Source organism: Aedes albopictus, chromosome 2, assembly GCF_035046485.1.
Source record: "Aedes albopictus strain Foshan chromosome 2, AalbF5, whole genome shotgun sequence".
Classification (NCBI taxonomy): domain Eukaryota; kingdom Metazoa; phylum Arthropoda; class Insecta; order Diptera; family Culicidae; genus Aedes; species Aedes albopictus.
The window spans coordinates 194,034,069-194,106,157 of record NC_085137.1 but is presented as its reverse complement, the minus strand read 5'-3'; the positions used below and the strand labels follow the sequence as shown (position 1 = coordinate 194,106,157).

At 40.5% G+C, this 72,089-nt stretch overlaps 2 protein-coding genes across 2 annotated transcripts; one reads left to right on the top strand and one right to left on the bottom strand.

Annotated features, from left to right (window-relative positions):
* Positions 1-13,651: 13,651 nt before the first annotated feature.
* Positions 13,652-42,728, bottom strand: LOC134286310 (uncharacterized). Its single transcript, XM_062847913.1, has 4 exons — positions 41,838-42,728; positions 34,046-34,234; positions 19,483-20,440; positions 13,652-18,855 (listed from the first exon to the last, which is right to left on the bottom strand). Exons 1-4 carry the CDS (start codon positions 42,726-42,728, stop codon positions 13,652-13,654), a joined length of 7,242 nt encoding a protein of 2,413 aa, XP_062703897.1.
* Positions 42,729-43,063: 335 nt separating this feature from the next.
* Positions 43,064-71,185, top strand: LOC134286309 (uncharacterized). The gene is made up of 2 exons (XM_062847912.1): positions 43,064-43,954; positions 71,039-71,185. Exons 1-2 carry the CDS (start codon positions 43,064-43,066, stop codon positions 71,183-71,185), a joined length of 1,038 nt encoding a protein of 345 aa, XP_062703896.1.
* The last annotated feature ends 904 nt before the right edge of the window (positions 71,186-72,089 follow it).

Below are 72,089 nucleotides of genomic sequence, written 5' to 3'. Positions count from 1 at the left end.
CGAAAATCGTTTTCGTCTGGCTTTTTCCCCAGCTTTCGGTTGTCCCTTCACCTTCGCCTACCCTCTTACTTGAGGTGGTGGTGTCCCTTTTCCGACTGAACCAGACTCTCTTTCTCTCGTGTACGACGATTGTCGGTCTGGCGCGGCAGCGCGACGACGCTGCAAGTTGTGCAATTTCGTCGGACTCGGTGCATGCTTGGTGCTCTTATGGCTGCTGCTTTCTTAGTACTTGCCGCCATTGTTCGTGTGGTTCTCACTCTCAGGCGGTAGTGAATGACCCCCGGATTGCATACCGCCACCCATCCAACAACCGGCCGGTGATCATCATCGCATCGTCGTCGGTCGAAAAACGATGACGACGATGACATGGAGCTGGATCGATTTCAATTAGGGCCGGTCTACTACTATGTACCTACAACAAGCCTTTCACAGTGGCCGCGTCCTGCCCTGGAACCAGTGCAGTGGATGTCCTCGTGTAGTGGTGGACAGGTCCGATGCAGTCCGAGCAGGGTATCTACGGTGGCAACTTTCGAAATGGATGTGATGCCCTTTTTGGGCGGCACGTGGTTGGTTTTTTGAACAACTGCAACATTGTATGCTCTTGTGCAGTTACTTTACTGCGATTTGGTTGGTTCGTTGGACGTGACACTTGAACTGTACGGAGTGTTACCTAATGCAATTACCTTCATGAAAAGGGACGCAGAGGAGAAACCTGGCCGAATTCTTCTGAAATTGAACCACCAAGAAACAGCTGCGCAACACCTACTCGTACGACGATTCCCGAGACAAGGAGTCTGTCGCCCACCCTTTTATCCCACACCAAACCACAATCTTCGTCGACGACGTCGTCGTCGTGGACGATCGAAAGGAAATTGGTTTTACCTTGAATGTAGCGAACCGAAGCATAAAAGGACACAGCAGCCAGCCAGCATATAGGGCCAGGGAGGTAGGAGGAAGCGTGTGTGCTGTGCAGAAATGCTACAATGATGGATCGTTTTCAATTTTCTGAGCTGCCCACACACGCCAACCAGCCATGGCCGTCGTCGTCGCCATCGTCACGTGAATTGATTTCCAGTGAACCAACCGACCGACCGACAGGGTCAGACCACAGAATCAAGAATAAAGGGATGGAGGTACTTACCGGCAGTATTCACGTAATAATGCGAGTCGAGTAGGTGGGTAAACAGGATCAAAGGAGTGAGCGTCGCCCAAGAAAAAAAAAAAAAAGTGGAACGTTGGAGCACCCGTCGTAAGCTACTACTACTGGTATGGTAGTAAACGCATTTTTATTAATGTGGGTCGTTAGTGCGGATAAATCGAATCCCATTAACAAAAGCGAAGGGGTCTAAGGATCGGTGCTGTACATTATGATACAGTAAAGAAATGGGTTCAGTATGGTACGATACGGATTGTCACATTGATGCATGTTGAATTTAGTTGATAATGTTCTGCAAGGACACAGATAATGCTCTGTCCAGGAATCCCCGAAGGAATTCCAGGAGGAATCTTCGAATAAATTCCAGGAGGAATCCCTGAAGGAATGCCAGAAAGAATCCTCGAAGGAAGCAGGAATCCAGGGGAAATTCCAAAAGGAATTCCGGGAGGAATCCACACAGAATTTCCAAGTGAAATCCTCATAGGATTGTCAAGATGAAATCCCGAAAGAATTCCAGGAATGAATCCCCGAAGGAATTTCAGAAGAAACCCCGGAAGGTATTCCAGGAGGAATCAGCGGAGAAATTCCTGGAGGAATCTCTGAAGGTATTCCAGGAGAAATCCCTGCAAGAATTCTTGGAGGAATCATTGGAGAAATTCCAGGAAAAAATCCCAAAGGAATTCCAGTAGGATTCCACGAAGGAATTCCAGGAGGAATCACAAGAGAAATTATAGAAGGAATCTCAGAAGGAATTCCAGAAAGGATTTGCGAAGAAATTCTAGGAGAAAGGCCTGCAGGAATTCCAGGGGGGATTGCCGAAAAAAAATCAGGAGGAATCTCCGAAGGATTTCCAAACGGAATCCTCGAAGGATCTACAAGAGGAAACCCTGAAGAAATTTCAGGAGGAATCCTCAAAGGAATTCTAGGAAGATTCCCCGAAGGAGTTTCAGGAGGAATCACCTAAAAAATTTCAGGAGGAATTCCCGGAGAAGTGCCAGAAGCAATCTCCGAAGAAATTCCAGTAGGAATTCCCGAAGGAATTCCAGAAAGAATCGTCGAAAGAAGCAGGAATCCAGGGGAACTCCCGAAGTAATTCCGGGAGGAATCTCTGAAGAATTTCAAAAGATTTTCAAGAGGAAGCCCCAAATGAATTCCAAAAGGAATCCCCGAAGGAATGCCAGAAAAAATCCTCGAAGGAAGCAGGAATCCAGGGGGATTTCCAAAAGGAATTCCGGGAGGAATCCGCAAAGAATTTAGAAGTGAAATCCTCGTAGGATTTTAAAGATGAAACCCCGAAAGAATTCCAGGAATGAATCTCCGAAGGAATTCCAGAAGAAACCCCCGAATGAATTCTAGGAGGAATCTTTGAATTCCAAGAAAAATCCTCGAAGGAATTCCATGAGAAAACCCCGAAAGGAATCCAGTAGGAATTCCCACAGGGATTCCCGAAAAAATTCCAGGAGGAATCCCCGAAGGAATTCCAGAAGAAACACCCGAGGGGATTCCAGAAGAAATCCCTGCAAGAATTCGTGGAAGAATCACTGGAGAAATTCCAGGAAAAATTCCCAAAGGAATTCTAGGAGGAATCATAAAATAAATTATAGGAGGAATCTTCGAAGGAATTCCAGGAGGAATCCCTGAAGGAATTCCATAAGGAATCCTCGAATGAATTCCAGAAAGGATTTGCGAAGAAATTCTAGGAGAAATGCATGCAAGAATTCCAGGGGGAATTGCCGAAGAAATTTCATCTCCGAAAGATTTCCAAACGCATTCCTCGAAGGATCTACAAGAGGAAACCCCGAAGGAATTTCAGGAGGAATCCTCGAAGGAATTCCGTAAGGAATTCTCGAAGGAACTCTAGGAAGATTCCCCGAAGGAGTTTCAGGAGGAATCACCTAAGAAATTTCAGGATGATTTTCCAGAGAAATACCAGAAGAAATCCCCGAAGGAATTCCTGGAGGAATTCTTGAAGGAATTCCAGAAAGAATTATCGAAGGAAGCAGGAATCCAGGGGAATCCCCGAATTAATTCCGGGAGGAATCTCTGAAGAATTTCAAAAGATTTTCAAGAGGAAACTCCAAAAGAATTCCAGGAGGAATCATTGAATGATTTCCAGGGAGAAGGATTTCCAGATGGAATACCCAAAATATATACAGGAGGAATCCCCGAAAAAAAACCCTGAAGGAATTCCTGAAAGAATTCCTGGAGGAATTCGAGTAGATACTCTATGTAAGTGAATTCATGCAGAAACTCTTACAAGAAATCCTGAAGGAACTCCTGTAGGAATTCCTTCTGGAGAAATCTCTGATGTAACTCCTGCAGGCTGGCAAAATCTCCGAAAGAACCCCAGGAGCGATCCCTGAAGACCCCTGGAAGAATGCCTAACGGAACTTCTCGAGGATTACCCATAAGAACTTCAAAAGAACTCTTAGAAAGAACTCTTGGACTAATCCTTGAATTCGCCTGGAAGTATCCTTGGATGCTTCTGTAACAATCTCTGGAGGAAATCCTGGGAGTAATCTATGAAGTAACACTTGGAGATATTCATGGAGAGATTTCTGAAAGAACTTCTGGAGAGATCCCTGAAAGAAATCGGGAGGAATCTCTGAAGCAACATCTGCATGGATCCCTGAAATTCCTGGAGGAATATCTGAAGGAACTGCTGGACTAATTTCCGTAGGAACACTTGCAGGAACATCACAAGGAAGCCCTGGGAAGGTACTCCTAGACTAATTTTTGAAGACCTCGTGTAGGAATTCCTCAAGGAACTTCTGAAGGAGTTCCTGATGGACCTCCAGGAGGCATCTCTGAATCCTCCTGAAAGAATCTCTAAAAGGACATGTGAAAGAATTCCTGACCGAACTCTTGTTGGAATAGCTGAGGGAACTTATGAAGCAATTCCTGAAGCAACACCTGTAGGTATCCCTGAATCCTTGTGAAGCTACTAGGGAGATTTTTTATGTTGGTTTATGATGGTTCTTCTATGAATCTCCTCCTCTAGTCCATTTGACTGAAAAATGTGACCTGTGATTGCATAATCTGTCATTCAGAGGCAATACAAGGATATTTAATTTCATCCAAAATACCTTGGAGTTCAGAACTTCAGATCTATGATTGAAGCATTAGTAATTTCATTTTTTTTTTAATCTAATCTTTTGTCGGAAAATCCTCATGGTATTTCTTTAGAAAATCCTTCAGGAACTCTTAAAAAATGTAAGATACATTCGAAAATTTTCTGCAGGGATTCCTATAGAACAGGGCTGCCCAACGTACGACCCGCGGGCCGCATCCGGCCTGCGAAGACATTTCATGCGGCCCGCGGCACGAATGAAGAAAAGTTATGACTTTTGGCAATAATTTTGAATGTTTCCCCTTTTCCAATGAATTATAATTTCAAAACAAGTTTGGCATTTAAAAAGAGTATATTCAAAGATTTTCAATCAGTTATTTTGAATTCTGTGAGAATTCCGGCCGGGAGAGGCATCAAATTTTCACAATAAACTTTGAAATGTTTACAAAATTTTAAGAATTCTGGTTGACATTGCAATTTAAAAAACAAACATTTCAGCGTAACCTCAGAGTAATTCTACTCATTTTCAAAATTCCCGTTCAGAAATTCAGCTTATTAGACACAGTGGTTCAATTTTCTCCAACAGCGGAAGGAAAAAAATCTTAAAATGAATAGGAGATTCAAGAACAATTCTTGTGTATTTTTGAGATCTTATTTATGTGGCAATACTCCCAAAATTCTGGCAAGTTCTGGGACAACACAAAAAATAAGAATCTTCGTTTATGAATACAAATTTTAATAATATTGACACAAACTTCAAATTTCTTCGAAATTTCACACGAATTTGAAAAAAAATATTCTTCTTGAGATTCGAAAAGCAAATAGGAATTAACCACCAACCTTTGCAAGAAATGCTGAAAAATGTTTCAGAAAAACGTGTGGGTTTTTAAAATTTCTATTCTGGCTCGTCAACTGGTGTAGAGTGTAAACTATGGCCGATCGTTAAAGGTTGGGCAGGCATACTATAGAAACTGCCCTTAAGATACCTTCATAAATTTTTCGACGGATTCTTTCAGAAAATCTCCCATGGCTTTTATTATAAATCGGGCTAATAAATTCTCCAGAAATATCTCAAGATTCCTCCAAAGATTTTTTTTTACTAATTTCTCCAAGGATTACTATGAAAAAACTTCCACAGATGTTAAGATTATGCTTTCGCGGACCCTTTCTGAATTCCATCCTAGGATTAATTTATTTTTTTTTAAGATTTCCTAAAAAAATCTGACAGAGATTCTTAAAGAAATTCTTTCAGGGACTCTTTTAGAAACTCCTCGTAAATACACTTTAAATTTCATTCTTGAAGAAAATCTTGCATAGATTGTTTCAAAAATTCATTTTTTTTATAGAGATTCCTATAGAAAATCTTCAACGCATTCATCTGGAAAACCTTCCAAGAACTTTCTCAAAAATACTCCATGGATTTTTTTTTTAGAAAATGATTCATGCATACATTGAGAATCGGAAATTCAGAACTCCTTCAAAAATTTCTCAGAAGCTTTCTGAAGAATTTTCTCCAACGATTGCTTTACGAAATTATTAAGGAAATTCACAAGATTTCTTCATATTCCTTTAGATATTTCTTCGAGACATTTCTCTTCCAGAAATTGCTGCAAGGATTTCTTAAAACATCCTACAGATTCTTTCAGAGATTATTATAAGGATGCTTTTGAAAAAGGTTGGAACACATTTTTGCAGAGATTCCTGCCAAAATTCACGCAGAGATTTGTCAGAAATTTCGCCGGGTATTCCTCTAAGCGTGCTTCTAGTAATTTCTCTATGGATTCCTCCAAAAAATTGATTAAACATTTGTTTAGGATTTATATTAAGGGATTTCTCCGGGATTCTGTTCCAAAAATATCTCAAGAGGTTTTGTTAAGTATTCCACTTAGGATTTCCAGATGTTTCGTCAGGTATTCCATCTGGAAAATCATAACTTTTGAACCAGTTGGCCGATCTTCAGTTTCTTTGAACCCATTAAGGTACGATTAAAGTTATCGGGGAGAATATTTTACTAGTAACAGATAGAGAGGAATCAGATCGGGGTAAATTACATTAATAAATTGAAATACGCCTAGGAGAGATATGTTAGTCTAGAATTGACGTTAGCAATGATTGTTCCGCCCTTTTTACATGTTGGCGCAGATTTATTGAAAACAGCTATTGCTCATTGACTTGAACATTACTTGTAACTACTTATTGAATTTCTATCTCGGTATAAATAGCTTCCTGATATGGAACAATAACCGATTCCCCTGAGTTCACCATCATCGGTCAGTCATCCGACGATGGTGACCTGATTACTGACTAACTCGATGTAAAAATACCATCCCGCCACCGTATGATCCTGCTGCACTTATGACATCCGGACACGGTTACACGGGTGCTTCCGGTGTCCATCAGCTGCTCTCGCGTCGTCGTCGTCTTCGTCAACGGTGTGGTGCTGGCAGTTGGCCAGGCGCCACCAATCTTGTTTACCAGCAGTTAGTAGTCGTTCTCTTTCGCGGTTCGGTGAAGTTCTAACGACGACGACGACAACGACCACGGCATCGATGCCAGTCAGCAGTGCGGTGTATGACGACGACGACGCCGACGATATGGACCACACTTTCCGTCGACTGTAATTGTGTCAAAATTGTCAAGTGGGTACGACACGGCGCACTCACTCGGTTCTGTTCATGCATCCCCCCAGTGTGCCCCAATTCGATCGGTTCGTCCGTCAGCTGACTTGCGGCGTAGTAGAGATGGTTGGGCATTTTTCACGGTTTAAATTTAGAATGGCATGGGATGGCCGGCCGAACGGGCCGCAGTCTGTTTGCATCTTTGGCGCGGGAAGTCGAAGAAATGTGTCACTTTCGCCGAGGGAGTGGGCTGCGTTAAGTAACTTTTCTCGCCGAGTGCCATAACAATAATAATGCACGACCGTGTCGCTGCCCGTTGATGGGCGGGAAATGATGTCTGCGTCGTCTTCGTCGTCGTCGTCGTCGACGGCTAAGAATTATTGTCTGGGAATGCGAGCGCATTCAGCCGGGTAGCGATGGTTATCTATAGCGATGAGTAACTCATCAACTGTTTGGGTGCGAATTTGATAAATTCATTCGTACGGCGACAACATTTTCTAGATTCAAAAGATTACAACTAAGCGGTTTCATTCGATTACCAGTTCGTAAGAGTAACTTTTTCCTGATTATCACACCGGCTAATGGTGGTCATCTAAGCAATTGTACCCGTGAACCAGGTGATCTAGAGATCATGTGTTTCCAGTTAGCACATTTGCGACGAAGCGGTTTTCAATGTGTACGATTGAGCCGCAGGTTTAGTGAAGACGATAATGTTTGCACGACCGTTTAGCGTCCACCTGAGTTTCGTGAGGTGGTATGGTATGTAGCGTTTACGTTAGAAATGGTGCTTAACATATTAGTCTGGAAATAGCGGTTCATTTGAACTGATAATGCATGAAGATGTTACAAAATTTTCAGGTCTTAAATTTTGCTTTCTCTCTGTAAAATCATGTTTGTTGATGTGGGTCGAGTAATGATCTTCTACCCATCTAATTTCAAATGGCACAGTAAGTATATCTGGGTATTTCGTGTTGTCTCACCTAATAGCAGCAACTCAATTCCAAACTAATATACTCCACTTTTCTCATTTCCCTGCGAACAGCGTCAGCTGCAAGGACTTGGCCAAAACAGTTCTCGACATGACACTTGTCTAGTAACACACAAACCATATTACTGCTCACCAATTTGTGAAATCTGTCTAGTGCTGAATGTTATCATTGATAAGAACGAAGCAGTGACATAGTAGACAATGGCCATCGTAACTGAACAAGACATGGCGACCATGACTAGCATACCTGGTATTCTAATAACAGCACGTCAACATTCCATTAGCAAATGTGTTCGTTGATTATCCTTATTTCAATTTGGTTGGGTGTGTCGCTCTTAGCCGGTTTATTTCGAATGCTAATATTATAGAATCAAGCGCATTAAACGCCTACCATAGGACAAAAAATCTACTCCTAGCGTGCCTCGTAACCTTCTACAAACGCACAGAAATTAGACGCAAACAAGAAAATGTGCCTTTTAAAAATTCTAAGCCAGTTATATTTTTTAAACTCCCTGGCCTGACGAAATTTACAATAATACATGAATCTAACTACTTGTAAGATAAAATCATTTCAATTTCTACTATTGGGACCTTGCAAAAAGGAAGGATATGCTAGTTCTAACCCTCTTAACCCAAACGTCTACCGGAATAAAACTGTCCTCTTGGTACCAAATTGTTGGGCTCTCAGAACAATTAAAACTACAACTATTAATAAAGTGAACCTCAACATTTCATTAAAAACTATCAATTTTTGTGCCGTTGCCAGCTGTTTGCCCCTTAACCTACGGGTTTAATGAAACTCCGGGAGAAACCCCTAAGAGAATTTCGAATGAGAAATATCTGAAAGCGTTTCTAGCGTGTAAGTACTTTAAAGTAATTCACAGTGACTGTGAAAGAATCACAAAATATATTCCTGAATGAATTGCAAGAGAAATTTTTAAAGAAACTCCTTTGCAGAAGATGTACGGGGTATTTTTGAAGAAATTGAATAAATCTGTGGATGAACTCTTTGAAGATTTCTCGGAGATAATTGAGAAAGAATTCCTGAATGACTTCTTGGAAAAATATCTTAAAGAATTCCAATACAAATCTTTGAAAGAATTCCTCTAGAAATCCTTCAAATAATTCAAAAAACCTGCATATAATTCTGGAAAAAATCTTGGGTGAATCCCTGGAAAAGATGATGGATGGATTTCAGAAATTTATGACCGAATCCCTGAATAAATTTTTGAAAAGATCCGAGGGCAGAAAGTCTCTTAAATAAAGACAAATCAATCAATCAATTGAAAAGATCCTGAGAGGAATTTCTGAAGGAATCATTACAGGAATTCCTGCAGCAATCCCTGAAGGAATTCTTAGAGACATCTCCAGAGGAATTTCTGCAGGTATGTCTGAAGTAATCCCTGGAGGAATTTCTTAAAGTAAAGCTGGAGAAATCCCTGGATGAATTCCTGAAGAAATCCTCAGAGCAATTATGGGAGGAATATCTGGAGAATTTTTTGAAGAAATTTCCTGAGTAATTCCTGGAGAAATTGCTAGACAAATTTCTGGAGGAATCCTTGGAGGAATTTCTGGAGAAATCTCTGAAGCAATTCCTAAAGGAATCTCTGGAAGAATCTCAACAAATTCCTGGCAAAATCCCTGGAAAAATTTCTGCAGGATTTTTTGAAAGTGTACCTGGAGGAATGCCTGGAAAAATCGCTAGGGAAATTCTTGGAAGAATCCCTGGAGGAATTTTGGGAAGGACCTCTGGAAGCAATTCCCGGAGCAATCCCTAAATGAATTTCTAGTGGAGTCCCTGGATGAATCTGCAGGAAATTCCTTGAGGAATACCTGAAGAAAAGGATAAATTGCTGGAAGACTTCCTGGATGAATTCCTGGAGCAAACCCTAGAAGAAATTCTGAAGAAACCACTGGAAAAATTCATGGATGATTCCCTAGATAAATTCTGGGAGGAATCTCTGGAGAAATTTCTGAATAAACCTCTTGAGGAATTCCTGAACAAAACTTTAGATAAACTTCTGGAGAAATTCTTGAAAGAATCCCTTGGGAAATTCGCGGAAAAACCCCTGGAGGAATCCAGGAATCTCTGGAGGAACTTCTCTACAAATTCCTGGCGAAATCCCTGGAAAAATTTTTGAAAGTATATCTGGAGGAATTCCTGAAAAAATCACGAGAGGAATTCTTGGAGGGACCTCTGTAAAAATGCCCAGAGCAATCCCTAGATGAATTCCTAGAGAAATCCTTGGATGAATCTGTGGGGAATTCCGGAAAGAATACCTGAAGAACAGGATGATAAATTGAATAGATAGATGAATTCCAGGATGAATTCCTGGAGCAAACCCTAGAAGAAATTCTGAAGAAATCGCTGGATGAATTCTTGGATAACTTCCTAGAAGAATTCTGGGAGGAATCTGTGGAAAAATTTCTGAATAAACCTCTTGAGGAATTTCTGGACGAATCTTTATAGAAACTTCTGGAGAAATTCTTGATAGAATCCCTTGGGAAAATCTTGCAAAAATCCCTGGAGAATTCCCTGAAACAATTTCTAGAAGAACCTCAGGAAGTTCAAAGAATCCTTTGGACAAATTCCTGGGGGAATCCCAGGAAGAATTCCTGGAGAAATCCCTACAGAACTTCTTGGGGAAAATCCGTGGAACTATCTTAGGAAGAATGAATTCTTGGTAAATTCCTGGAAAAATCTCTGGAGGAATCACTGGAAGAATTCACGGAGGAATCCCTAAAAATTCCAGGAGCAATTCCTGAAGAAATTTCTGAAACCATTTCTGCAGGAATCCCTGGAGGAATTTCTGGATCAATTTTTGGAACAATTCCTGATAGAATTCTTGATGGAATTCCTGGAGCAATTCTTGATGGAATTCCTAGAGGAATCCCTGGAGAAATTCCTGGATGAAATGCTGGAGGATTGCCTGGATGAACTCCTAGAAGCACTTCAGGAAGAACTGCTGGAGGAATGCCTGGAGGAAGACTTGGAATAACTTATGGTAGGAATTCCTGGGGGAATTTATGAAGAAATCCATGGAGAATTTATTGAAGGGTGCCTAAAGATGTCATTGAAAGAGGCATTCCTGGTGGATTTTTTGAAGAAATGCCTGGATAAATTGCCGTTGTAATTTCTGAAGGAACTCCTGGAGCAATTCCTGCAGGAATATGAAGGAATTCCTGGTGGAAATCTTGAAGGTATTCCGAGAGGAGTTCCTGAATGATATCCTGGAGGCATTAATTCCTGAAGGAATTCTTGGAGCAATTACTAAAGAAATCTCTTGAAGATTCCCTAGAGGAATTCTTGAAGGAATGCCTGGAGGAAACCCTGGAAAAATTCATGGAGACATGCTGTAGGAGTTCCTTGAGGAATCTCGAGTGAAGCTTCTTGACAAATCTTAAGAGAAATTCTTGGAGGAATCCCTGCATAAATTCCATGAGGAATCCCTAGAGGAATACTGGAGGATTTCCTTGAATAATCACTGGAGCTCTTTCAGGGAAAATCTCTGTAGAAATTCCAGAAGGTTGCAGTTCCTGAAGGAATCCCTGAAGGAGTTCATGACAAAACCCCTGGAAGAACTTCGGAAGCAATCCCAAGAGGGATTCCTAAAGGAATATCTAAAAAGTTCTTGGAGGAAGTCTTGGATTAATTCCTTCAGGAGTTTCTTAAAAAAAATTAGTAGGAATTCCTGAAGAAATCCCAAGAAGAGTTCTTGGACGCTTTTAAAAATAATTTATGAAGTTTTACTAAAAGAATCACAGAAGGAATTCTCAGATGAGTCCCTGGAGGATTTTCTGAATAAACCCCATGACGAATCCCGGAAGCAATGTCATGAGGAATTCCTTAGGGAATCTCAGGAGAGCTGTCCAATCGAATTCCTGGAAGAATTTCTGTAGGAATCCTTGGATTCAAAAATCTAAGGAAATCCATGTCTGAAGTTATTTCTGGACGATTTATTGAAGAAATACTTCTATGGACACCTAAAGAATGTTTTGTACAAAAATGTGAAGCAATTAATGGATTATTTTTTGAATAGCGTCTAGTAAAATTTTCTGAAGGAATTTCTGGAAGACATTTCTTCAGATACACTTCGAATAAATCCAGATGAAATAAATCATTGGTGCAATCTCTAGCAGAATTCTGGAAGGAATAAATGGACAAATCCTCGAAGGATCTCTGAAGCAATGCCTGCAGAAATACCTTAACCCTCGAGCGATCGCGCTGTTGTATTTTGTACAACACGTTGAAAAAATCTCACTTTTTGTACTTAGCATTAGCGTGGTGATGACGCAGGTAGTCAACCGCGCGAGTTTCGGAAGGTTAAAGGATCTCTTGAGAAATTCCTGAAGGAAACCTCGAAAAAAGCTTTGGAACAATCACTTGAGGAACCTTTCAAGAAACTAGGAACAAATCTAAACAGTAATTCTGATTTTTCAAAACTGCAATAATGCCGATTTGCATATTCACTTATCGGTCGCCTATTCCCATTAAAAGTCATTTCAAGTCAGCCCCCCCCCCCTGGCCCCATCCTGAAAAAATCCTAGCTTTGTCAATGCAAAAAGGCCTTTTTAACTCAGGTGTTAATCCTTAACAAATAAATCCTACAAATATTTAAAAAATCTTAAAAACAATATATTCTAAATTCCACTTCACAAGGTTGCTGTGTTTACCCACGAAATAAAAAAAAGTTGATTATAAAAATCAGCGAATCTTTCATTACTTTTTTTTCGGAGTATCTTCAGGAACTATTGTAAAAGTTCCCAAAAGAATATATCCTCAAGTATGTTTCCAGCATTTTGCCAATGGACTATAGCCTATAGAAGATTACCAGCACACAGTTAGTACCCTGTCAGTCTTAAACAGTCAACGGAGAGCCTCTTGTGTAAAATCAATTGATATGGTGATTAGCAACATGTAGTTATGATCCGTCAAGATGAAGCTCAGATTTTTTTACAATATAATTTCAATTTTCTTTAATAAGCTTATTTATAAAAATGTCTTTGAGAAATTTTTATCGTGAATCTCTTCTATCGCTAAGAGTACATCCTAACAGAAGAATAGTGATTAAACGTTATTTCATCTAGTTTGCCTACATGTATAATTCAAACCGTGCTCCACGATGTCGAAGGAATCCAAAAATTGCGCCATTGCAACTAACCTGTAAATAAAAAGAAACAAGAAAATTGTTAATAAATCATAAAAATACGTAGAAAATTTATATTCAATATATTGAATGAACTGAATAAAAAGTGTGACTCTTGTTGTGTAGCTTGACTAATTCTTCTTCGCCACTTCATACATGAAAAAAATGCATGAAAGCGGTGAAGACTAGAGTAGTGGCGATGCTTAGTGGTTTTACCCTATTTGAATAAAAAAATAAACAAAAAACAGAAACATCAGATCCATTCTACTATTTTTATTAGAACTCGTCAATATGCTAGTGTTACGGGACGGACGTCGAAAACCTCTTCAGACAAACTCGTTTTTACGTTGAGTCAGCTACAAGCTACAAAGATTTTTATTAACGCATGTTTTAGTTTATAATTTAGGGTTACCTTACAGTTTTAGTTTTTCTTCGTCTAGTTTCCGTCTTTGTAACAATGTTTGTTCGGTGTTTTGTGTTGTCCTGTAGATATTTATATTTAGTTCACAATAAATTCAATATATTTAATTCTACTTACAATTTTGCATGAGAAATAGAAAAATAGGAATACAAAATTTTAACAATTTAGAGATAAGTTTTAACGTGTTCAATGTCACTTTGTATCGTGTACGTTTAGATTTAGGTCGGTTATACAAAAGGAAGAACGTCAAATTAGTTGACAGCGTTGGTTTCCACTCTGTCCCGAGTATCACGTTCAGTGGATGTAAGGGTGGTACTGAACGCCTCGGATTCCGTCGCGCACATACCCCCGACCGTATTGCTGCCAGAACCTTCAGCTATACCAACATCTTCAGCGACATTGAGTACTGCTATCTTAGACACTGGACGTTGCTGGATACCCGCTGTAGTCTGCACGTCGACTCTGCGGACTCGCCCATCCCTTCCTGGGTATACTTGACGGATTCTTCCGCGTGTCCAGCTGTTCCTCTCCTTCTCGTTGGCAATCATCACCAGGTCACCGACCTGGACATTCCGCACCTCTCCGAACCATTTTGACTGCGGCGACATAACTGGGAGGTACTCTCTGAGCCACCTTCTCCAGAAGTTGTCGAGCATAACCTTGATCATGCCCCAATTGGAACGCAGGGCTTCTGCATCATGCGTCGGCTTCGTGGCTGGCTGAACTACTCCGCTGGAGCTTAGGAGCAAAAAATGGTTCGGCGTCAAGGCTTCGTGCTCCTCGCTCTCCAACGGTAGATAGGTCAGAGGGCGCGAATTGACCAAGGATTCTACCTCCGCAAGTGCTGTAGCCAACGTCTCATCGTCTGGATTGCGATCGGTCAGTAGACTGCTGAGAGCACGTTTTACGGAGCGTACAAGCCGCTCCCACACGCCCCCCATGTGAGGAGCATACGGTGGGTTAAACTTCCACTGGGTTCGGTAGTTGGTGATGGTAGCCGCCAGTGTTCCGTTGATCGACCGTATTTGTCTGGCAAGTTCGCTGCTCACACCTTGAAAATTGGTTCCTTGGTCGGAGTACACCTCCTGGGGAGCTCCTCTACGAGCGATGAACCTACGAATTGCCTGAATGCAAGACTCGGTTGACAACGACGTCGCCACTTCCAGATGTATTGCCCTAGTAGTCAGGCAAGTGAACAGGGCTACCCATCGCTTTGCACTAGCCCGTCCGACGCGAACAGTAAGGGGTCCAAAGTAATCCAGACCTACAAACGTGAAAGCTCGTACGTATGGCGTGAGCCGTGCTATCGGTAATGGACCCATTCTCGGTACTTGTGGTACACATCGGTACACCGAACACCAGGTGCAGCATTTCGCAATCTTCCGTACGATAACTCGAAGCTTCGGTATGTGGTACTTCTGCCGAATTTCGTTCACCACCGTTTCTCCGTTTGAGTGACCGTATTGCCGGTGATACCAGTTGACCAGGAGATGCGTCACGTAGTGCTGCTTGGGTACGATGATTGGAAATTTCGTGTTGTACGAAACGTAAGGCGAGGCTTTGATTCGACTGTCCTTCCGTATTACTTCTCCTTCGCCCAGGAATGGCGCTAGCTTGTAGATGCCGCTGTTCTTTTCTACCGCTTTCCGTTGATCCGATGGCTCGTGCAGGTTGCTCCGTAGAACGTCGGATTCCGCTGGGAATACTTCTTCTTGCACTAGCTTCCATACCAGATACTCTGCTGCATTCAGCTCTTCGCATGATAGAAATCCCGTGGTGATCGCCGAGCCATTCCTTTTGTGTTGACAATTCTGGTAGAAACGGCGTACATATGCGATTGCTCTCACCAGTCTCTCCCATTTGGAAAACCGCTGGAAAGGCACAACGGGTTCAGCCGTGTGCTGAACATGAATACGGACGTTCCGCAGCTCTTCTGCCGAATGGTCCTCCTGCGCCGAATCTTCTTCAGGCCATTTAGACTCGTCCTCGTATAGGAATGCAGGACCGTTGAACCACCTGCAGTTCTCGTGGTAGTTGGGACCCTTTCCCCATTTTGTGGCTTCGTCCGCCACGTTTAGCTTGGTTGGCACCCATCTCCAATCTGCAACGTTCGAATCTTCGAGGATCTCCGTAATCCGGAATGCTACAAACTGCCGATATCTCCTATGGTCTGATCGAAGCCAGGCGAGTACCGTTTTGGAATCGCTCCACATCACCCTTCGCTTGATCGGAATGGTGTGATTTTCGGTGACAGTCTTCATCAGTCGTGTTCCAATCGTTGCTGCCTGAAGTTCCAGACGAGGTATTCCAATCGATTGCAAAGGAGCCACTTTGGTCTTTGCACTAACCAAACAGCACCGGATTGTTCCGTTGTCCACAACTCTGAAATAAGCCGCGGCCGCGAACGCGCTTTCGCTTGCGTCTACGAACACGTGCAACTCCAACGATTCATAGGCTTCTTGGCTGTATCCGGGGAAATAGCACCGCGGGATCTTCACTTTGTCCAGCGACCGAAGTATCTCCAACCATTGCTGCCAACGTGGAAGTATTTCGCCGGGAATTTGCTCATCCCAGCCAACCTTCGATCTCCAAACCTCCTGGATGATGACTTTCCCTTCGATGACAAAGGATGCGACGAGACCTAACGGGTCAAACAGACTCATTACCAGTCTTAACACCTCTCGTTTGGTGGGAGTAACCGCTGCGTCGAACAGGCGCTCCAAATCTCTTCGGAAGCTGGTCGTATAAGAAAACACGTCTTCGCTGGGTAGCCAGACCATTCCCAGGATGCGTTCTTGCTGACTGTCCTTGTCCATCACAAAGCTTTTAACTTCTTGCGAATTTTGCTCTCCGATGCGCCTCAACACTTCGGGTGAGTTGGACATCCAATGTCGTATCTGGAAGCCTCCTCGAGCGTGCACTGTTCGTACATCCGATGCTAGCTTAACCGCTTCGTCGACGCTGTCGACGCTATCCAGATAGTCGTCGACATAGTGGTTCTCTATTATTGCCGCAGCTGCTTCTGGGAGTTCCATCGAATGTTCCATTGCGTTTAAATTCTTGGCAAATTGTGTAGAGCATGGTGAGCAAGTTGAACCGAATATGACCACGTCCATCACAAACACTTGTATTGGGTCCTCTGGTTTGTCACGCCACAGAAACCTCTGTGCTTGTCGATCCTCGGGCCTCACCTCCACCTGATGGAACATCTCCATAATATCGGCGCTAATAGCAATTTCCTTCTGACGGTAGCGGCAGAGCACCGCTTGAAGAGGCACCAACAAATCTGGACCTTTCAGTAGAGCCGAGTTGAACGATATTCCTTGTACAACAGCTGCCGCATCCCAGATGATTCGCAACTTCTCAGGCTTCCGGGGATTCACAACGATACCCAAGGGCAAATACCAGATGCGATTAGGGTCCGACTCTTCCAGTTCTCGCTGCGAAGCTCGATGTGCGTAGCCTTTCGTTTGGTAATCAGCTATCTGCTTCCTCATCTTGGTGTAGAGCTCCGGTGACTTGGACAGGCGACGTTCAAGACATTTCAGGCGCCGCTCAGCCATCGGACGGCTGTTGGGAAATTCGAACTCGTCGTACTTCCAAAGCAGGCCGGTCTGGTATCGACCGGAAGGAGTCCGTACCGTTGTCGCTTCAAGAATTTTTCGTGCCCGTTGATCGTCTGCCGATTCTGCCGGTTTCACAACAGACACGCCTACGCTCTCCGTCGAAAAGAACTGCTTGATCAAGCCATCAAGATCGTCGTCGTGGCTACGAGTGCAAACATGGAGTACCCGGTGTGAAGTAACTTGATCCGTTGGTCCAGTGCTGCCATACACCACCCATCCTAACCTGGTTTTGGTGGCTACGGGTTCGCCTTCCTTCCCTTCGCGTTGTTTGAGCGAGTTCTTCACACTGGTGTTATCCAGACCGATCAAAATACCTGGAACGACATTGTCGTAGCTCAGAACAGGAAGTCCTCGTAGATAAGCGAAGCGATCCTCTAGTTCTTTGAAGTGAACTGACTGCCGAGGAAGATCCAAACTCTCCACGGTCTGCACACCTCTCAGTTGGAACTGTTTGCGTTGTCCCACACCGGAAATCTGGATCTGTACTTTCATCGAATCTTCCTCCATTCTCTTGACTCCATTAGTCCACTGCATGCACAGTGGTGATACAGGTCCATGTAGAGCGAGCTGTTCAACCAGTGACTTCTCCACCAATGTTGTGTCGGACCCACCATCGAGGAAGGCAAACGTTTGGACGGATCTCCCGTTGGCGTGTAACTCCACTGGGACGATTCGGAACAGAACCTTGTTGTGGCAGTGTTGGTGTACGTTGACTACTCCTGAGACAGAGATAGAAGCTGCAGCAGGTTGTCGTTCTTCCACTGGATTGCCGGGATGAAGAAGTCTGTGATGCCGTTGTCCACAGCCGTCTGTCCCACACATTGGCGCCTTGCAGGGCCACTTTCCGTGCGGGTAGAGACATCTTCTACAGAGGTGTAACTCCTGTGCGATCTTCCAACGATTTTCCAGCGATTTGGATTTGAACGATGAACAGTCCTTCGGTTTGTGTCCACTTGTCTTGCAGACCATGCAAAGCCGTTCACCACCACCTGATTGAGGTTTATTGAAACCCGGTCTTGTTGCCGCTGGTTTGTAGTCTCCTTGATTCCTACCGCCATGATCAGTCGACGCGTGAGCATTTATGACTGCTTTTCCCTTCGGTTTGTCCATCACCGGCGTCACTCTACTCGCTGCGTCGACGATAACATTCATGTAATCCGAGAATGTTCTCAAATCAGCTCGGGCCGCTCGTTGCGTGTACAGTGCCCAGTCCAATTTTATGTTGGCTGGGAGTTTGTCAACCAGCTCGTTGACTAACATAGGGTTGGCCAAATGCATCTCTTGGCCGGTGGCAACCAAGTGAGCACAGAGATTGCGAACTACCAATCCGAAATTGATGACGCTCTCCAACTTTTCGGAACGTGGGGCCGGCGCAGCTCGCACTTCTGCCAGCAGAGTTCCAATGATGGATTCAGGTCGACCGTACAATGTACTTAGCGTGCGGATTATTTCCGGGACGTTCATCGGATGAAGCAGAAAACAATTAACAGCTTTTCTAGCTTCCCCTTTCAGGCAACGTTGAAGCCGCATTAGATTTTCAGCTTCACTATAGCCGCAGATGTTCGTCGAAGTCTCATAACTACTCCAAAATAGCGGCCACTCCGCGGGGTTTCCCGAAAATTGAGGAAGTTCCTTCGGGACGACGTGTCGGGCTGCCAGTTGCTGAGCTGTTGGAGTGTTGAAGTTGACCGCTTGTGCCCCACAACTTGGAACTGGTACTGGGTTAAATCCCATCCCCTGCTGGTGCGCTGGGTAATTGATGGCTTCATACGGATTCGCTAGTCTCGCGTTGATCGCCGCCGGGATATTCACTGATGCCGCGCTGGCCACTGCAGGACCATGCATCGAAAAACTGGTCTCTTGAAGAGGTACCGAACTCTCCACTGGAGGAATAAGTGACGGCTGGCTATGGAAACCTTCACGCGAATTCATCACTGGCACAGATGTTATCGTTCCACTGTTGAAACGGTTGGGAATCACTGCTGGTTCAGTCACTCGCGAATACACAGCTGGAGTATCATGAATGGTCACTGCACTTGTCGAGATCGCTCGGATCGCATCACTCGCGAACGATGGTATTTTTGACACGGGAGGGAAAGGGGGAGCAGGAGAACCCGATTGTAGCGAGAATATTGGACCCGAATAGCTCGAGACACTCATCAAAGGTACATTATCAGTGTGTGGTAACTGAGAGAGGATTTGATTTGTAGTTGTTCCAGCTGGAACTGTTATACTGTGTTCCCTAGCCCTGAGCTGGTTAGAGAGATGGTTGTCTGCTATCGGATAGGCCCTACCTACACTGAAGGAGCTAATATCAAAACATTGCTCTGTTTGATTTACGTGCGATATCGTGTGTGGAAATGATACATTCTGTGCCCTACTCCTAGCGTTTGCAGCGGTTTCTATCTGATGTGGTCTACTGGGTGTACTTACCGGAGCCGAATTCGTATACAAACCCTTTTCGGCCTCCAGTCCCTTGCCTGCGCTGATGAGGTGGTTCAGCGGCGCAGAATATGTGCGGTTGAGTTGATCATCACGGACGACATCGTTCACCGCTGGTTGACTGGTAGCTGCTGGCGGGGCGAGTGGGGTAGAATGACACGCTGCAAGCAAATTTGCGGCTCCCGTTGTTGGACCTAACGGCGAAATCTCACTCGGTACATCCAAACCACTGGAAGGTAGACCTGCTGCACCGCTGGATTGGTCTTTGGACGCATCGGAATTGATCGCTGCTGCAGATTGGTGGTTTTGCAATCCGGACGTGCTTGGTAGTGTTGTAATTGGTGGCTGAAGCTGGTTGGATGAAATACCCTGCTGTGACGTGGTTCCAGTGGGGGTACGATCCCCAGAATTGGAAGTCAGGGTCACTGGGTGCTTGTCTATCCATCTCTGCACCTTTTCGATGCTTTTGACGCTGCTCCGCCGACTCCGCACACTCCTTCCGTCTTCGCTTTCCTCCACTTGTGCACGTAGCAAATCGTATTTGCGAGTGATGAAGACCTTCTCCAGTTCGATCTTTTCGGCGATCGCTTTCTCGCTCCTTTCCCGTTCGAGCTGCATGGCTCGTTCCTGAAGCTGCTTCTCCGCTTCTGCCCGTTGCACCATCAGCATTTCGTGGACACGTTTCTCCTCCTCTAGCTGCAGCATTTCTAACTGCAATCGTGCCTCCCGTGCGCTTGCTGTGGTTGAAGCCGACTTGGACATGGAGACGGAGGGGGCTGGGTCCCGGGGAACGCACAATCTGCAGTAATAGGTGCTAGATGTACCCGGATTGTCATCTTGCACACCGGCACATGAATGGTGATACCGTTTTTGGCATCTAGCACAATCGATCATAGAGACCGGGCTGTCTGGCTCCGTGCAGAGAGGGCAATGACGATCCATATTAGACACCTCTCGCTCGCCAAGCGCCGGCTGTTTGCATCCAATTGGATGAAACGGATCGTTGAGAGTATAAAACTCTTGTAGGTTTGTTACGGGACGGACGTCGAAAACCTCTTCAGACAAACTCGTTTTTACGTTGAGTCAGCTACAAGCTACAAAGATTTTTATTAACGCATGTTTTAGTTTATAATTTAGGGTTACCTTACAGTTTTAGTTTTTCTTCGTCTAGTTTCCGTCTTTGTAACAATGTTTGTTCGGTGTTTTGTGTTGTCCTGTAGATATTTATATTTAGTTCACAATAAATTCAATATATTTAATTCTACTTACAATTTTGCATGAGAAATAGAAAAATAGGAATACAAAATTTTAACAATTTAGAGATAAGTTTTAACGTGTTCAATGTCACTTTGTATCGTGTACGTTTAGATTTAGGTCGGTTATACAAAAGGAAGAACGTCAAATTAGTTGACAGCGTTGGTTTCCACTCTGTCCCGAGTATCACGTTCAGTGGATGTAAGGGTGGTACTGAACGCCTCGGATTCCGTCGCGCACAGCTAGAGTTAACAAGTTCTAGTAGGAATGCAAATGAAACGAAGACTTTGTGTAAATTCAAATAAGTAGAATAGTATGAAACGAGCTCACCAATAATCTAGCTTTATTTCTGGATAGCTTTAAGCTTATTAACCAGAATCATTTAGGTACTTGTTTGGGTAAATTGTTATCCTTTCTTACTTGAAAATCTTAACATGTTTTAAGATCATACCCACACTGTACTATAGGTCTTGTCATTTCAAGCATCTTATTTCTAACGAACAGACCGAAAAAGTACTTCAAGAAAACCAGGTCTGTTTCCAATCTCTTAAACCTATCATCGCCCCACTTCCCAATCGCTTCCGAAGTGAATCATCTCCGACTCTCCGACCGTCATTTGGTCGCAACATTGTTGCACGAGCCAAGGCAATCTACTAAGAGACGATCCCACCGCAGCCGCCACCACCACACTTCCACTTCGAATCAGTGCAGCAGCAATTCAAAAATTCTAATTTTAAAATTTCGCAAAACCGCAACTTGGGTGCTCTCGGCAGCGACGACGACCACTCTCGCTTTCGCGCAAAAACGCGCGATTCTGCACACGCAACTTCTTCGCGGATGTGTTCTTACCGGCGTGGTAGCATCATTTCTCTCGCCGCCGCTGCTCAGACCATGTTTATTTAATATCCTATTGGCCGCGCGAACGCGAATGTCTTTTTTGTCTGAAACTCGAGAACCATGGGCAGTGGTGGTCGAGATGTTAGTTCACCTGAAGAGGTATATTGAATACAGTAAATCTTTGGTGAGCTCATTCCAATTATTTTTTGATGAAACGTTCTCCAAATCCAGTTTGTAATGATCTATCAAACTTAAAAGTATCCCGACTAGATGAAAAAAAAAACAAAATTATTTGAGGTTGTGTTATTTTGTTACAATGATTTTTGTAACAACGGTTGTTATAAAGCTTGTACCATTAGTAGTTAAAATAACAAAAAATCTAACAAAAACAAGTTGAGATATAATCATAACAAGATTATATCAAACTTTGTTAGACTAAACATGCGAAATCATAACAAAATTATAACAAGTTCTGTTATATATTTCAGAACAAATTTGTTACAAGTTCTGTTATAAATCTCTTGGCTCGAGTGACCAAAATAACAAAAATTATCAATCTTTTTCGCAACAATACAAAAAAATCTTACAAATTCTGAAATAATGTTGTTACAAAAATATAACAAAGATTGCAATAAAAGTGTTAGGAAATTATGTTAGAGGAAATCTATAATACATAATATAACAAATGTTGTCATACATCTGTTTAAATAAATGAAAACAAGTTTTGTTATAATTTTGTTACTAAAATTGTAACAAATGTTATTATAATTTTGCTGCTGATATTCACATTTAAAAATTCTTATAACAGAGTTATATCAACTATTGCTATTTCTAACAAAGTTGTCATAAATTTGTTATTATCTTGTTATGTGCTTCTGGTCGGATTGATCATTATAAACTGTATTGGTGAGCTCGTTCCATGAAAAAATAATACAAATTGAGATGTACATGAACCAATGTGGAGGACCTAAAGAAACAATTATATTTTTAAATATATTTTTTCCTTCTAATTTTTTGTTTTGTTTTGGCTGGTATTTAGAATACATAATTGGTGAGCTCGTTCCGTGCTAATTGTTACGATGTAAATTTGATGTATTTTGCAAGGATTTTTTTTAAATATAACCAGCAGTCAGTAGTTTTTAACGAGTTTGTATGAAAAATTGCCTTCTTTCAAATGTCCCGACCAACACTGTACCACCCGACGAAAAAACAACGAACATTTGCAACTTGGGCGCGTAAAGATTTACTTTTCCCATCCTACATCATCGATTTTTTGTTTTGGGTTGTTGGGGCGAGATGTTGGTTGCTCGTTTGCCGGTGTGTGGTGCGGTATCGGGGTATTATCGCAAAGCGGAACACGTGTCATTGGTTTTTTCTTGTCTGCTGCTGCGGCTGCTTCCTCATGGTACATAGGTACCATTTAAAACGAGGTCAAACCGGGGGTTGTTGGGACCGTAGTGTGTGCGTGCGTGTAAAATAAACAAAACCGACCGGCCGGCTGGCTGGCAGGCGAAAATTTTGGCGCAGACAAGAAACACAAAAAAAAAATCCGCACATTTTTTTCGAACAACTTCAGAATGAATGTGGGCTTACTTTTAATGTTTGGTCCCCCGGCCAGCCAGCCAGCCAGCAGTTTGCCGATCGCGTGGGGTGTAAATTAGGCGGTGCAGATAAAAATTGGGGAGGGCGCGAGTGTTTGGTGTTGATTAAAGTGACGCGGTTTTGTGGTTGGCCTGAAATTCATTGTGGTTTCTTTGAAGCGTAGTGTGATGAGAAGATTTTTTGACTTGAGATCACCATTGGAACAAATCTCAGAAAACGATGGAAACTGTGCAAGATATTTGAAAAACAATACAAATGAAAATTGTTTTCCACAAAATTTTCCATAGTTGAGAAAAATCGGTTGGAAAAGTCGGAAAAACTATTTAGGAAGTTCAGAAAAATTAAAAAAAAATTAGAAGGAAATTACATAAGCTATACTCTGTGAAATATTTTCAAGATGTGTTTTTTTTTGTTCCTGAGTAATGATCATTTTTGTGCAAATTTATAATCAAGACGGTTCAAAATCAACCGACATCTGGATAATTTCCACAAAATTGGGCATTACTCAAGAACGAAAAAATAAATACATCATGAAAATTTCACAGGATATAGCATATGTAACTTCCTTTCACAAATATTTTTTTGAGAATTTTTCCAGACTTTATACATAATTTTTCCGACTTTTCCAGCTAATTTTCCTCAACAGTGGAAAATGTTATTGAAAACAATTTTCATTTTGTATTTTTTTTGGATTGTTGAAAAAATTGCCCACGATTTCACAAAAAATATTGTGTCTACGATGCTTCGTTCTTAAGTTATGCTTTTTCAAAGAAAACGGGTTATATAGCACATCTGGACAATTTCCACAAAATTGGTCATAACCCAGAAACGGAGAAAAACCACATCTTGAAAATTTCACAGAATTTAGCTTAAATAGTTCCCTTCCTAATATTTTTTTTTGAGAATTTTGCCGGACTTTCTAATTCCTCCTCTCTTCTCTTCTTGGCGTAACGTCCTCGCTGGGACAAAGCCTGCTTCTCAGCTTAGTGTTCAATGAGCACTTCCACAGTTTTTAACTGAGAGCTTCCTCTGCCAATGACCATTTTGCATGTGTATATCGTGTGGCAGGCACGAAGATACTCTATGCCCAAGGAAGTCAAGGAAATTTCCTTTTACGAAAAGATCCTGGACCGACCGGGAATCGAACCCGTCACCCTCAGCATGGTCATGCTGAATACCCGTGCGTTTACCGCCTCGGCTATATGGGCCCTCTAATTTCTAATTAGTTTTTCCGAATTTCCAACCGATTTTCCTCATCAGTGGAAAACAGTTTTCATTTTGTATTTTTTTTTTGATTGCTGAGAAAGTTTGCTTATGATTTCACAAAATAAATGTGTCTACGATATTTCGTTCTTGAGTTATGATTTTTCAAAGTATGTGGTGTCTGTGGAAAATTTTTGTTTTACACTGAATTTTTCCGCGAAACCAAAGTTCAAACATCCTGTTTGACACGGTTGAATTTTTAGTAGTGTTAAACTGATGTTGTTTCTTGAGTTCTTTCCTTAAGTGTAGAATTAGCTTAGGTTGAACTACACAGAAAAATCTTTCTTTGTCAAATATTTGACCCTGTGTACTTCAGGCCTTAGAATTTAATTTCGGATCTACAATTTTATGTTTATGTTTGGAACATGATCACGAACTAGTAGAGTAGTTGTCTCAAATACGAAGCCAGCAGATAGACTAGTGTATTGGTGAGCTCGTTCCAAGTAAAAAGGATACAAGAGATTTATACATATATGATCTTTTAGAAGTACTACCTCACTAATAAGTTTTGAAAAACATTTTTTTTTTTTATTTTTTTGCAAGGAAGTGTCTGAAGCTAATCAGTAGTTGTAATAAATAATTGGTGAGCTTGTTCCATAGTATTTGCTTCGACGCTTATTCTTCATGTAACTATCGCTTTCTAACGACAATTTTACAAAATTAATGTTTTAAAGGCTTGAAAGGATATGAGGATGGGTGACATATGTTTTGGTGAGTTCGTTCCATTTTACTTTTTTAATATATTCTGTATTACCATTATTTAGTTAAATAATTTGATAAACACTGCAATATCGATATGCTATAGACTTGGACAAAACACCATCACAATATATTCGATTTTTTCTAACGTTTTTTAGCATAGAAGCTCACGTTCGAAAATCACAATTTTCATCAGCCACAAATGTTCACCACCTTTGATTTCACCGTTGATATTCCTTCGAATCGGCAGAGAAAACATATGGCGACCGACGACGCTGGCGCTAGCGAGCAGCTGTCAGTCAATGCCAACACAGAAGTAGTAGTGGCCGGGTTGAAGAATTTTATGGCCCCAGAAGTAAAACTCGCGAACGCGAGCTGTTCCACGTAAATCTGATTAAAGATAGGAAGATGTGATTTGGCGGATTGCGGTTGCGGATTTTCTGAGAAAGGTTAAACGCGAGCAATTTTATATAGGGTGCCTGTACCAGTTATCGCACCACCTAAGAAAAACTATTTCTACAAAAATAAGAAGAAGACCGACGAATGTAAACAATAAGTCAAATGATTGATTAGTTTTCATACTTTACAGGAAAAATATAAAAACGAGCCAAAACTACTTTTGGTATTTATTACGGCGTGTGCCAATGATAGGAACCCTGTACCAGTTATGGACACATTTGTTAATTTGGGTTCCACTTCGCACTATTTACATGCATTCCTTATGGGAGTTGCCATAACTGGTACACTATGGCGAAATAGGGTGCAAGGCGGCCGAAAAGTTAAGGAAAATGATTTATTTCTACCACAATTTGAGCAAATTGTGAAGTTTGAATGATTGCAATCATCTTTTGTGATCGTGATCTGTTGTTCACGATTTTTTTTCTTGTTGATTTGTATCTTAAAAGGTTCAAAATCAACTATGGCGAATTTGAGGTACTATAGCCATAACTGGTACACTGAGCCTACGTTTCCGAGATTCATCGGTAGCACGTTTGGGTGGATTGGGAACATGTGTGTTTTCGAAACATTCGAGTCGAGCCGGGATGTTTCCGTTGGAAAGTTTGATTTGAGATAACCTTGGAATCTAGGAGATTCTTCTTCAGTGTCTTTCTGACGTGCTGTCACAAACGGGACTGCGCCTGCTTCTCAGATTTGAGTTTTTCTATAGTAGTTAAATAAAAAATAGGTGCGAATTTAGTATTTTAGCGATATAGACCTCTCTCTCTCTCTTCTTGGCGTAACGTCCTCATTGGGACAAAGCCTGCTTCTCAGCTTAGTATTCTATGAGCACTTCCACAGTTATTAACAGAGAGCTTCCTCTGCCAATGACCATTTTGCATGCGTATATCGTGTGGCAGGCACGAAGATACTCTATGCCCAAGGAAGTCAAGGAAATATGCTTTACGAAAAGATCCTGGAACGACCGGGAATCGAACCCGTCACCCTCAGCATGGTCATGCTGAATACCCGTGCGTTTACCGCCTCGGCTATATGGGCCCCACTTGATCAGCGATATAGACCTCTATTCTTTAATTTATCCTGAGTGAGCTAATTTTTGTCATGGCACTTCCATTCAAGTGACTTTTGGAGACCATCCCCCACATCTCAATCAAGTAAATGAGTAACGAATTAACTTAATTAAGTCACCACTGACTGTCAGTTACCGGCGCGGCGCCGAAACGATTCGCCCCGTCAACAACGCCAACTCGCGGAGAGTACGGTTTCAATCCATGCGTTGCATTTTTGTTTTCGTATATTCAAGGACAACCCCCCGCACGATCGGGCAAGATCTTACGATCCGGCCACTTTGAATCACTTTCGCCGAAATTGGCTGTCCCATTATTAGTTCAAATGCATTTGAAAAAGAAAAATTCTGCTCGAAACTGTTCATAAATAGGGCCTACGCATTTTGCTTTTGGCCGTTCGTTATGGGTTTCAAAGTAGCATTGTGATTGTGAAGATTTCGAGTAAAAGTGTTGGTTTTATTAAGGTTTTAAATCAGTTTTCAAACCAAAATATGCTTTTTATGCCCGTTTTAAAACCAAAGATGTTACTGTAGAAATTGACATAACATTGTCGATTATGATAGGTTCGATTTGCGTGCAGTCTAGGATACCTATTTTTACAAATATTTTTTTGCTCAGAAACAATGTGCTCATCAAATCGGAAGACTGAAAAATGAAGTTTTAATGAAGTCCTACATGAATAGTAAAAAAAAGGGTAGAACGAAACCAAAAACAGAAACACTTGTTAGTAAAATTGAGAAAATTTCTAACCAAAAAAACTACAAATGCTTAAAGCAATAGACAGTGTTCCAAGACAAGCTTAAAGACATGAAAATAAGAAGACCAACACCGCCTTCCTTTGAACACAATTAAATAATGTCTCGTGACGGCCGATGCGATGGCGGCGACGTCGAAAACAATCGGTGAAGATATCCCACATTCGCATGCAACCACCCGCCTTGAGGGGGTGGTAGGTGAATTGCCGAGAATGGAATCAAGTGTCACCGGCGCAGCGTTGTGCGTTGCCGAAATGGAAGCGGCCGGTGCGACCAACAACTAAATCAACTCACACGAAGTAGCTATAGTCCATTTTCGGATAATTTAATGGAGCAGTCTTGCGTGGTGCTTTCGAACGGAACTGTCACACACGAGGTTGGCGAGATTGTGTCCGTAGACTGTGCGTTCACCACAATTGGATAGGCAAAATGTGCTATTCCTCCAAGGTCAACTCCTCCGAAATTTTCAGCATTTTAGGAGTGTTGAAATCGAAGCAATTATAACATGACTTAGCAGATAGTGTTCAATACTTGCCAGACAACAAGGAATCACACAATTATGCACGCACTGTAACGTATAAAGTAATATTTTAAGTTACAATCGTTTATATGTACGACGGAAGGACAATTTTCATCGCATATGGTATTATGGTATACTTTATTGCGATGTATCAGTTAACCCGGGAGCGGTCGCGTCGTGTACTGAGTACACGCACCATTAAAAATACACGCATGTGGTACACAGCGTGAGCGCGGCGTCGCTGCAGGTAGTCAAAGACGCGACTGCTCGAGGGTTAATGTACAAACTTACTTGTACAATGTATGACTACATCGCAATAAGTGGTATTCAAATGTGTGTGAAGAATTAGCTTAAGTTAAAATTCACGAATAAAAAAAAAATATAAAAAAAGGGTATTCAAATGTTTTATTGTGATGAACATAACCAACTCGCAAGGTGTGAAATAAATTGAGACGATCCCGTACTGCAATGATTGTACGACTTTTGTTGGTACTACCTCATCTTTAGCTAAACTTTGTTTTTAACTCCAGAGAGTCTGCTAAATTTTAACGCAAGAAAACCAAGTGCATTTCTACACTGAGGTAATGTTCAATAATTTTAAATCGCATAAGTCGTTACACTACATCGTAATAGTGCACACTGTGAATCGTATGAGATACCGTTTCAAGTCATATATCGTTAATATTGTCCCGCCCTGCAATGAACGCATATCTCCTCCACTGTTGCATAAACACGCTTTAGCTGCATCTTATGCGATGTAACTTTACCGTATAATAGTACGAATAACACGATGAAGAAAATCATTATGTAGCTAGTGCTAAACGCGTTGTGTTTTGCAGAATAGTTTGCGTTTGTGAAAGTTTGTCTTTTTTCCATCGAGGTGCTGTAATTCTTCATTTTCGCGTGATTTCCGTGTAAGTTTTGGTGATATTGCTGCTGAATGTTCGGGAGATGCAAATGAAAATCGCCAATTTCGTCTCGAGAGTACTGGAATCCGAACAATTTGGTGAGTTTGTCCCTGTATATCGTGTCTAAACGTCGACCAAACGTCGACCCTTCCACTAACAGGACCCAAATTACCGTGACACCTAGGCCCGGCTCTGAATACATTTCTTAGGAGTCCAACTAATCTTCCTATTCCGTCTCTCAGCTGTCGTAAGGACGTGGCAAGGACAGCTTTCGGCCGTAAGAGAATTGCGTCAATCTTGTATTAGATTAGCAATAAATCTCTGTGCTTCGGTGTCAGCCGGGAAGGAGGCATTTTTTATAACAGCGGTCTGGGACTGTATTTCCTACAAATTTGTGCGACTTGCTTAATGCTAATGCTTAAGTCGCATAGGATGCAACATAGCATCGCAATATTGTACACCGTAAATGGCATAAGATATCGGTTCAAGTCGTATAACGTTGTTATTGTTCCGCCAATGAACGCATTCTCTGCTGTACGCGTAAGGTACTTTTGCAGCATCTTATGCTATGTATTTGAACCGTATAACTAGAACATAAACTTCATTATACTTGCAAATTGGTTGTCTGGGCCATTTTCGAATATTTTCTGATGAAATTCTTTCATAGAATTATTTTCGAGAGTTGTTAAGAAGGTCTGCAAAGTGTTACTGTGGGATCTTTTTTTAAAAGAAAAAATCGTTGAAAGGGCTGAATTGTGAAAAAGAGTAATTAATATGTACCGTTAAATGGGGTATCTTTGATAATGCGGGTAACTTTGATAGTGCGACAGGCATGGTATAGTTTATCTTATAACTATGATTCCTTCAACCAGTTAAAAAAAGGCAAACGTATATCAAAACTATACATATGAAAGTCTATCTTAAACGTATTTTCATAAAAATCGAGTTTATATTTAACTTTTCGGACAAAAAATAAAAATTGTTGATATTTTTGTCTTGACAAATTCCCTTTCAAACAATGTGCTCCACAACTTTGTTTCGACTAATTTTTTTTTTTCAATAAATGGCCTCTTATTCTCGGCAGATCCATCATAGTAGATTCCAAATCTGGCCTTGAATCTCTTAACGAAGTGCGTTTATACAAACTGGAATCAATTTTGTAAATTGGGACGTAAATCTCCATACACCAATAAACGCCTAAAAGTATGCAATGCCCTTGTAATTTCATGCGGTCAAATTTGTTATGTTCAAAATTTGTTTATAAAACACTCAGAAACAACCCAAAAAAAGAGAATTCACCATGAATAACATGTAATCATATGTTGACTTACCATTGAAAATATATACACCGTGTCCAATAACTTCTCATACAAAATGCAAATTCAGAAAATATAATTTTATTTAACATCTGTGATTCATATTTTCAAAATGAATGCATGTATTGAAAGGCCACATACTACTGATAAAAAAGACATACATTTTAGTTTAACGTTATTTCCTATTTGTTTTTATAAGCCTAGCAGTATACTTCCGTTTTCTGATATTCGTGTGCTCCGGCACGCAAGAAAAATGTTCGAAAACTTTTTAATTCTACGGTAGCTAAATAGAGTCCATACAATAAAATTTTGAGTTTTTATCTCAAGTATTGTACCAAATAGATATACTACGGTTAAAACAACACAATTTTAGTGATGATATGGTAAGAAATTGCAAGTAAGCTCAACTTGGGCTGATTTCCTTGAAAATAACCATTATTTTAAAGATAAACATCATAAAACGGAAATTTTGGACAAAATTTACCACAATAGGGATACAAGCATGTTTAAGAAGTGAGAAAGGTGTGAATCAACCATATAAAATGATGTCATGCTTCTTTAACGCAATAAATCTCATTAAAACAGGTAAATTGATATTTTTGTGTAATTTACGTTTTGTTTTGTACAAAATAAAAGGGCTTCGTACTTTACCAATACAGAATCTCATATTTTTTTTCTCTTATGGTCATAGTTGCTACTAGCAATAGTGAGGACAGAAACCTAATTTGTTTCAAATTAAATCCATTACTTATTAAAATGAGACGATATAACAATGATATGGCGTGCTAGCACTGAAATAGACTTACGACACATAAGCGATCAGCACAGAAGGATAAAGGACAGTTAATTCCAAAACATATGCTTTATTGGATCTGTGTTAGTTGGCCTTTCAATAAATAAATTTACTTTAAAAATCCATATTACAGATGTGAAATGAATTCAATTTGAATTTGTATGAGAACTTATTGGACACGGTGTATATTTTACAAAGATAATGATTTTTGATAGCTACACTCACTGTGTATTTCATTCAGTACTCCACAAACTCATTTTTATATGTAGAATTTTGTTAAAAAAAACTTATTTTGCTATAAAAATTCAATCTAATATATTCCACAAGGTTTTTCTCTACTTGTTCATACTCCTAAGATTTCAATCTGTGATTATTTTTCAAGATTTGATGTGTTTTTCGGGGCACTATCAAAGTTACCCCAAAATGGAAATGTGGCTCTCGTGGATGTGGAATTAAAAGTCACATAAAAAATTTAAAATTATCGGATCTTTCAATTGTAATTGATAACTGATACCCCAGTACTTGTTTTAAAATTATAAAACTAGGAAAAATACTATTACATGGGAAAATATTAAGAAAATTTTCTATCAAAAAAACTATCAAGTTACCCCATTTTACGGTACCCTAGATAAAGTATCGATTAGTTAAACCCTAGATAAGTTAGCGTTTTCACTCAATTGTTGCTCACAATTTCTGGGAGTCCAAAACAACTGGTTCGTGAAGTTCGTGATTCAGGAGAGTAAGACTTAACATTTTTCGTATTTTATGTTTTTCATATATATGTTGGCCATCCTAGTGTATACCGTAAATCGTATGAGATATCACTTTAAGTCATATAGCGTTATCATTGGCCCCCTAATGCTCGTATATCGCCCCTACTGTTGTACGCATGAGGCGCTTTGGCTACATCTTATGCAATGAATATTTACTGTATAAATAAAAGTACGTATACAGCCATTCCATAGAAAAACGATATAGTGCATCTCCGATTGTCGTGAAACTTGGTGGGCTTGTAGTTCTTCGGAAATAATTAGACCCGTATTTTTTTATTTCGTCATTAGGGTGACCATTGGTGCATTTTTATTGTCCGATACTGTATGACATCTATCTTCTATCTTATATATAAAAATGCAGTGGCATATGTGGGACTGCGCATAACTCGCGAACGGAACGTCCGATTTGAGTCATCTTTGTTTTGTTCTGTTAGTTTTCACCCAAGGAAGGTTTATGAACCAAAAAACATTGAATAATTAAGAGTTTTTGAAAATCGATCTTCCATACATTTTGTGATCGGGGACTTGGTCTTGGATAGAAACTTGAAATGTCAAAAAACGCAGTAGGCAAGACAAAGTTTGCCGGGTACAGCTAGTATCATATAATTCTCCCAGAAGTTCTTTTGAGATTCCTTGAGAGGTTAATTTCTAGATTTCTCAAAAAAAAAAAAAAAAAATTCCAAGCCTAAATATGAGGTGCCTCTGGGCAATCTCATAGGATTTTTGCTTCATTTGAAACTCCTGAGGTTTTTCTTCTGAAATTCGACAGGGTATTTTTTTACTTTCTTTAGAATGTTTTTGGTATTCCTTAAAATATTGCATTCAAGGATATATTTAGTTATCTCTTCAAATTTGTTTAGAAGCATTCTAGTTAGGCTAGAAACTATTGAAGAAAGCCCAAAGGAAACCACTGAAAGATTATCAGGGGTGAGTGATAATCCTGTTAAATTTCTTCAGGAATTTCTACTGAGATTGGCTCAGATGTTACTGTTTATATTCGTTCTGGAGCTTCTATGAGGATTCCTTCTGAAATTTTATCATGAATTGGATTTTCTTAAAACAATTATGCTGGGGTTTACCCAAAAGACCCTTTCAAAATTCCCCCAGGAGTGCTTTCTGAAATTCAACCAGATGTTCCATCTCCATCTGGAATAGGCAATCGCGCCACTTGGGCGGTGGCTTCTATATTCGTCTGTTTTCCACTATAACTCAGTCAAATTTGAACCAATTGACACAACTTTTGGAATGTGGTGAGATAGGTATAGTATCTACCCGTGTACAACATTTCAAGTCAATTGGTTCAAAATTGACTGAGTTATAGTGGAAAACAGACGAATATAGAAGCCACCGCCCAAGTGGCGCGATACCCTACTTCCAATGTTTTTTTTACCATTCATCCAGAAATTCCTCCTGAGATTCTTCCATGAGTTCCTTCTGGGGTTACCCTAGAAGTGGTTCCTGAGATTCCTTGATTAATCTATCAGCAGCTACTTCTGGAATTTTTCAAAGATTTCCTATTGACATTCTCCCAGAGAGCCCATATGGGTAAGTTTTTTTTTGTTCTTTTTTTATCAAATATTTGTGATTTTTTTTTAATATTTGTGAATTTTAACTCAATGTCAATTCTTCACACATTCACTCTTGCATTCCTCCGAAATCTTCTGCTCTACTGGATTCCCTCCAGAAACGTATTTGGAATTTCTCCATGATTTCCCTTCTCAAGGAGTCAAGAGCTGCTTCTGGGAATCCTACAGGAATTCCTTACGGGAATTCCTCGAGGAGCTGCTTCTGAAAATCTTTAGGAGTTTCTTCTGGGATTCTCCAGGAATCGCTCAAGACAGAGAAATAGGGCACAATACGGCACTTCTCGTGATCTGAACAAGGCGATACTACCTTATCATTTTACATGAGAAAATGAAAGTTTTGAGTGAAGCTTTTCACATAACAAAACTAAACTCAATTGATTAAATCAAACTGGAAATTTTCGTGGGCATAAATTGGGTGGCACGTCTCATAGGAAACGGAATTGTAATTCAAAAATTCCATTTCGACTGCGCAATTAAATCAAAATTTCTCACTAAAAAATTATGCCTAATTCCATAATAATTTCTTTCTAATTTGTTCCAGATAAAATCTGTTCCAAGCCACAGGATACTCAATCTCCAAAAAAGCTTTCAGCAAAACATCACTCAACGGCGACGTTTCTCCCAGCAATTACCTTCTTTTTTGCCTACCTGCATTCATTGCGTCGTCGCCGAGCCGAGTGAGGCTCTACTACACGCCGTCTAGAATGACGTTGCGCTTTGCGTTTGAATAAATTATATCACTCACATTCATCGAACTTCCACCGCCGTTGGCCGGCACCCGCCACGTGAGTCTAGCGCCACCTGACCCTGACCTCACGTCACCGCCGCCGTCACCATCGACGACAACGACGACGACGACGTCCTCTGCTGGCCACCTCTCCAGGCAAACACGCGAGTCGGCTTCTGCCTCTTGCGCCGCCGCCGCCGCCGCCGCCTTCGACGCCGGTCGGATGGAATGAGTGGTTGACCTTTTTCTTTTGTATCGAAGAAAATTCTACATCGGGCTAATAAATTATTCAATGTGCCTTACAACAACCCTTCCGATCGCTGCTGCTGACGATTTCAAGTGGCGCTATACTTTCCGACCCCGCGAGGCGGCGGGCGAGTGCACAACAGTGCGTATAAAATACGGTTGAAGAACGAAATGTTCCATGTAAAGACCCGCGTGCCCCGTGCCGTGCCGTACAAAAGAAAGCCGTAAAAAGTGTATTTAAATACGGCAATACTTGGAAGGCCTCCTCCTCGTCGAATCGACTTCAAGCCGGAGCGAAGCTAATCGATTCAGTAGCCGATTCTTGAAGAAAGTGTCCTTGCCTTGGCGTAGATATCGCAGCAGCAGCAGCAGCGAAGAAATGGGGCTTCCTTGCGGATTCTCTGGGAACACATGCACCGGACACGTGCCCTGCACTTGTACACGTTGTGCATTGAGCACATGCCTCCGCCACCACAATAATGATGGTTATAGTTTTCTGGACCCGATTCTGGAAAATGAAAGGCATATGAAGAACTTAATACGTGTGAGTACAGCCAAGCCATCGAAAGGGGGTTGGACGAGCAGCTCCCATACAGCTGTTTCGCACTAGCCAGCCACCGACCGGCAGGCAGGCAGGCGTTACCTTGGAAGGTTGTGTGCAGTTGAGTAAACTCTCCTGCTCGGCGCGGCGCGGCGTGCTTATCAGTAAATAGCGATCTACGCCGACATACAAAATAGGTGGTGCTGCTGCTGTGCGCGACTACAAAGCTGCGCTTACTGGAGCCTGTAGCGCCAGCTCACTGGTTAGCTTAAGGTGAAACGGGACGCCGTGTTATTTTTCCTATCTTGCCTCTCTTTCTAACAATTTGCCTCGAGATTTTGAAGATGGTAATCTCGAGTTCTATCGCACTGAAGATGCTGAAAACCAATCAGCATATGCACTGCAAGTGAGCATACACAATGATAGGTTTTTGTTGCAAAATATGAAGTAGAATCAAAGATTACCATCTTAGTAGCAAAAGAGCAATGGCGGGTATTTCCTCGACCGTCCCGTCCGCCCTTAACGCTCTGTAAGCGCCGCCACCACCGGTTGCTGTATTACGCAATGTGGTACGATGACAGCGGTGGCGGCGAGATCTATCTCTTTGCTGTATATTGATAGTGAAATTTAAATGGTACGATGAGAATTGTGAGAATAGAACACACGACTGTTGTATCGCATGGGATTAAGATTAGATAGAATCGAGATTCTTTGAACTATATTGGATGTGTTTTGCGTACGCTTACGCATATTCAATTGGGGTGACCAACCACCCTTCTTCTTCTTCTGTTCCCACTGGAACTTGGCCTGCCTTTTCAACTAAGTGTTCTTTGAGCACTTCCACAGTTATTAATTGAAGGGCATTCTTTGCCTGCCATTACATGAATTTGTACATTGTGAGGCAAGTACAATGATACACTATGCCCAGGGAGTCGAGAACATTTTCCCGACCGGAACGGGAATCAAACCCGCCGTCTCTGGATTGGCGATGCATAGCCTTAACTACAAGGCCAACTGGAGACCCCAACTGGAGACCAACCACCTCTGAAACCTCCTCAATCCCCTGAAACACGCTCAAAACTCCATCAAAAATTATTTAGAACACCTCTAAAACCTCACGAAAACCCATAGAATGCCTCTGGAACTCTCCCGAAACCCTTTGGAACCCCCTTGAGTCCCTTTGAGGCCTCATGATCCCCTTAACCCACACAAGTTAGTGCAAGTATTTAATTAGAAAAAAAAAACAGAAACAAGCAATCGTTTTTGCATTTTTCCTAGCAAATTTAAATGAAAAACTATCGATTAAAGTTGTCAGAGTTTCTATTTTGTGGTATTATAAATTTTACTCAAACATTTTACTTCTAGGAGCTACCAATAGCTCCAGTATTGGTACATTTACCCTATCTCTAAAAATTGCGCAGATACAACAAAAGTTTACTCAGCAAGTTTTCTCACAATGACATTTACTACAACTATGTCGAACGCATAAACATGCTTCCTTCAATTATTAAAATCATCAAATTTCACTCTCACTTCTAGGTGAATTAATCACATTAGTGATACTTTCAAAAGCAGAGCTCCAACATACCAAACAACATCTTCGAAGACACTGAACCTCTGAAATCAACTTTTCAGGGCGAAAATGATTATGATCAATAAATTGAGCCTTTGGAAACAGTGTGAAACCTCGTAAAACTCCTCCTGGAGCCACCATGAAACCCTTGAAACGTTCCTTTAATACCTCGGAAGTTAATGTAGCCTCTGACAAAAGTTAAACAGTTGGAAAAATATCCTAAAAGCTAATTAGAAAAACTTGTTTTGGAAAAATATCATTTTTACTCTCAAGTTGCTTTTCAAGTGAATTGAAGTAGGGGTTCTCAAAACTTATCGACTCGTGACCCACTTTTGATTATTATAGAATTTGTCGATCTATTACCACATTGTTCAATTACATAACCTTACTCAATCTAAAAAATATGGACTAAAGCTTTCAAACAGTACCTTATTGTGATACGAATTTATTTGGGTCAAAAGATTTTTTGATGAAATTTCAGTTGGTCCTATCGGCAAAAGAAAATCTCTCCTCGGTTTTTGATTCCTTCTTTTCATGAATATCACGCTTGATTATTGGGATGCACAGTGGGAAAAATCGACCCAAAAAACGGATCTTTTAACGCCGCTGGTTTCGGTACATGAAGATGACCATTTCTGACGTAAAAAATACGAGAAATCGATTGGTGCGAAATTCATTCACCACACGGCACGGGAAGTGGTCCATTTTGCCCTTTTTTCATACATGAAGAGAATCAAAATGTATTTTCAAACAACATGCACGACTGTAGATCATTGAAAATAGCTGCAGGTGTAATTAGAGGTTCATAGCAATCATAAAAATACATGAAAAATCCCTTCTCATGCTTATTTTGCCCCATATGCCCCAACAACTGCTGGAAATTTACACTTTTACCTAATTATGAATGGATTTTCAATGTTACTGATTTGAAGTTGATTTTTTTGGCATAAACAAAAAGCGCTAAATCTATTATCACCAGAATCATCTTCGGGAGTTGTCCAGTTTGCTCCATTTTGCCCTTTTTTCATATAAAAATGATATTTCAAATGTATTTATAAGAAACAGATATTGTTGGGAATGTTGAAATTAGGTTAAGGAACAATTGGCAGCTAAGAATAATCATGTGCGTATATAAAAGATCTTTTCCCTATTTTACCCTACATGCCCCAAAACCTGCTGGATAATAACATATTTTGTATGGTTTTGTAATGTCACTGGTTGCAAAACATGAATGAGATAATTTTTGATATATACAAATGCGGTTTATCGTTTAATAGTAGAATCATTCCGTGAATGGTACAAACAGTTGTCCATTTTACCCCAATTTGCTCTGGTTGTTTTTTGTTATGTAATGAATTTATAATTAATTTAATTATTATCCCTTATTTTCATTGGTGCTGAAACCAATGTAATCGAAAATATAGTCATATATACATATATGACTTTTTCTATAACTTCAGCTTTTCATGGGGAATTAAGGGTAAAATAAGCATTTGATAAAATGTGTCAAATATGAAGAAAACTGATTAAATAGGCCGTCTTAAAGTACCAATATGTAAATATTAAAGATGCTACATTTAATCAGTTTGGTGCATGTTTGACACATATTAAGATTAAGATTAATGCTTATTATGCCCTCAATTCCCCACCAAAAGCGAGAATTAGAAAAAAGTAAAATATTTTACCTGTCCTTTTGATTACATTGGTTTCAGTACCAGAAGTCGATTAATTCGGACATAATCAAACACGAGAAATCAATTTATTCATTAGACGACAAAAAATCAGGACAAATTAGGGTAAAATGGACATCTGTTTGTACCTTCACGTGAATGATTCTAAAGGTAATCGATAAACTGTATTTGTATGTATCAAAAATGATCAATGACTTCATGTTGCAACCATGTTATAGGGTGATGTTACAAAACAATACAAAAAATGTGATCATCCAGCAGTTTTAGGGGCATGTAGGGTAAAATAGGGAAAATATCTTTCATATATGCGCGTGATAGCTGTTAGCTTCCAATTGGACCTAAAACTAATTTCAACGTTCCTTAGCAGTATCTGTTTCTTATAAGCGCATTTTAAATCTCCTTTTTCTATGAAAATAGGGCAAAATGGGGCAAATTGGACAACTCCCGAAGATGATTCTGGTAATAATAGATTCAGTGCATTTTGTTTATGCCAAAAATCAATTTCAAATCATTAACATCAAATATCAATTCATAATTAGGTAAAAGTGTGAATTTTCGGCAATTGTTGGGGCATATGGGGCAAAATAAGCAATTTACAGGATCTTCCATGTGTTTTAATGATTGCTATGAACCTCTAATGACACCTGCAGCTATTTTCAACGATCTACAGTCGTGCTTGTTGTTTGAAAGTACATTTTGATTATCTTATTGTATAAAAAAAAGGGCAAAATGGATCACTTCCCGTGCCGTGCGGTGAATGAATTTAGCACCAATCGATTTCTCGTATTTTTTTACGTCAGAAATGGTCATCTTCACGTACCGAAACCAGCGGCGTTGAAAGATCCGTTTTTTGGGTCGATTTTTCCCACTGTGGGATGCTTGCTTTCCTTGACTAAAACGATAGTTGAAGTGATCGTCGTTTGATCTGTTCTGTACTGCAATAGTGTTGTCTTGAATAGCTTTGAACGAATTACATCTCTAAAGCAATTTATTCTCACTACCGGAAAGATGAGTCGAGTTATCGAAAACTTCACTATGTCATCCCTATAATCGAAAGAAAAAGAGAAAAAAGAGAGCCTCTCTCTCTTGCAGATAGGACCTCAAACCCTTAAATCTTTGTCCAGAATTAAGGGTTGTGAAAAGTCGCATCACGTCACACATTCTAAAAGTTTTATTTTTTTTTTTATTTTTGACATTTAGTTATGTAAAGAAAGATGAGATAATATTCAAATGATTTCTAAGATATCAATATAATGAATCTAATCAACAATACAAATAAAACATAATCATAGTCATAGTGAATCATCTATCAGCTGCGCAAAAATTAATCCAGAATGGCTTCCTAAAGAAATTCCCGGAAGAAATTCTAGAGAAATTCCCGGTGGAACTTCTAAGGGATTTTCCGAATAAACTCTTGAATGGAATTCCCGAAGGAACTCGTAGAGGCAATCCCGTAGGTACACCTAGAGGAATTCCCGGATGAACTCCTAAACGAATTTCCAAAAAAACATCTTAAAGGAATGTTTGGAGAAATTCCTAGAATAATTCTGGAAACAAACATTAGAAGAACTGTTAGAGAAATTTCCGGAGGAACTCTCAGTGGAATTCACGGAAGAACTCCTTGAGGAATTCTTAGATAAATTACCGGAGGAACTCATAGAGGAATTTGCAGAGGAAACTCTGGTCATTCCTTGTGCAGCTCCCAGAAATACTTTTAGAGCAACTAGTAAATAAAATGCCGGAGGAGCTTTCGGAGGAATTTTCGGAGGTACTTCTAGAGAAATTGCCGAAGAAATTTGGACTGGAATTCAAGAAAGAACTCGTATCCGAGCAGAGGAAAATAGCAAATTGATAACAAAAGAATCACATAGCCTGTATTTATATCATAATTTGTTATTGTTAACTTATCAAAATACAGTATTGTTCCGATTTTATCACGCGCCTTTTCAAAAATGCTATTAAATATTCTACAAAATCTATACGCATTTTCAATATTTTTAACGTTGCAAAATGCACCTTCAACGTTTGTCTTAAAGAAGAGGGGAGCCACTTGCTCTCAAATGTAACAGCAAATGAATGAGAAATAAAGGACTTACGGCGTGATAAAATCGGAACATTACTGTATATCTTTTTAATAACATGTTTTGTTGGGTAATCTTGTTTTGTTATGCTAACGTTATTGGGATATATCCACAAGATAATATTTCAATAATATATTTTGTTGTAGATCAAGTTTAGTTATTATTCTACTATAGAGAATGTACAAATATGTGATGAACAATAACACAACAGTAACAATTTCACAAATTTCCTGTTATTAAGTTGTAATTGGTCTAACAAAACATGTTATTGAGTTAGTCTTCTAGGAATAATTTTTTGTTATGATATTAAGCCTAAATAACATATTTTATTATGCTGTTGATATTTTCTTCTGCTCGGGTAGAGAAACTACCAGAGGTATTCCTAGATGAGTTTCCGGACGAACTCTTAAAGGAATTCCTGGAATAATTTCTTGAAGAATTTCCGAAGAAATTCGTAAAGAAATTCCCTGAGGAACTCATACAGGAGGTCGTAGAGGAACTCGTAGAGGAGTTCCCGGAGGTACTCCTGAAGAAATTCCCGGATCAACTCCCACATAAATTCCTGAGAGAAGTTGTAGAGAAATTCTCGATGGAACTCCTAGAAGAATTCCCAGGAAATTTATGAAGAAATTCTCGGAAGAACTCGTAGTGGAATTCCCGGATGAACTCATAAAGGGTTTCCCGGAAGAACTTCTAGAAAAAATCCCCGAGATACTTTAAGATAAATTGCTGGGAGAACTCCTAGAGGAGCGTTTGGGGAATCTCCTGGATGTGTTCCCGGAAGATATCTTGAAGGAACTCTTTAGAGGAATTCTCGGAGGAACTTCTAAAGGAATTACTGAAAAAACTATACAGGAATTTCCGTAAGAACTCCTAGAGGAACTTCCGGGGAATTCTTAAAGAAACTCTCGGAGGAAACTCCGGCATACCCAGTGCAACTTCTGGATAAAATTTATAGAGCAACTCGTAGTGAAATTGCCTGGGGAACTTCTTCCCGATGAAACTCGTAAAGGTGTTCCCGAAGATATTCGAATTCCCAGAAGTACTTCCAGGCGAAATCCCGGAACAACTTCTAGAGACAGTCACGATGAAACTCTAAGTGTAATTCGGAGAAAGTCTCTTAAATAAAGTCAAATCAATCAATCAATTAGTGTAATTCCCGAAAAAAAAATCGGTTTGGAATCCCCGAAGGAACTCGTAGAGGAATTCCCGGAGGAATTCCTGGAGTAAATCCCGAAGGAATTGCTGGAGAAAGAAATCCTAGAGAAATTCCCACAAGAACTTCTAAAACATTCCGGAGAAACCTCTGGAAGAATTTCAGAAAGAACTCTTAAAGAAACTTCTGGAAGAATTCCAGGAGGAACTGCTACAGAACAATCACGAAACGCGACGCGAGATAAGACACGACACTTATGGTTCTTACAATCGTCAAAATAATTAAAAAATTACCTTAATGCCGACCGGTTTCGGGCTCGATGCAGCCCATCTACGGGACAATGTCCGACTGATTGCGCTGGTCCAAGTTGAGAGAGAGAGAATGCTACTGCTGCTGGTGGTTCGTGTCGACGAGATCGAATAGACTCGACATGATGGGAGGATCGTCTTCATTCATCAGCGGTTTTTGGGCATTGCTGATAAACATTGACTCCCATGCGTTTAAGTGGGAAGCTTTTCTTACTGTTTTAACGATCTTTGCACTTCCCCAATCTATTTCGTGGTCGGTTTCCACCGTATGAGCCGCCACGCTCGATTCGTTGCTCTTCTTAGACACCACGGCGTTCTTATGTTCCCTTATGCGGACTTTGACTTTTCGGCGGGTTTGTCCAATGTAAACCGCCGGACAGTCTTTGCAGGGAATCTGGTATATGCCAGACTGCTCGTCAGGTGGAACCTTGTCTTTGAGGTTGCAAAGCAGGTCACGCAGAGTGTTCTCACTTTTGTGAACAACGTGTAACCCTTGTCGATGAAGTGTGGTTTTTATGGGGTTCGTTATTTTCGGGTAGAATGGCAGGCTTACTCTTTTTACTTCTTTGGTGTCCGGCTGTAGGGTAGTTATACTGTTGCGCTGTGTTTTTCGCTTATGTTTTCGGATGATTTTATCCACAAAAGGCTTGTCGTACCCATTCACTTCGGCTGCTGAATAAATACGGTCTTTCTCTTCTTCAAACTCTTCCTTCGCCATGGGTACGTTGAACAACCGGTGTGCCATAGAGTGGAAAGCGGCTTGTTTCTGGGCACCGAAGTGATTGGAATCCGAAGTGATGTATCTGTCGGTGGAGGTAGGCTTGCGGTAGATCCCGAATTTCAACGTGCTGTCTTCTTTTCTACTGATCAACAGATCGAGAAAGGGGAGTCTCCCTTCTACTTCCTTCTCTACGGTAAATTTAATCGTATTGTGTTGGGAGTTTAACATGCTCAACGTTTGATCCAGGTATCGTTCTTTAACCGGAGCAAAAACATCATCAACGTAGCGCCACCAGATCCTGGGAAACAACTTCTTCTTTTGAGCTTGGTTCTCAAAATCGCTCATGAAGAGGTCCGCTAGCAATGGGGACAGCTTGCTACCCATACTGAGCCCAAAGGTTTGCCTGTAAACCTTCCCCCTGAACGTGAAAAAATTCTGGTTCATACACACCTGGGCTACGGAGAGATACGCTTCGATATGATTTGGTGGAGCTCGGCTGCGTTCCAAGTGACGACGCAGGCTTTGAAGGGCTTCGTTGACTGGTACGCTCGGGAACAGTCCCAGTCAACGAAGCCCTTCAAAGCCTGCGTCGTCACTTGGAACGCAGCCGAGCTCCACCAAATCATATCGAAGCGTATCTCTCCGTAGCCCAGGTGTGTATGAACCAGAATTTTTTCACGTTCAGGGGGAAGGTTTACAGGCAAACCTTTGGGCTCAGTATGGGTAGCAAGCTGTCCCCATTGCTAGCGGACCTCTTCATGAGCGATTTTGAGAACCAAGCTCAAAAGAAGAAGTTGTTTCCCAGGATCTGGTGGCGCTACGTTGATGATGTTTTTGCTCCGGTTAAAGAACGATACCTGGATCAAACGTTGAGCATGTTAAACTCCCAACACAATACGATTAAATTTACCGTAGAGAAGGAAGTAGAAGGGAGACTCCCCTTTCTCGATCTGTTGATCAGTAGAAAAGAAGACAGCACGTTGAAATTCGGGATCTACCGCAAGCCTACCTCCACCGACAGATACATCACTTCGGATTCCAATCACTTCGGTGCCCAGAAACAAGCCGCTTTCCACTCTATGGCACACCGGTTGTTCAACGTACCCATGGCGAAGGAAGAGTTTGAAGAAGAGAAAGACCGTATTTATTCAGCAGCCGAAGTGAATGGGTACGACAAGCCTTTTGTGGATAAAATCATCCGAAAACATAAGCGAAAAACACAGCGCAACAGTATAACTACCCTACAGCCGGACACCAAAGAAGTAAAAAGAGTAAGCCTGCCATTCTACCCGAAAATAACGAACCCCATAAAAACCACACTTCATCGACAAGGGTTACACGTTGTTCACAAAAGTGAGAACACTCTGCGTGACCTGCTTTGCAACCTCAAAGACAAGGTTCCACCTGACGAGCAGTCTGGCATATACCAGATTCCCTGCAAAGACTGTCCGGCGGTTTACATTGGACAAACCCGCCGAAAAGTCAAAGTCCGCATAAGGGAACATAAGAACGCCGTGGTGTCTAAGAAGAGCAACGAATCGAGCGTGGCGGCTCATACGGTGGAAACCGACCACGAAATAGATTGGGGAAGTGCAAAGATCGTTAAAACAGTAAGAAAAGCTTCCCACTTAAACGCATGGGAGTCAATGTTTATCAGCAATGCCCAAAAACCGCTGATGAATGAAGACGATCCTCCCATCATGTCGAGTCTATTCGATCTCGTCGACACGAACCACCAGCAGCAGTAGCATTCTCTCTCTCTCAACTTGGACCAGCGCAATCAGTCGGACATTGTCCCGTAGATGGGCTGCATCGAGCCCGAAACCGGTCGGCATTAAGGTAATTTTTTAATTATTTTGACGATTGTAAGAACCATAAGTGTCGTGTCTTATCTCGCGTCGCGTTTCGTGATTGTCGTGTTTGTTCTTACGTTAGCACTAAATACACAAATTAAAAGTGAACTGCTACAGAAATTAGCGGAAGAACTTCCAAAAGAATTCCCGGAAGAACTTCTAGAGGAATTACCGGAGTAAACTTCTGGTATTTCCAGTGCAATTTCTATGAACTCTTAAAGGAATTCCCCTAGAAATTCCCGGATGAACTCGTTGAAGAACTCGAGGAGGAATTCCCGAAGGTGCTCCTTGAGGAAGTGCCGGACGAACTCCCAAAGGAATTCCCAGGAAGAGCTTCTAGAGAAATTGCCGGAGGATCTCCTAAAAGAATACCCGGAGGAAGTACTACAAAAAGTCCTAGTGAAACTTCTGTGGCCCGGAGAAACTCCTAGAAGATGTCTTTGAGGAAACTCTCGGAATTACAGAGGAACCTTCTAGAGTTCCCGGAGGAACTCCTAGCGGAATTCTTGGCGAAACTGCTGGAAGATCCTCAAAAGAGTTGCTGGAGAAATTGCATCTCTTCTGGAGATAAACACGACAAAACATGTTTTTTAGAATTACTAGCATTTTCTTCAATCTTCGGAATCCGTAGATTCTTTCTACGGCCATCAGTTATCTTCATGAACCCCCGGTATCTTTATGAACTCGATTTAATTCAAAGGACAAACGTTTTCACTTTTGTCACAAAACTTTTGCAATTTTTAGTGACATTTTGGGCTTTTTTCAGCTTTTTTTTGGGGTTTTTTGGCTTGACAAAACTAGTGTCGCTTCCCCTGTTTTTCAATGCGTTTTTAAGATCGGCGTAGAAAATTGGAGTTCGGCGGCGCACCGAAAAATAATCGGCGGCGGCGTGAACCACAAATCGGCGGCGCACACCTTTAGGGCGCTTCATGATATCATGACAATAATCCTCGATATACGGTCATTATGAATAACGAAAGACGTTTCCATAAAAAAGAATCATTTGATGCCATCAGCTTGATTACCATTTCCATGAATACGGCAATATTTAGTCATGAAACCATGACACTGAATCATGAATTCATAACTGAAATATCGAAAACCATGAAATAAACAAATTTGAGCACTTTAAGTGTTACGTAAACTTCTCTATTAACCCTTATGTGGCCGGCAGGGTACCCGGGTACCCAGCGCCCATTTAAAAAGCACGCTGTAGAAAAAAGCAAAAAGTTTGTCGGCCACATAACGGTTAACCTGGCAATCGGCGGCATTAAAAAATGAAACTAGATTTTTCTTGGAAAAATTGATATGTGGGGCTGACACGTGACTAGTGTTGATTGAAGAAATTATAAATACGACTTCTGTGATGCGAATACTGAAATGATAACAATTTTCAAAAGGATAGATAAGAACTAGTGACTTCGAATGTAACTCGCAGATTTTTTCATTTTTTTTTTTAAATAGATCCCAGTATTACCAATTGGTATTGTGGGCTTTCTAATCGTGCGATTAGCGGTTAGTTCAGACATTTCGTAAGCCCGCTCCAGTCAGAGGAAATTTTTCGACAAAGTGTGTTTTCCGTTGACATGTGTTAAATAGTAATGCTCAGTCTGTGCAGTCTCTGACTGAAGGCGGTATTAAATGTCCTTTTTTCTTTTTATTATCAAAATTATACTTGCTTTAACATGATTACTTTTTTCAAATATAGAAAATTAAGATAGGAAAAAAATGTAGACTACGCTTTGTAAAAGCATTTGGAGGAATTAATAGCGACTCTAAAATAGAAATTTCTGGCTCAACTTTTGGAAAGAATGAAATGGATTCCGGAAGAATTTTAGGTGGAATTTCTAGATAAAGTACCAAACATTCTTTGGTAGAATACAAGGGAGCGTTTTTATGGGGAAATTATTACAAAACTAAAAAAAAAACTTGGAGAAATGATTGATGATATAGATGAAGAGAATCTTAGAGACTTTTATAGAGATCTCTTTCTTAGAAAATCTATCCTAAGATAATTCTTGAAAAGCCTACCTACAATTCCTCCAGAAGTTTCATCCAAAATTTTACCTACAATTCTTTTAGAAAATACACTAACATGCCCTATGGAGTTCTCTCTTTAGAATATTTTTTTTTAGAAAGTTTTGCTTGTAAATTTTCAAGAAATTATGTTGTAACTTCTGATATTTCTGCATATTTATCAGGAATTTCAAAAAAAAAAAAGCTTTATTAATATCACAATAATAGTAGAAAGGTTTTAAAATTCATTGCCAGAAAATTTTCTGAAGTTCCATTCCTAAATTAAAATACAAATCTCTATGAATTGCAAGCAACATTTCGAATATATATTCTCCAACTAAATTTTCTTCCAAAATTTGGCAAAATTTGAATATCAAAACTACCTATTTCGGTAATTTCTGTATTCGATTTGACTGAGGCTCTGTATACGAACTGTCAAATACCTATGTAAAAGGTAAATAATTTTCTGTATTTGAAGTAACTGTGTTAATTCACTGAAAATACCAAAATTGTCTGTAGTGGAATGACATTCTCTGATAAAGTTTTTCAAGTACTAGGCACCCTGTAATGCATCGCTTCCCAACCTTGGCTCTCGCGACTCCCCAGTCTGTTGTCACCCCGCTTTTGGTAGAACAATCGCAGTGTGCCTGCAAGCAGTTGGGGGGTCGCGAAACGAAGGTTGGGAAACCATGCTGAAATGGAACAAATGTCTACTAAAAATATAACAAAATTTTCGACAAATGTCGTTCCCAAGTAATACTTTTGAGTCAAATGTACTGGAATGCGTTCTTAGAAGCACTATAAACTCAAAATTCAACAATGTAGGCCTTAAGTCGGTTTTCAGGACCTCCTCGAAGCCTCATTTTTTTTGGTTGTTGCAGTCTTTCATTCCGGTACGATTAGCACTTTATCTATTAGGTAAAGGTTCGACAACTGTGAGCGTGTTAAGAGCCGAAAGAGAGGTTGAATTGTGTAAATAGGTGTGGGCTCTGAGTCAGTTCGGCTTTCTGTTCCGCAGAGTCTTTACTTGTTCTGTGGTTTAGTTGGTTAAAGCGCCGGTCTAGCGAATACGGAGTCATGGGTTCGAATCCCACCAGAACGTGTTTTTTTTTTACAATATCATCTCTCAAATTGTCAGTTAATCAACATTCTGTGTCTTCCAATTATTAAGTTTTTTTCCAGTAGGTTCGACTTGTTTCATGTTAATACAAGTAACCTGACTTGAACACTAAAATTCAAAACCATGTTTGATATCTACCTTCCTAGCAAATCTACCAACAAGGCTCATCACTGCATAATCGACATGAGAGGCGCCATCAATTTTCGTCTCCGGTTGTGACTGCCACGGCGCAAAAACACGCAGCTAGTCCAGGTGGGTATATTGTGTTCCACGGCATGTGCCTAGTATGTGTAGATATAGAATTTCACAAACCCAAGCCCCCCCTCATCAACCTCCAATATCCGAAGCTGTGTACCCCGGAAAGACGTGGTGCACCTGAATGTGCACTTTCCGCAGTGCACCAGACGACGACCACCACCACTAACCCGAACTTGACGCCGACGGGTTCCTCTTTAGCGTAAAAATAAAAACGGACGAAGATTGTCATCAAGTGGGAGAAGCCGGGGGTTCCGGCGGAAATTTGGGCTACCCTAACAGGGCGCGCGGAGGGCTAGGAGGGGTAGAAACTGGAACTGGAAAGGAAGCGGCACTCAATCAACACACGACCCTCACTCAGCGCTGGTGTGCAATATTTTCCATCCGCAACTGTGGGCCTCTATGGGAAGAAGCCTTGCATTCGAATGCACGACAGGGGTTCTCGACCAGGATGCACTGATAGGCAGTTTCATATGTTCGAACGATAACGTCTGCATCACAGGCGAAGCAAACGAGTTGACGCCTCTAGAGCCGACCTACTGATAATCAATTGATAAGAAGTAAAAGTTCCGGAAAAGTCTAACTCACTAAGCGGTTGAGAACCCCTGCTCCGCTGAGTAGCTCCAGTTTTTACGTACTATCCACGTCAGCTGAGTCCGTGTTTACTATTGTGAATTATTCACCGTGTGTGAGTTTGTATGTTGAGTTGATACAACCCTTCAGTAGTGGTGGTAGCGTCCCTTGCTATGTACAATAGTTGGAAAGACTTTTTGCGTCGTTGTTTTGCACCTTTGAACTCTTTCCGACTGAAACTGAGGCTAAGGCAAGCAGCTGACGACCGACGTAGATACGGCGGGCGGTACAGCAATTGCACCGCGGTGAAGGCGCGATATCATCACTGATTGTGGAAAGACGCGGAGAGAGCGTCGGCGTCGTCGGAGTCAAAGGGAACTCCGTTTTGTTATTGTTGATTACGTCGAATCATATCGCGATGATTGCCGGATTGCCGCCGCCAGCTCTGGAGCGAGCGGGAGCCCCTCTATTATAGTTATTATCGTGGGGGTTCATTGTTTTTGCGGAGGGCCGCCGTATGGGGATTTTAATTCGAGGAATCACGGCCAGAGGCTAATTAGGAACAGGCCTGGTGGCGCCAAACAGTTGGCGATTGTTGTGTTGCGATGCGACGAAGCGCTGCTGCTGGCTAGACTAACGATTGTTGTATGTAGGTACCTACTAGGTACATATGCGGGAAAGGTGGGTTGCGAGCGACCCCGGTCTCGCAAATTGGATTGCGGCGTTGTTGTGTGCGACGTGTGTGGATATGTGGGAAATTCATATTGTCTATCCGGTTGGAATCAAGACCGACATTCAATCAAAAATTGCCATTTTCTTGGTCCAAAAGTGTCGCAACTGTTTCGCATCTAGTGCACTGTGTGGCTGACAACAACGGGAAGGATGCGCACTACTTTTGACATGATTAAAAAAACGTCGCGAGTTGGGTTGCGTCGCAACTTGATTGTGCGAAGTCCGGTTTGGTGGCGGCCCGACAATATCGAATTTCGCGCGTTGACGGTCATCACCACTGACTGGAGAGGTGGGTACGGCGGTAACTCAGGTGATAATCAGCTGGGTGTTACGTCGTATGTCCGAGTAACCTTGAATGTGACTAAATTTTTGATCCGAGATAGGCTAGCGACGAAGGGGCATGGATGATTTAGCGATAACTGAGCTTAAAGCTAAAGATCAGCTGATTTCGCATTGGAAATTATGAAGAAACATAACATAGATATTTTTACACCTAAATTTACAACCAACAGAATAAAATGAAACGAGCTCACCAATCCATTGTCCTAAAAGACTAAAAACATCAATGCATGCAAAGATTCAGTTACGACTGTAGATCTTATGTTTCAAACTCAAGGAGAGTTTGGAAAATCTAGAATCTCTCAGGAAGCTGCAAGAATGTTAAACGCATAAATATCAGCCTCCATCAACACAAAAAATGCATGATGAGCTTGATCGACCTTAAGCAGTTGCTACTGCAGCAGTATCGCCAGAATAACTGCACCTACACAAGGAAGCAATCGTAGGACTGCTTGGGGGCCGTTCATAAACCAAGTAAGCCGGACCTCCTCCCTTACTTTAAGAAATCTATGTGTTTTATGAACGGCTTCTTTGGAGTAACATACATCTTCGGAAGGAAGTGATGATGCAATCGCTCGCCCATGGCAGACCAGGAAGAAAGTGAATGGAAACATCAAAGAAGGGGAAAGAGATGGCTCAAGGATTGAACTCAGTACCTTCTAATCAGAAGCTGAAGTCAAGCATACCAAAACATAGCATAAACACTAGACTGGGTCAACAAAGACGATTTTTTGGAACAAAGCTTTTTCGATTCCTTCTAGCGTCCAAAACAACCGTGCAAAATTTGGAAGCAATTGGTTGCGTCCCCGTATTCTACATTGCGATTGAAATTTGTAGGGAATTTAGTATGGGAAAACGAACTTTTTTGCATTTTTCTCATAAATTGATATTTTTTTGTCTAAAACGGTCTAACTATTGAGGTTCAAGTATAGCCTAGGATATGCCGAAAAACTCTGCCGAAGACCGCAAAGTGATCCGACACTTGTGACAAAAGTTATTACGTTCAGAGTGGCTGATGGTGCTTAACATTTAACATGTAAAGGAATAACATCAACAGTAAAATCTCAATTTTTGGCCTAAGTTACCAAAAGAATAACTTTTTTCACAAGCGTCGAATCACTTTGCGGTCTTCGGAAAAGTTTTTCGGCATATCCTAGACTTGACATTAACGTCATTAGTTACAAGTATTTAGACAAAAAATTCAACATATGAGTATAATGCAAGAAAGTACAATTTCCCATACTAAATTCCATACAAATTTCAATCGCAATGCGGAATACGGGGACAATCGCAGACAACCAATCGCTTCCACATTTTGCACAGTAGTTTTGGACGCTAATATAGATTAAAAAAGCTTTGTTCCAGGTTGATGCGATTGAATTTTAATTTTCCTCATACAACGTTGGCCCAATCTAATAAACACTTTCACAAATTGTAAAAGGAGTTTATTAGAAGATGGGGTAGAAAAAACTGATGGCTAAAAGTGTTACTGTAGGCACCAAGCCAATGAAAATTGTGTGAAAATGGCCTTTGAAGTCCTAACAAAATTCAAATACTGCTATTTAATCTTGTCCGACGTTTTGGTCTCATTTAGGACCTTCCGCAGGAACTCTCATTGATAATTTATTTATATGACGGTTTTTAAATAAATAGTGAAAATACATTTTTTACCAACTATTACAGAAAGTCTCCGTTCGACGGAACACACTGGACGATGAATTTGTAACAATTGGTAGTTTTATACTTTAATTATGCTAACACGTAGTGTGAAAATGGCCTTTTCAGTCCAAAAAGTATTCAAATAGAGTAACGTTGAGCACATAGTGGCTGAGGTGCGATGCAAAGAGATAAGAGATCGTATAAGCGTCGAAGCACACTCTGTGGAAACTATATGCAGAACGCATGAACCGCACATAGTAGATGAGTTGCGATGAGTGCGGAGATGCGATGGAGCTGCTTCGACGCATGTGATCGCAAGAGAACGCAAGAGAATGCTTGTCGGGTATGGATTTTATGACTGCGCTCGTTGTGTATGTAAAGCAATGCGGATTTAATGTGTTGGGAATGCTAGTAGGTAATATAAAATGCGTTAATATGTTGTTGTTTTTAAATATAACTCAATGCTTTTCACATGACTTGCATTTTGATGAACCAGACGTAATAAAAATTTATCATACTGTCTATCGATCGCCATGTAAAATAACATATTTCATTGCATATAAAATAGTATTCCATCAAATCGTTTAAGTTTTTTACAGCATATTTTTGTTATTATATGTGTATAAAAATCATTTTATTTTCTATGCTCGGGATTTAAATGAAGTGATCAATGTTTGATATGATCGTTTGTTCAGTGCATGCTATTCATGTCCAAGTTAGAAAGTTTAAGGGTTTTATGGTATTCAACTCAATTGCTAAAAGGATTCTGATTCAAAGGTTCTGCTTTTTTCTTTGTCAGGCAAAACTAGAAAAGAGTGTGACATCGATTTCGATTGATACTCTTTTACCTAATATATGATGAATATTGTGTACTTGGGTGTCTACTCATTACTCAAAATAAAATTCCCTGAGTTTTCCAGGTTTTTCCAGATGCAATTTTGAAAGTTTATAATTAAAAAAATAACCCAAATTTTTTAAAAATTATAAAGGGTGACTTAAAGTATCATCGCCAGGTTTGTTTTCTTCGTCATGAGGGATTTATGCCGGTCAAATTGCCTGAAACTTGATCATATTCAATTTGGTTGGGAAGGATTTGATGCCAACTCTGAGTTCAACAGGTTTCTGTTTGAGTACGTCCCGATATTTCTTGCAAAGGTTTTCCGATATACTAGAGATTCTCGCTGGATTCTTCCTGAAGATCCATCCAAAACTATTCAAAGTTTCTTCAAGAATGTCGTAGCCATGCGGTTAGAGTCCGGGTGGATAAGGGTTCGATTCCCGCTCCGACCGATGAAAATTTTCACGAGAATAGCTTCTTATCCGTAGCCACTCCGTGTTAAGTTTCGTTCAATCGGTACAGCCGCCGGCTGAAGCCAGTGTCCATGCCTTTTTTAACGGTTCTCCGGGACAGCTATCCATAAACTATTGGATTTTTACCGATAGTTTTCCGATATTCCTCTTGTTTTCCTCGCGGAACTTCGTTCGCAGCTGCTTTCAAGATTCCATATGGTTTTCAGAATTTCTCCTTGGATGTTCTTAATATTTTTTCTCGGGATTACTATTATCTCGCACTTTTTTCGAGATGTCTCATTTTTTCTCAGGTTTTTCCTGAAGTTCCTGTCGAGATTTCTTCAATAACACTTTGCGGAGTTTCTCGCAAGATTTTATTTGAATTCCCTCGAATATTTCTCCATGAATTTCCTATAAGGTATTTCGTAAGTTATTTCAGGAGACATTCTGATGAAAACCCGTAGAAGAATCCCTGCAATTACTTTGGGAGAAATTCCTGAATGAATATCCAGAATCTCGGGACAATTTCTGGTAAAGATTCCGGGAAGAATTTTGGGAATAATGCACAGAATATCTATAAAAACTCTCAGGTGGATCACTATAAGAAATCCGGTACAACTACAAGAAACAGCCTGGCTCTGAGAATATGCAAGAGAAGAATTCAATGAGAAATATCAGCAATAACTCCTGTAGAAATCCCAGAAGGCACTCTGGAAAAAAAAATCTTAGGGGAAAATCCAGGGTATTTTAATTAAGAAAAGCTCTGAGAGACATCTCATGACCAACATCGGAAGGAATCTTCTGAGAGAAGTTCCAGAAGATATTCCGAGAAAAATCTCAGGTAAAACTTCAAAATAAACATCGCAAAAACTTTTAACAAATTCCTGTAGGAGACCAGGAAGAACATCTCGAAGAAAGTCCAAAGCAATGGTTTGAAGATATCACAGGAAAAAATAAAAGAAATCTCTTGAGGAACTCTTGCAGTAAATTCGTGAAAACTCCTTCAGAAATCCTTGGAGAAACTTAAGTAGAAACCCCAGGAATAACTTCTTTAGCAACTCTGAAAAACGTTCTGTGGAGATCTTCTGGGGAAGTCCCAAGAGGAACACCGGAAGGAATCGGGTAAAATTTTCGCGAGGAGTGTCGAAAAAAATTCCACGTTTTATCCCGACAGACATTCTTATAGAGTATTCGGAATAAATTCTGGTAGAAATCCTACGAAGATTTCTTTGAGCAAAACACTGGAGGAACTCGGAGAAGAAATAGCATCCCCGTGAAAAACTCCAGGAGAAATCGGTTGGAATTCAGGAATCCTAGAAGGAATCCGAAAGTATACCTTTCCGAAAAAAAATCAAAAAGGAATACAGTAGACGTTCGTTCGGTGCAAACGCTTTAAGGGGCTGTCCATTAATTACGTAAGGGTTTCTGGGGGGAGGGGGGGGTTTGAGAAATCTTACGCGCCATACAAAAAATTTTAGGATTTCATACAAAAAATCTTACAAGGGGGGGAGGGGGTGTCAGAAAATCGCTAAAATTCCCTTACGTAATTAATGGACAGCCCCTAACTGCAATGATTTTTAACTGCAAGTACGCTAAGTGCAACAATTTTGCAGTTATCGCACCGCTATCCTTCAAAATCAAATGTCAACAGTGATGCGATGTTTTCTGCATGCGCTTTTGTTGCAGTGCAATGTTTTGCGAATGCACTTTCGCTGCATTCTGCAGCAACTGACAGCTCTTTGACACCTGTCAGTTGTTGCAGTTATCGAATTCTATTCGGTAAGTGAAACGTAAACATGTTGCAGTTATCGAACGCCTACTGTACCAAAAAAAATAGCGTCAAAAATGCGGAATGGAATTTTATAAGAATTCCTGGGAGGCATTCCAGGAGATATTGTTAAAGAAGTTCCAGAAAGAAATTCTGACGGAATTTCTGGAAAAAAATCCTTGTAGCGAAATTTCTATATGGATTTTTACTACCAGGTTCATACGACCGATTTTATCTTTCCGCTCTTACAGATGAAACGATCATTTTACTACCCACATCCAAAGAAGCGCTTCAACATACAAGCGACTTCATCGATCAAATCACGCGAGTCGTTGATGCGCACTAAATAGGCGAAAAAGGATGTGAAAACAACATGCGCACCCTCATTGAAAACCTCATGCACTATGGCCTATCAAACTTCCCTCTTCTCATCTCATAACTTATCGCATCCGATCGCATCTCACCTTACCCACTATGGTCACAGCCTAACGACCCGATTTTTTTCAGCCCCTGGTAGCATACTGGGCTGACAAAATCAGGACATTTTTTAAAATCTTTTTTTTATTCATGGAAAAATGTTCTGAGCTCGTCACAGACAGTAGTAGCGAGTGAGGGGTTACGGAAATAGGTGGGATTTGATAGAATTCGAATTTTCTCTAAAAACTGGGGTGACTTAGGGTATTATCAGCAAGTTCTTTCTCTTCGTTATGGGGGGTTTTGTCGGCCAAATTGCCTGAAACTTGGCCATCTAAATCAATTCGGTTGGAAAGGATTTGAAACCAACTCTGGGTTCAATAGGTATGAAAAAACTCATGACGAAGAGAACAAAACTGCCGAAAATACTTCAATTCCACTATTTCGTAAATTTCGCTGGCAATCTTTTTGGAAGTCCCGTACCGTAATTTCGAGTGAAATTGATCACTTTTCACAGATTCTGGCGCTCAATTTTTGAATAGTTTCCGGTATTATCAAACACAATGCTTTCAAACAAGTACGATCATGGAATCCATCAGTCTACGACATCGGAACTTTTACAGCGAATCATTTGAATGTAATGAATAATGTTTGAAATAAAAAAAATCAATAATTCTGCTGTCGGGGTAAATTTGGTCAGGCAGGGGTCAGAGAGCAGAACATAGTTTTTCCAACTGAACTCAAGATCCTAGAATGTGGAAAACATAAAAAAAACTCTTACAACTGTACTAAATGTTTTATTATTTAAGTCTAAAGTTTTGATTAACCTTAACATTTTGATAACAAAATCAGAAAACGATTAGCTTAGAGCTAGAAACATTGATTCGAATGTTCATTACATGTGACTATTATGGCAAAGAAAGTTTGAAGGCGTCTTTCACAATCGCTAAATCCGTTTCTTGGGAAAATGTTAAATTCAACACAGAAATATGTAATGAATTTTATACCTAATTGTTAACTCATCATTCAATAGCCCCTTACTTAATCAAATCAAGGTAATTCTTCCCATCTTATTTTCAGTTTACGGCGTTATTTTTGTCAAAAAAAAAGACCTAACGTCGATTAATTTCACTCCACTGATCAATTACACCAGAAATCACGACACTTAATAGTTATTTATGTAACGAGTTGCAAAAAGTAAGTTTTTTTTTCACTATACAACTCATTTGAGTTGCATAATGTTCATAATGCAACCCAAATGAGTTGCATTATGAACATCATGCAACTTTTTTTTCATTATGCAATCCATTTCAATTTTATTATGCAATTGAAATGGATTGGATTGGAACAGGTAGGAAAAAAGACCAATATGACACAAAAATGAGTTATACAAAATAGAAATAATGATACTGAATTGCAGAAAGAATATTTCAACCCAAGCCGCGCACACTGCTTAGTTGCCACGCCAAAAAGTGCACTGCTGGTAGACAATTTTTTGAAACTATTCATTTACGCACACGTTCACATTGCATACTGAACAAATCACATCAAAACTCAAGACCCCATCAACACAAATGTATACCACTCTCACTCACTAGAAAAGCTTGAAAATGCCAGTCATATATTATCAGTTCGACATTTGCGATGCAAGGTTGAAATTTTCGGAACATCAGTCAACATGTCTTGTCACGGTCGCCATATAGTGAACCTACACTAGCTCAGTTTGATACAAGTATTGTTTTCGCCTTAAAAGGCTCGAAAATTCAAGTTATAGATTCATCAGTAATGATAAATTAAAAAAATATATGCAATGAACTTTTGGTGGCTACGCAGTCTTTATTCTTAAAACGGGTTTATTATTTACCCGACGTTTCGGCACTTAGTGATGGTACCTTTATCCCTAAGAGCCGAAACGTTGGGTAAATAATAAAACCCGTTTTAAGAATAGAGACTGCGTAGCCACCAAAAGTTCACAGTTAAGAATTTCAGTCTATCCATACAAGCAATCATGCGATGTTTAGTTGAAATTCTTGAAATATTCGTTATCCTGTCACAGTCGCCATATGGTAGACCTTCATTTCCTCATTTGCATACAACAATTTATTTCGTGTATTTCCATCGTTTATCGTGAATGTTGGTTACTTCTACAGACTTTGACAATTATTCCTTTAATTTTCTAGGCATTAAACCCCCACGTGAGCAAATCCTGTTTCTCAGCTAAGTCTTGATTATTTCTGCATTCGTATAGCATGTGACAGGCTTGAAGATACTTTAGGGTTATGGGAGTCATGTGAGCTTCGTTTACGAAAAGAATCCCGACCGAAAGGGAATCGAACACATATGATATCCTCAACATGATCTTAGAGTATACCCGAATGTTTACCATTTTGGAAATATGGACTCTTATACTTATGCTGTTCTGTACGCAAACGTTAACAAAGTGGAAGTCTTGGTAACTGAATCTTCAGTTTGTCAGTATTTTACAAATAGTGACGCAATTTACCAAACGTACTGAACGCATTGCTGACTTTCAGATCAAAACTCTCTAGCGTATTCCATCTGCATATGTTTTTACACTGTTCAACTAGATATTGCATTGACTGCATAAATGCAATCCTCCACTTACTCTCTCAAGTCTGTAATTCATACTCCATTATATGGGAATCAAAACAAACCGCCTCCGTAGCCCTCACCATTCCTTCAACCCATATTCATAGAAAAAAAGCACCCCCAACCCAATAATTTTCCCATATCTATCAAAGATAAAACGTAGTATTCCCATCCCCAACCCCAATCGAACGCAATCACAAAAACCCCTTTTCCCGCGAGCGAGCCCTCCAACTCCCCCATTAGAAAATCGACCATTCGCCGATCGGTCGACTCGGTACTCCGGTGACTCCAGCCGTCGTCAGTGGTAATGGCCTGAACCGGCTAATCTACATTCATTCTCGCTCGAGTCGAACGAACGAAGGACTCGACTATGATGACGGTGTGATGGTTGAACTCTGCAACCCTCCCAGTAGTCCCTCGAAAAAAAAAACAAAAACAACATCATATACAGCCAGCGGGCACCACCAACCACCCTCCCAGATTTCGCCATATTGATTCCTCGGTCGGCCGGCGCGGCGGTACCCATTTCATTAGCATATTGGGAGCACCACATTATTATTACACCGCATCGCACTTGACTGGGTAGCGGGAAAAAAAAACTCCAAACTGGGAGAAGGATATCGAATCGTGTAGTGTGGCTTGGTATGGCAGCCAGCGTGCAGCCTAGTTGCTAAATTATCGATCTGTTTGTACTCGCCGTTGACTATGACGAAAGTGTTGTGTTCTTTTCTACTATGCACCCCTTGCTCGCCCTTCTAGAGGCACTCCGGTTTGGTTTGTAGTTGCGGAACATGAAAGGGCGGCAAAGGGGACGCGGTGTTTGTTTACGTTTTGTTCACCTTGCTCCACTATTGCGGACAGCTGCAGCAGCTAGTGGGTGCATATCAGTAGCAGCAGCAGTAGAGAGCGATTGCATTGCAGGTTGAACGTTCGCTAATTGATGCACTTATGTAGTTGATAGTTCATCGGGAGTTTTGGTTTTGTCCATTTTAGTTTTACACTGAAACCTGCAAGCAATGACAAAACTAAGCACTTTTATATTTTTTAACACTTCGCATGACTAAGGAGATTTGTCAAAATATATAAAGCTGTATAGTTTAGTCATTGCCTGCACGGTAAAAATTATTTTCGATCAGTCATGCATTTACTTAAATGGAGGTTTCAGTGTAATGATATAGAACGAGCTCAACAATTAATAATACTTAGATATTCGATTTTTGTTGTTTATTTTAAATAGTAGTATGGAACGTACTCACCACCTCTTAGCACTGATCGACAGAACAGTAATTTGGAACGAGCTCACCAGTTCCAAACATTGTTCGACAGAAAAAATGTGTTTCAGAGTTGAAAGATTCGAAGCAGTTAACACATAGAATTAAGTTCAGTTGAAGTTAAGGGAGCACTATGATAAAAAAAAAATCTACAGCACTACAAGAGCTCATAAGTCTTTACAATTAGAGAAAAGTTTATGGTGTAAACATGAAATATACAAGAATATCTGGGAAAACTTACATAAATGCATTTAGTGAAGGATTCCAGTAAGTAAGTTTAAGTCCAAAAATGTTATGAACATTGAAACAGACTAGCATTGGGCAATTCTGGCTGAGACAACGATTTTTGTGAATCGATTCGAATCGTATCAACAGAATCGATTCACCGATTTAATCGAATGCTTTGAATCAATGTTTTCACATCGACTCGATATTCTAAAATTTTACAAAACTATAAAATAATTCGTTTGCTGCATGTAGTTCAAGTTCATGGTATATTTTATTTGTCTAAATAAATTCAATTTCAAAATTTGAGATTGCACATCAAACACTCCGCGAATCCTATTTGCAAAAATTTCCGCGACTGCTAAGAGAAATTCCTCCAGAATCTTTAAAGAGACTCCTTAAGAATTTTGAAAGGAGTTACTCTAGAATTATGAGAGAGATTTCTTCAGAATGCTGAAAATACACCAAAATCCCGAGGGACATTACCTAGAAAAAAAACAAGACTCTTCCGGTATCTTGGTAGGAATTCTCTCTGAGTTTTATTAAGGATTTCCCTGAGAGAGATTACCCGAGACGGATTGTCTCAGAGTCTCGAAAGGAATTCTCCCAGAATCCTGTGATAAATTATCTCAGAATCCTAAGATAAGGTTTCCCTTGGAATTCTCCCAAAATTTTCCAGAATCCTAAGAGGGATTATCCCAGAACCCTGAATAAGATTATCGCAGAATCCTTAGATGAATTCTCCCAGAATTCTGAGAGGAATTCCAAAAGCGGTTCTTCCACATTCTTGAGATAAATTTATCTAGAATACTGAGAGAGATTCTGACAAAAAAAGATTTTCGGATTCCTAGGATAGTTCCCCAAGAAACTTAAAATAAATGACCCTGAATCCTGAAAAGGGTAGCTTAGAACTCTAAGAAGGATTACTCCAGAATCCCGAGAAAGGTTCCCTCAAAGTACTAGGCGGGATTGCCAAAGAAATCTGAGATATACGCTCACAGAATTCTGGGAGATAGGACCCCAGAATCTTGAGAAGAATTCCTCCAGAATCATTTTAATTATTCTCCCAGAATTCCCAAAACATCCTGGGTGGAATCCATTGAATTGCTGAGTATAATTCTGCCAGAATCCCAAAATGTATTCCTCAGAATTCTACGAGTGATTCCCAAGCATCTTGAGAGAGATCATAATACCCCTCTTCCAGATTCTTGAGAGAAAATTAGAGAGAAATATATTATATTAGAAAAGATATGGGGTTTTTGCGCTTTCTTATTCTCGGCATAATGTGGGTGGCTCAAGGAAGCTTTTCCCCATCCTAAACCTAAGAGAGACTTTTCCGAAAACCTGATAAGGATTATCCCTGGAAGAGATTACGAAAACTTCTAGAATGGACTTCCCCAGCATCCTCAGAGTGATTCTCTGGAATTCTGAGAGGAATTCTCACATAAAACAAAAAATTACCGTAGATTCTTGAAAGACATTCCCCTAGAATCTTTTAAAGGACTCCCCCAAAGTTCCGAAACAAAATGTCAAGAAAATTTCCCCATAATCTTGTCAAGGATTTTCCTTGATTACTAAGAAGGATTCTCCCAGAACCCTGAAAGGGCTTTCTTGGGAGCAACTGTTCCAGAACACAGAAAACAGAATTCTACTGGGATTCTCGTAGAATTCTGAGAAGGATTTCTTTTAAAATATATGCGAGGGATTCTCTAAAATCCAAATTTCTCTAGAGAATTCTGCCCAGAATCTCGTGAGAGATTCTTCAATAATTAATAATATTGAAAGAAAAGCCCCAGAATCCAAAGGATTTTTCCAGAATCATGAGACAAGTTCCCCAGAATCTTAATAGAAATTTCCCCAGAATCCTGATGGGGATTACCCTAGAAAGTCCGAATTTTCTGAGTATCTGGGGAAGAGTACCCGCAGAATACTTAGTGATATTCCTTCAGAATCTTAAAAGAAACTTACGCAGAATCCTGAGAAGGATTCTAGTGATCCTGTGTGGGATTTCCCAAGAATCCTAAGAAATATTCCCCCAGAATTTTGAGAGGAATTGAAAGGATTGAGAGGAATTTTAGAGGAGTTCCTCAGAATCCTGAAAAAGATTTCATCAGAATTCTGAGTGGGATCCTAAGTGAGGGTCTTCCAGAATCCTTAGAGGAATCAGCCCAGATCATCCAGAAATTCCTTATAATCCTGAAAGGAATTTGAACCTTGGTAGGGAACCCTGGTAGGGAATACCCCAAAATCCTGAAATGAATTCCCTTAGAATCCAGAAATTCCCTAGGATTCTGATAGGTGTTCCCATATAATACTGTTGAGAAAAAATCCTCCGGAATTTTTGAAGGGACTCTTCATAATACTGAGGTGTTCTTTAACATTCTGTGAGAGATCTTATCCCAGAAAAGAAAGAAAACTTTTCAATTAGGAATTCTCTCTGAATTCTGTTAAGGATTTCCCTAGAATTCTGGGGAAGATTTCTCCAGTTTTCTGACAAGGATTCTCTCAGAATCTTTAGAGGAAGTCTTCCAGAATCCTGAGGGATTTCTTCAGATACCCGAGATGGATTCTCCCGGAAGAAGAGAAGTTTTTACTCGGTATTCTCCCAGAATGCTTAGACGGATATCCCCAGAACTCCCTGACAGATTCTTCCAGAATCCTGAGAGGGATTTTCTAAGAATCCTGAGAGAAATTCTCCTGCAGTATTGAAAGACATCATATTAGAATCCCCAGAGATTGCCCCATTACCCTGAGAGGGATCCTAAGAGGGGATCTTCCCCATTATTAAGAAACATTTATCTATAATTCTGAGGCATTCTCAAAAAAAAAAAAGGTTCGGAATCTATTCAGAATTATTCTAAAAAAAGAAATTTCATATTTTTGAATCGAAAGAAAAATCGAATGTAAAAATCGATTCGGTCGATTTTGTAGAGCATCAACATCGATTCAAAAAATCGATAAATCGAAACAAAAACATCGATGTTGCGAACATCGATTCAAAATTGCCCAACACTAAAACAGACTAACGAACGTAATAATAAGAAGTTTGCATATAAATTGGTGAGCTTGTTCAACATTATAAATTTTTGTTCAGATTCATAGTAAACAGATATGAAACGAGCTCACCAATTTAACTTATTTAAAGTCTAAGTTTGATCTGGGCAAAACTCTGGAACGTAAAGGCACCCGTATAGAGACAGACATCATCTGAATTTGTCGAAGTGGAACATTTAAGAAAACTACGTTATCCACTGTACAATTAAGTCTACATTAATTCCACCACGATCTTATTATCAACTAATTGCTACATTTCACCCACAACGTAAAAAACTGCTTGAAGCATACACCCCCACGTCCATACCCGAAGAAACCATCCAATCGAAACCAACCCATCCTCATCATAATGGGAGCATAAATGTCACCTCAAATGTCTCATATCTTTCTCTCTCTCGCCGTAAACCGCCTACCCGCGTGCAATCCGGAACGTTCTACCGTGCGACGCGCGATGACCCTCATATCTACGGCCACGGTGCACCGCACAAATTGCAACCTTTCCAGTCCGCAACCAACGCAACGTCGAACGACCAAAGTCTCTGTCGTCTAATTGTCGTCTTCCGTTTGGCTCTCGCAGCTCTTATGGTTGAAGGACAAGCTGAGCTGGCCGCTTGCTGCCCCAAGACTTCGACTCGGAATGAAGTGCGTAGATATGCTTCTTGCACTCTTGGCCGTCGTCGTCGTCATCAAAACTCTGTGTGTTGTGTGCCATACTGCACCATCAGTGAAGTGCACTGCGCGACATAATAAATTGTACGACCAAGTGCAACGAGAAGCAATAAAGTTTAAAACGCACTGCATCGCACTGTGGGCTGGAAGGTGGAATAGGAGGACAAAAATTGAAGACGTTTCAATTAACCAATCCAGTATAGGAGGATTAAGAGGCAATTTCATGGATATCCGGAATTGTCAGTTTTTAAATACTAACCATCATTTCTAAAATAAAAATAACATGAAACGAGCTCACCAATGGGTGAGCTCGTTTCATATAATTCTTATCATAAAAAAATGGTTGGAAATACAAAACTGACAATCCCATTTTTAACAAGCAGCCTACTTAAAATTTAATGAAGGATCTTTTTCTTGTCTGATATTACGTCCCAATTGGAATAGAGCCTGCTTCAAAATAAAATAGCATGAGATGAAACGAGCTCACCAAATTTCAACCACCCTCATTTTTATCGTCTCACACACAGTGCCGCATCCGCCCCAAGTAGTCAGCAAGTCAGTGCGCTGCGGTGGGTGAGTTATTGCCACCAGGCAACGAGGAACGGCACGCAAAGACGGGAAGATGCACGGTGAAAAACCGCGCGCAATATGCAAGCGCAGAAATGGAGAAATAACAACAACTGCATCGTATGCACCGCAGCAGTTGGCGGCGGCAGTGCAGACAGGGAGGACACTCGGATATGGAGGCAGGCACATAAAAATAAAAATGTACGACGTATTTATTTTTAAATTCTGTGCCACGAATAAGACGTACTGCACACTGGTGTGATTGGCTTTGGACCTCCCCAGCAAAGAGAATTCAGCGCTCAAATGCACATAGTCGCGGGGTTGATGACGTCGTCGTCGCTCGATTGTTGACGATGATGACGCGCTCGAAATATGGGTGGTGGTGGTGGCAGCAAACGGCAGCAATATTGCACCGAGGTTCCCTTTTCCTCTCTGTGCTGGGAAAGCTCCGAGGTTGAATGTGCATGCAATTGCAGCGGCGCATCAGGCCAGGCCGCCGACTCTCGTTTGTTTGGGGCGAGGCGTATATTGACCTAGAGCAGTGCAATAATACTGGTGCTGTGCTGTGGGACGCCTACCTACACTGCTCGTCATAAATGAATCAAAAACAAGTCTCGTGATTAAAGCTTGGATTGATCCACCTTTGGGGAGGTTTGGCTGTTTGCTGGGGATTTCTTAGATGTCGTGCATCGTCAATGTCGAAATCGGATGCATAAACCTCGTGAGGACATACCGGTTATGAAATTGGTGTGTCTAGGATTTGAGTCCTAGGATGTTCAGGATGTTCTAGGATGATCTAGAATACCCCTCGAAATCAGTTCTCCATTTATCTCACCTCTAAGAAACTCGTGAGAACATACTGTTGCGGCGTTACACCAAAATATCAAATTGTCATTGCCTATGCCTTTAGAACTGGTAGGCCTTTTTTCCAGGGAGCCTTTGAGTGATCCTCTATAAGCCTCGTGAGTGCAAACTGCTGCCAAAAATAACAGTAAATCATCACATCACTGGTTATGTTGTAGATCTAAAGACCTAAAATCCCAAACTTCAAGGAGTTCTTGGATGGCTTAAGGTATTCGCAGAAATCAAATCTTTGTTCAGCATAGCTCTGAAAATCTTGCGTTTGTATGCTGTTATCATAACATGTTGAGTTATTCATTGGTTGTGCATGTGGAAGGATCTGAAGCCCAACACTCCAAGAAACTCTGGATAACTTACATTGGCAGCGAAATAAACTTTCCATACCATAAAGCATCCTATGATTATTTGGTGAAGCCGGTAGATCACAAGGCTTATAATAAAGGGTGTTCTCAAACCTTCTGAGTAAATACCTTCAGAGATGGTCTAATACGCCCGTCGAACTCAGTTCTTCATTCAACTAACCTTGAAGAAATTCATGAAATCAGAACGGTACAATAGAACATGGCACGTAGACCTCAACTCCAGGGAGTTTTTGAGTGACCTGAAACATTCTTCAAACGTCAAAGTCTCAGTTTTGCTTCACTCTGAGTAACTCGTACCCAAACCGTAGCGAAAATAGCAATAAATGATCACTGTTTATGTTGTAGTTCTGAAGACCTATATACTTCAAGGTGTTCTTGGGTGATCGAAAATTTCGTACAACTCAAATATTTGTCCATCATGATCAGATGTCCCATACTTCAAGGAGTTGACATCGTTCGTAAAATTAATTTCACATTATTCGAAGCTGCACTCAGACATTCTTGTACATACCATTCAGATATAAAGCCTTATACTCCATATACTTTTTGAGGGCCTAAAACATCCGCTTCTAATAGCTGGAGATGATCTAGGTCGTCCAAACTATCATGAAAATAGTACTCACTTCTGTAAACCAGTAGAAGTAGTTGAGTTTGCAATAAACGAAGCCATAGCACAACCTTCCGGGATCCATCGGCCACTCCAGAACACTTCCAAGATATTTCAGGTTAACCAAACTACCCTGGAGTTCAATATTGCAGGTCTACAGTTGTAACAGTAACTATGCTTCGTTTCATTATCAACTTATTTCGATAAACCTCCCTGAAGATAAATAGACATTGATCAAGATTTTTTGTGATATTATGGGTCGTTTAAGCTGTCCTTGTACTGTATTGTTACCATAGCTGTTTTCGATGCTGTTTACAAAATGCACTATTTCGCATCGTGAACCTTTTGGATCCTAGATCATCGTCATTGCAATATTTCCAAAATGTGTTCCAAACTTTCAAGATTTTCTGTTCTGGTACAGTATATTTGTCATAAAATATGAAAAATATGTATTACTACTGTAGACTACTTGTTCTGCACTCAAGAACTATTCAGATGACTTCAGAATTTCCATAAGTATGTTTTGAACAGGCATCCAATTTTTCACTCACGCGATCAAAATCCCCGGATTTATCCGCCTCCGCGATCATGATTATTCACTGCATGGGACGAAAAATAAAAGTCTCTCACTCCAGCGTTCACGATAATTCTCTTTCTCTCCATGCACAACTCACGGATAAACAACAAAGCATCCAAATTTTCACTCCGTCCGCGAGCCACGTAACGTCTCCACCGATGCACGTGAATAATTATTTGACGTTTAGTGGTGCCGTGTTTACATAAAATCTACTTATTTTCAAGGCCATCTAGATAACACGGCACCGCTCAGACGTCAACCGGTTGAAAACGTAGATTGGTGCAGACTGAGCAACCCTTTTCTCCTGCGAGAGCGAACGAGCGCTAGTTGAGAGAGCATACTTTTATCACGCAAAGGAACCGGAGTGAGCGCCTTTTCTATCGTCTGTGGGTGCATGGAAAATATCGCGGGCTGCTTTATCCGGATAATATCACTGTGTGATAGATCGTTGCTCGCGTGAGTGAGTGAAAAATTTGGTGCCTGGTTTTGAATGTCTACTGAGCATCATGGATATTCAACCATTACGGGTGATCATGTTGCGTCCTGCTACATAGTAAAACGAGTTGATATTACGGCTGTAGATTTGAAGTTCTGCATTACAGGATGATCTGGAATCTATCTATCTACATTGTTCGATAATGGTACAGTCGAGTCTCCTATTAAACGCTACCGCCCACTTTACGCCCACAGCAATTTCTTAGCTGTCTCCCATCCAATCCAACTGATTTTTTTTAGCGCAGTTGGTGCTTACTATAGACTCATCACAAACAAAAAATGAAGTGAATTGGATAGAAAACAACCTGGAAAGCGCTGTAGCACATCCCAAAAATATATTCAAGCTAATTGTTTTTTTTTTTTTTTTTTTAATTTTTGACCATCAAAACATTTAGAAAAAAACGTCCCAAGGAATAAAATGAATCTACTATGAGCCTTTGCAATAACTTTGCTGAATATCTCGGGAGTGTCTATACAGGAACAACAATGTTTGGTCGAGGTTTTGGAGAACGGAGAGGTTTTGACATTCGTCATAAAACCAAAATGATCTATGTTTGATTTTATAACAGTCCTAAGGATCTCTTCAAATCTCCGGAAGTGGTTACAGGATCTCTGTGAGGTCTAAAATAGTCATCACTCACATGCATTTTGGAAAAAGATTTGAATTGATATGCCGCACCGTATATCCAATCCAGCTGACTTCATTTGAAATGGCTGGAACTCCGATCCGGAGGAACTGGACCTGGGTCTGGATGTGACTATAGGATCTCTGTGAGGTCTCAAATAATCACCACGAACATCATTACCAAAAATAGATATGGAATCATTTGCTGCACTGTATATTCAACTAACTTCACTAGAAATGGTCGGAATCTGGATCCGGAGAAGCTGAATCAGGATCCGGAAGTGGTCACAGGACCATTCTGAGGTTTCAAACATGACTCACATCCTTACCAAAAATAGATATGAATTCATTTGCCGCACCGTATATTCAGCTGACTTCACTTGTAATGGTCGGCATCCAGATCCGGATGAACTGAACCAGCATCCAGAAGGACCATCTGTGGACCTCTGTGAGGTATCAAATAGATACCACTAATATCCTTACCAAAACTAGATGCGAATTGATATGTCTGACTACTTTAAATAGCCGGAATCCGGATCCGGAGAAACCGGACCTCTGGATGTTCACAGGAATTCTATGAAGTATTAGATAGTCGTCACTGTCCTTATCAAAAATAAATAGAAATTATAAATTGCGACAAGCACCGTATATTCAACTGACTTCACTTGAAGTGGTCGGAATTCGGATCCGTAGGAACTGGACCAGGGTCCAGAAGCGGCACAGGAGCTCTGTGAGGTCTCAAATACTCACCACTAACATCCTTACCAAAACCAGATGAGAACTGATATGTCGCACCGTCTATACAGTTAACTTTACTTAAAATAGCCGGAATCCAGATCCGGGAAAATTGGACCACGACTCGGAAGTGGCTGCTGGACCTCTGTGAGGTCACAAACAAACAAAAAAATGAACCAGAAACAGAAATATTCATAGAAGAAATGCGAAAAAACGTCTATTTGCGTCAGCACAGAATGACTATGAGTGATATGGAACGAACTCACCCAAAATAATTTTCAATAATCTATTTAGAAATACTGAATCTCAAAGTTAAAACTTACGCATAAGTTCCTGCACAAGCATTTTTCCAGATATTTCGCCAGGGTTTCTTTCTCAAACATTCTTAGGGATGTCTTGCAATGTATTTCAGGATTTTTTGGATTCCTACCGGATTTGAACAATTCTCTCAAGGATTTCTCCTTGAGAAACTTTCAGGATTCCTAAATTCAGTTATATTTTTTTTTAATTTCTTCCAGCGGTTTTCTAGGCATTAATCCTAGAGTGCTTTGCAGTATTTTTGACGGAAATGCTTCTGTGTTTTTAAAGCATTTTTTCGTAAATTTCTCTCAGAATATACATCTACAGAAGATTCTCTCGTTTCTATGGAAGATTTTTAGTTTAAGCTCTTCAAGAATTTCTTTTACAAATTTTCTGCAGGAGTCCTTCCCGGGAGTTTTTCCCAAGGTTTCCCCTGAATTGCATATTGAATCGTTCACGCAATTTCTTCCAAAGTTACTCCTGTATTTTTCAAGAAACTTCCATGAGCTTGCTACTAGAGTTTCTGCCGGGATTTTTACAAGAGTTTTTCCCGGAGTATTTCATGAAATTCTTGCTGGATTTCTCTTCTTTTCTTATCTTAGAGATGTCTTCCGAGACTTTTCTTTTTTCAGTGCTACTTCCTGGATGTTTCCCAGATTTTTTGTTTTTGGAATTGTCCTGGATTCCTTGTTCCGAGAGTTTTTACAGAGTGAAGTTTTCCAGGAGTTTTCTCAGAATACTTTTTCGGATAACCAACGAGTCTTGCAAGAAGAATCGGAAAAATACCGAATGTAATCCTGGTAAAATCTTGCGCGAAACTCCGGGAAGACCTATTAGATAAATCTCGAGAGGATCATTGGGACGAAATCCCCGGAAGAAACATTAGGCAAATTTCAGAAAGAACTCTGAAACCGTCTAAAAGATATCGTTGGAGGAACTACGGGCGATATTCCGCGTGGAACTAGAAAAAAAATCCAAGAAAATTCTCTGGAAAAAATCTAGTCTAGTCTAATCTACACATACACAGCCATTCATTGAAAGAATCCTGGAAAATGCTAGAATCGACCATTTCTATCATTTTTATTGTCATGATTTAAACTTGAAATACATCGAGGATGTATTACAAGCATTAAAGTGGCCTGTGCAACCATATCGAAAGTTATTGTAGAAATCGATTTTAAACTTGGTGCTACATTTGAGTCATAGAACGGGTACATCGCGTACCACGTCTCGTACCAACCGCCCCGTTTATTAGATAACAAAATACATAAATCGGTGATAATGACGTTGCTAAGAAGGGTGTGAAGAATTAGCTTAAGTTAAAATTCACAAATAAAAAAAAAATTAAAAAAAGTTGCTAAGAAGGTTAATGTCACTCCTTGGTCCTTGGTCCAAAGACTTCAAAGGATGGGACATGGGGCCCCGAAAATCCACTAAGGATCTCCGGGAAAAAATCTTAAACAAATCCCGTGGGGAATCCCAGCAGAGACCCCCTGAAAAGCTCCTGTAGAAATTCTGGAGAAACCCTGATAGCAGGTCAAGAAACAACTTTTAGAAATCCCGAGAAACATCGAAAAATCTCTCAAGAAACTCTGGAAGCATCTGGAAGATCCTTTGGATAGAATCTTCGGAGAAACTTCTGAAGAAATTCAGAAAAAAAAACTCCGACAAAACTCCAAGAAAAAAAAAACTTTCAGGATAAAGTTTCAAAGAAGTAATTATTACACACTTATTTCTGAATTGCCTGTTCGGTACTTTTTGACGAGATTATAACAGCAGTACGATCTCGGTAGTTTCGGTAATCGATTTTACTGAGGTTCAGTAAAACAACTGTCAAAATCGTATGTAAAAGGTAAACAATGCAATTTCGGGAAAATCTCAAATGAATTTCGGAACGAATTCTGGATTGGTTTTCAAACAAATTCCTTAACAAATCTCTGAAGGAATTCGTAATCCCTAAGAGATTCTTGTGATAGCAGATTTCCTCTAGAGTCTCAAAAAAAAAATCAAGGTCAATTACTATACTTCTCCGTTTCATCAAAACGTCAACCTCCACGCTCTTTTTGAATGCAACAGTCAATACGTGAACTCGGAAACGTAATGTATGTATGAACGTACACTGTACAGCATGCGTGGGACGGAAGTGCCGCTACAATAATAGTCCTACCCCGCCGAACCGAAAAGCTGCGAGACGCGTGATGAGGATTTATAAAGCGGCATCATCCACGATCTTCGGAAGAAAAAAAAACAACGAAAAGTTCGCAACAACAGCCGCAACAGCTGATGGCCACCACCACCACCACCGGATTAAATGATGGTAGCTGACTGGGTGGGTAATTCCAAAATACATCCACTTAGACCAAGCCCACTCGTGGGCTTCATACTACACACGCAACAGCACGTCGTTAACGATTTTTAATTTTGTTATCCACCCATTTTCGCACCGGTCGTTCGTTTCCATGTGAGTAAAATAATGATCGGTCGCCTTCGCGCACCGGTGGTCTCTATTCTATTCGTACCATCGGTTTTTTGCACTTCTGTAAATCATCGCAATATTTTGTGTATTTCTATGGTGTTATTGCAAATCTTATTCAGTATAATAATCTGTGCTCATATTTTGAAAGAAGGGGTTTTGGATAAGACAGAAAACAGTTAGTAAAAATTGAACTCAAATAAATAATTTCCTTGGAGATTTGTACCAGTTTTGGTGCGTTTAAAGATATTATTTTCTCAATAATGTATGATTGTATTTAATCTGGGAATTCAAGCAATCTTTTTTTAAATTATGTGTTTGTTGCTTACTGTATGACTTGTAGGTTGCATTTTTATCTAAAACTAGCTGTCCCGGCAAACTTTGTCTTGCCGTTTTGTGGCGGTTTGACAACTGTTGAGCTCAAAATAGCACCGCACTCTAGATTGGTTTCATTCCGATTGTGTTGATTTTCTTCAAAGCTCATGGAAAATCAGTACTTTATCAATTTTCTTACTTTTTAGTTGAGTTTTGTAACTTTTTTTTACATATAAACACAGCCACCCTGAAGACGAATCGAACGGTTCAAAAATCATGCTAATCGGTTCAGCCGTTCGTGAGTTTTGTTGCCTCAAAGGGACTTCAAACTCATTTTTATATATATAGATAATATCCATCTCTTCGATATTCATGTTGTCTTTCTCGCAAGAAATTTATCTGTATTTGAGATTTTGAGCATCTTTTTAATAATTAGGTTTATTGAATAATTACATCCCTTGCATTTCCAACACATTTATAACGTAGTTGTCTCCTTTACAACTTCGCGTAGGTCAAGATTTTTTAATCCTGGTCATAGTAGAAGATGTCTTCTAACAGTCTACGATAAGTTTGCACAACCTTTTTTCATTAACGTGTATTTTAACTTCAGCTTATTCTATACTCAGTCACAACCTTTTAGTTACAAAGCATCAATAGGAAATCTTAATATTGATACCAGTAATATTTTGTGGTGGTCGCACAGTCTACGCGAAGCGTATTTGACGCGACCTTAGGCACTAACATTCAGAAGAGTATGCATTAGAGTGGGAATTTAATACAACGAAAAATTAAAAACGAAAAGAGGCAAGGCCCAACCTGATGCGGGAGAAGTAAGGGGCACCCGAAAGGGAGCCAGACACCTTACACATAAAACCACGCTTGTGGTTAGCTGCAAAAATTCACAACTCTAATGCGCACACACTTCTTAGACTAAGCGGGAGCTGGACTTCACCATCACATCGACCGTCACCCAGAGAGAGAAACAGTTCCCGTTTCCGACTCTACAGCCGAAAGTAGTCGACTCTCAACAAAAAGGCATCCCTTCCACCGAGCATCACAAGATTGCGAAGCGATAGCTGCATTCGAATTCGACCGATCTTTGAAGAAGGACGCTCGTCAAATAGCCTTCTCGCGTGTGCATGAATCGCGAATTCCAGTAACACGTTTTGTCAGTGGATAACGGTCGATACGAGCAGGATATCACGACGGTTCGGACTACTCCTGAAGAACTGTCCGGCTCTGGTGCCATTCGGGATGTTATGAGTGAGACCGGGGATCGTGAAGAGCCCAAAACGCATGACCTAGTGCCCTACTATACAGTGCAGTGTGGGAGAAGAGCATGTGCTAGAACCCGTAGTCTGAAGTTATAACCGTAGCCGTCCAGAAATCAGGACGAAATCCAATCCGTAGTGCCCAGCGAATTAGCTGATTTTGGTGAACCTCGAACCAAGCCGATTCCGCGTAAACCAAATGTGCGGTGTCAGAAGGACGGTGTGTTTTTAGCCGGGGTAGTTCGAAGGAAGTGGTTGTTCGGTTGGTAGCACGTTACGGTTGGCAGAAGTTATCGGGTTGATGGAATTTTCCCAAGCTGTTGGCACACTGGACATACGATCCCCGTCCGGTAGTTCCGGATGGTTCCACGAGAGCCAATCCGCTCGGGTAATAATGTGGGATAGAGGAAGATAGACAGTGAAAAGGGAATGCTGGAGAAGAGCCTCGGATCCGGATAGCAGGTGGCGATAACGGAGAATGGGTGAACGTCGAGGGAGGAGATTGCAGGTTGCCCCAACGGTTTGCGCACGTGCACGTTATATTGTTTATTAATCGAAGAACTTCATTAAATAATAAGAAATGAATCTCTAAGTGTTATTTCCTTAAGAAAACAAATCGAGAATCCCTTTGTAGAAAATCCCACGGTTAGATGATAGAGGAGAGCTGGTAAGTAAGCACCGATTATTTGTATATATTTTTATTGATGGG

Excerpts from the sequence above, each read along its gene's own strand:
- LOC134286309 (XM_062847912.1), top strand. The coding sequence starts at position 43,064 with ATGGGTAGCAAGCTGTCCCCATTGCTAGCGGACCTCTTCATGAGCGAT. Across the intron at positions 43,955-71,038 it reads GTGCAAAGATCGTTAAAACA|ACTAAGCGGGAGCTGGACTT; the intron begins GTAAGAAAAGCT and ends CACACTTCTTAG.
- LOC134286310 (XM_062847913.1), bottom strand. The coding sequence starts at position 42,728 with ATGGGTAGCAAGCTGTCCCCATTGCTAGCGGACCTCTTCATGAGCGAT. Across the intron at positions 34,235-41,837 it reads GTGCAAAGATCGTTAAAACA|GCGGCGGCGGCGGCGGCGGC; the intron begins GTAAGAAAAGCT and ends CCGGCGTCGAAG. Across the intron at positions 18,856-19,482 it reads GGGACTGGAGGCCGAAAAGG|TGGCCAGCGCGGCATCAGTG; the intron begins GTTTGTATACGA and ends ATGGTCCTGCAG.